The 58,621-nt window shown below is 35.8% G+C and overlaps 1 long non-coding RNA gene across 2 annotated transcripts; it reads left to right on the forward strand.

Annotated features, from left to right (window-relative positions):
* Nucleotides 1-18,556: 18,556 nt before the first annotated feature.
* LOC148679488 (uncharacterized) lies at nucleotides 18,557-27,482 on the forward strand. 2 transcript variants are annotated; one of them, XR_015945712.1, is made up of 3 exons: nucleotides 18,557-18,688; nucleotides 21,829-22,906; nucleotides 25,298-27,482. It is a non-coding gene; the product is annotated as an uncharacterized LOC148679488 (long non-coding RNA). The 2 variants fall into 2 exon arrangements; XR_015945713.1 differs by having other exon boundaries at nucleotides 18,566-18,720; nucleotides 21,860-22,906.
* The last annotated feature ends 31,139 nt before the right edge of the window (nucleotides 27,483-58,621 follow it).

Below are 58,621 nucleotides of genomic sequence, written 5' to 3' on the forward strand. Positions count from 1 at the left end.
AATGTAAAGTTTTTGAGTCTACGACAAACGGTGAACGATAAGCGGCCAAAAATGTCCAAAAAGTGTTTTTTTGGCGCCATAGCGCCACCTATGGTCTGATTTGGCTGATCTTTGGCCAGAACGTAGTGTACCGGAGTACTACCATCTGGCCAAGTTTCAGCTCTCTCGGCCTTACGGTTTGGTCTGGGCAATAGTGACTTCGGCAGAATAATAATAATAATAATAATAATAATAATAATAAAAATCTTAACAAAAACAATAGGGTTTCAGCGCTTCGCGCTTGACCCCCTAAATATAGCTGCAAGCAGCAATTAACGGGGGTCAAGCAGTTTAGCAGGGTAAGGTCATATAGCAGTTAGGACGCCTGTAAGTAGTTTATTTGACAACGAAATATACGATTAGAGTGTTAGAGTTTATAGATTGAGCTAACAAATGTTTGATTAAACACTCCAGAGAAGCAACTTCGATTTTTACATATTGACAAATTTTTAATGAACATTTCGAGTGACCGCTTTTATGTCAAAGTGACCAGTATAAGCAGCCCTATGATATAATGTGTAGATCGAGTCATGGCACCTTAGACAAAGACACGACATGTCAAATTTTAAGTTAATCAGATAAATGGTTACTCAGATACAGTGATTTTACAATGTATAGCGCCATCATGTGGCCATTGTCCACGAGTTTTATGCTATGACCTTAGACTGACCTCTTGCATATGTGTAACAAGTTTGGTGAAGATATTTTAATTCCTTCATGAGTTATGGCTATTTTAGCTCTTCTTAATAAAAATGACAAAAGAGCAGTGAATAAGCTATTAGTGATCTCCTACTGCCATCTAGTGGCCACAGTGTAATTTATTTATGTGATTACAGCCATTTAGGTGTGCATAAACATATCCCTTCTATAATTGAGCATTTTCTAACTATATAAAATGAAAAATTTGTATTTTATTAAAATAATTAAAAATCTACAGAGTAAAAAGTGTGAAAAGCTTTAACTAAATTTGATCTTAAATGGATTAACTTTGTTCATGCCATGTCAGTTTGGGATTCAGAATGCATTACATAACATTACATTACATTCTTTGCTATAGAGCAGTAAAATAAACAATAAGTGGTCTGTTACTGCCATCTAGAAGCCACAGTTGTGATTTTCTTTACAAATGTTTTAAAACAAGGTGTTTAATTGTAGAACCAGTTTTACCTATTAGAATTATTATGAAGAGGTTAACTGGGACCAAATTAGATGTTTAATGCATAACAGTGTTTATATCAGGTCAAAATGTGATTCAGAATGATCCTAAATGCAATTTCCCTGACTTTAAACTAAAAAAAATGTAAAACAACAAAGGTATGCAAATGTTATGAACAATAAATAAGTGGTCTTGTTGTGACATCTAGTGGTTAGAAATGGTGGGTGACAGTTAAAAGTCTGTGTTATAGTGGCTAAAATGATAGAATATTGAAAATGTGTTTTTGAGACCTTTAAACATCCAAGATGGACAAAAAAAAAAAAAACTTGCAAATCATTTCAGTGATAGGTGTGTAAATGAAGCACATTTACTGCATTTTTAAGCCATTTTATGATGTTTTCAGATTCATTTCTACTATTATAGCGCCACCTATTGCCTGATCACTACAAAATTTTGCATGTTTATTCGCATTGATATGCCACATGAGCTCATTAATTTCTGTGATGTTTTGAGTTTTTCTTATTGGTTTACAGGCATGTAGGTTCGTGTAGACACGCCCCTTTTTGTAAATGAGCCTGTTACAGCTATCTAAAATGGAAAGTTCAACTTTTTTTGATAATTATTGATCTACTCAGTCCAGAGGTTCATACAACACTGGTTTCATTGCGATTGAGTTAAAATCCAGGGACTAGTTCGCAAAAGTAGGTTTTGTACATATTGATGGTTTTTTTAATGATCGGTGGGAGTGACAGCAGTTGTTTTAGTGTCAAACTGTTAAGTATGAGCAGACCTATCATTTGATATGTAGATTAAGTGTTTTTGTGAAATAGTGTTTAAATGAAGCACACTTACTTTATTTTTAAGCCATTTGGCATGTTTTTATAACTATTTTTGCTATTATAGCGCCACCTATGGTTTGATCTTCACAAAATTTTGCAAGTTTCTTCTCATTGATATGGCACATGTGCTCACCAATTTCTGTGATGTTATGAGTTTTCCTTATTGGTTTACAGGCATGTAGGTTCGTGTGGACACGCCCCTTTTGTAAATTAGCCTGTTAGAGCTAGCCAAGGAGAAAAGTTCAACTTTTTTTTGATAATTATTGATCTACACAGTCCAGAGATTCTAACAACACTCGTTTCGTTGCGATTGAGTGAAAAACCAGGGACTAGTTCGCAAAAGTAGGTTTTTCCTATATTGATGCATATTTAACGAACGGTGTGACTGACAGCAGTGGTTTTAGTGTCAAACTGTTCGGTATGATCAGGCCTATCATATGATATGTATTTTGTGTGGTTTTGCAAAAGGTTGTGTGATACACAACCCATTACACCTTAAAATTGCGTAAAATCGCCTCCTAGTGGCCGATTTCTTTCAAAATTCTTACAGTCCTCTAGGTCCATAAGTCGAACATACCCAGCGAGTTTCGTTCCGATCGCTCATCGTTAACCTTGCTAAATGGCTGCACAATTTTAATTGGCTAATGGCGGCCATGTTTTTTGAGATGTGTCATTGTCCTTATAATATGTCATGGCAAACTGGTTAAAGACACTGCATGCCAAATTTCAAGCTGATCGGACTAACGGTTGTAAGGTTAGGGTAATTTTATGGTTTTTAAGCTTTATAGCGCCACCATGCGGCCAAAGTCCGCTGTTTTTGCACTGTCACATCAAATTGAGCTTATGCATGTGTGTACCAAGTTTGGTGATGATATCTCATTCCGTTCAAAAGTTATAGCTCCAATTAGCATTTAGCTTCAATTAGCATCGAACATTGTTGTGTACTGTTTCGAGTGAGAATAAAAATGTCAACTTTTTTTTGATAATTATTGATATTCAGTGTCCAGAGAACATTTGAGAGCTGGTTTGGTTTAGATTGAGTGAAAAACCTAGGACTAGTTCGCAAAAGTAGGTTTCGGATAAATCGCGATGTAGCGGGAAAACGGTGCGTCGTAGAGCAAAAATTTCTGATATACACTTTTGTTCAGGTTAACCCAAGGATTCAAAAAATGTAAAGTTTTTGAGTCTACGACAAACGGTGAACGATAAGCGGCCAAAAATGTCCAAAAAGTGTTTTTTTGGCGCCATAGCGCCACCTATGGTCTGATTTGGCTGATCTTTGGCCAGAACGTAGTGTACCGGGGTACTACCATCTGGCCAAGTTTCAGCTCTCTCGGCCTTACGGTTTGGTCTGGGCAATAGTGACTTCGGCAGAATAATAATAATAATAATAATAATAAAAATCTTAACAAAAACAATAGGGTTTCAGCGCTTCGCGCTTGACCCCCTAAATATAGCTGCAAGCAGCAATTAACGGGGGTCAAGCAGTTTAGCAGGGTAAGGTCATATAGCAGTTAGGACGCCTGTAAGTAGTTTATTCGACAACGAAATATACGATTAGAGTGTTAAAGTTTATAGATTGAGCTAACAAATGTTTGATTAAACACTCTAGAGAAGCAACTTCGATTTTTACATATTGACAAATTTTTAATGAACATTTCGAGTGACCGCTTTTATGTCAAAGTGACCAGTATAAGCAGCCCTAAGATGTAATGTGTAGATCGATTCATGGCACCTTAGACAAAGACACGACATGTCAAATTTTAAGTTAATCAGATAAATGGTTACTCAGATACAGTGATTTTACAATGTATAGCGCCATCATGTGGCCATTGTCTATGAGTTTTATGCTATGACCTTAGACTGACCTCTTGCATACGTGTAACAAGTTTGGTGAAGATATTTTAATTCCTTCATGAGTTATGGCTATTTTAGCTCTTCTTAATAAAAATGACAAAAGAGCAGTGAATAAGCTATTAGTGATCTCCTACTGCCATCTAGTGGCCACGGTGTAATTTATTTATGTGATTACAGCCATTTAGGTGTGCATAAACATATCCCTTCTATAATTGAGCATGTTCTAACTATATAAAATGAAAAATTTGTATTTTATTAAAATAATTAAAAATCTACAGAGTAAAAAGTGTGAAAAAACTTTAACTAAATTTGATCTTAAATGCATTAACTGTGTTCAGGCCATGTCAGTTTGGGATTCAGAATGCATTACATAACATTGCAACACATTCTTTGCCATAGAGCAGTAAAATAAACTTTAAGTGGTCTGTTACTGCCATCTAGAAGCCAGAGTTGTGATTTTCTTTACATATGTTTTAAATCAAGGTGTTTAATCATAGAACCAGTTTTACATATTAGAATTATTATGAAGAGGTTAACTGGGACCAAATTAGATGTTTAATGCATAACAGTGTTTACATCAGGTCAAAATGTGATTCAGAATGATCCTAAATGCAATTTCCCTGACCTTAAACTCAAAAAATGTAAAACAACAAAGGTATACAAATGTTTTGAACAATAAATAAGTGGTCTTGTTGTGACATCTAGTGGTTAGAAATGGTAGGTGACAGTTAAAAGTCTGTGTTATAGTGGCTAAAATGATAGAATATTGAAAATGTGTTTTTGAGACCTTTAAACATCGAAGATGGGCAAAAAACAAACAAACTTGTAAATCATTTCAGTGATAGGTGTGTAAATGAAGCACATTTACTGCAGTTTTAAGCCATTTTATGATGTTTTTAGAACTATTTCTACTATTATAGCGCCACCTATTGCCCGATCTCCACAAAATTTTGCATGTTTATTCGCATTGATATGCGACATGTGCTCACCAATTTTTGTGATGTTTTGCCTCTTCCTTATTGGTTTACAGGCATGTAGGTTAGTGTAGACACGCCCCTTTTGTAAATGAGCCTGTTACAGCTAGCCAAAGTGAAAAGTTCCACTTTTTTTTGATAATTATTGATCTAGATAGTCCAGAGGTTCTTACAACACTGGTTTCGTCGCGATTGAACTAAAAACCAGGGACTAGTTCGCAAAAGTAGGTTTTGTTTGTATTGATGGTTTTTTAATGAACAGTGGGAGTAACAGCAGTGGTTTTAGTGTCAAACTGTTCAGTATGAGCAGACCTATCATATGATATGTAGATTAAGTGTTTTTTGTGAAATAGTGTGTAAATGAAGCACATTTACTGCATTTGTAAGCCATTTAGCATGTTTTTAAGACTATTTTTGCTATTATAGCGCCACCTATGGTTTGATCTTCACAAAATTTTGCAAGTTTCATCTCGGTGATATGCCACATGTGCTCACCAATTTCTGTGGTGTTTTGAGTTTTCCTTATTGGTTTACAGGCATGTAGGTTCGTGTGGACACGCCCCTTTTGTAAATGAGCCTGTTACAGCTAGCCAAAGTGAAAAGTTCAACTTTTTTTTGATAATTATTGATCTACACAGTCCAGAGATTCCAACAACACTGGTTTCATCGCGATTGAACTAAAAACCAGGGACTAGTTCGCAAAAGTAGGTTTTTCCTATATTGATGCATATTTAATGAACGGTGTGACTGACAGCAGTGGTTTTAGTGTCAAACTGTTCGGTAGGAGCAGGCCTATCATATGATATGTATTTTGTGTGGTTTTGCAAAAGGTTGTGTGATACACAACCCATTACACCCTAAAATTGCGTAAAATCGCCCCCTAGTGGCCGATTTCTTTCAAAATTCTTACAGTCCTCTAGGTCCATAAGTCGAACATACCCAGCGAGTTTCGTTCCGATCGCTCATCGTTAACCTTGCTAAATGGCTGCACAATTTTAATTGGCTAATGGCGGCCATGTTTTTTGAGATGTGTCATTGTCCTTATAATAAGTCATGGCAAACTGGTCAAAGACACTGCATGCCAAATTTCAAGCTGATCGGACTAACGGTTGTAAGGTTAGGGTCATTTTATGGTTTTTAAGCTTTATAGCGCCACCATGTGGCCAAAGTCCGCTGTTTTTGCACTGTCACATCAAATTGAGCTTATGCATGTGTGTACCAAGTTTGGTGATGATATCTCATTCCGTTCAAAAGTTATAGCTCCAATTAGCATTTAGCTTCAATTAGCATCGAACATTGTTGTGTACTGTTTCGAGTGAGAATAAAAATGTCAACTTTTTTTTGATAATTATTGATATTCAGTGTCCAGAGAACATTTGAGAGCTGGTTTGGTTTAGATTGAGTGAAAAACCTAGGACTAGTTCGCAAAAGTAGGTTTCGGATAAATCGAGATGTAGCGGGAAAACGGTGCGTCGTAGAGCAAAAATTTCTGCTATACACTTTTGTTCAGGTTATCCCAAGGATTCAAAAAATGTAAAGTTTTTGAGTCTACGACAAACGGTGAACGATAAGCGGCCAAAAATGTCCAAAAAGTGTTTTTTTGGCGCCATAGCGCCACCTATGGTCTGATTTGGCTGATCTTTGGCCAGAATGTAGTGTACCGGGGTACTACCATCTGGCCAAGTTTCAGCTCTCTCGGCCTTACGGTTTGGTCTGGGCAATAGTGACTTCGGCAGAATAATAATAATAATAATAATAATAAAAATCTTAACAAAAACAATAGGGTTTCAGCGCTTCGCGCTTGACCCCCTAATAATAAATATAGCTGCAAGCAGCAATTAACGGGGGTCAAGCAGTTTAGCAGGGTAAGGTCATATAGCAGTTGGGACGCCTGTAAGTAGTTTATTCGACAACGAAATATACGATTAGAGTGTTAAAGTTTATAAATTGAGCTAACAAATGTTTGATTAAACACTCCAGAGAAGCAACTTCGATTTTTACATATTGACAAATTTTTAATGAACATTTCGAGTGACCGCTTTTATGTCAAAGTGACCAGTATAAGCAGCCCTATGATATAATGTGTAGATCGAGTCATGGCACCTTAGACAAAGACACGACATGTCAATTTTAAGTTAATCAGAAAAATGGTTACTCGGATACAGTGATTTTACAACGTATAGTGCCATCATGTGGCCAATGTCTATGAGTTTTATGCTTTGACCTTAGACTGACCTCTTGCATATGTGTAACAAGTTTGGTGAAGATATTTTAATTTATTCATGAGTTATGGCTATTTTAGCTCTTCTTAATAAAAATGACAAAAGAGCAGTGAATAAGCTATTAGTGATCTCCTACTGCCATCTAGTGGCCACAGTGTAATTTATTTATGTGATTACAGCCATTTAGGTGTGCATAAACATATCCCTTTTATAATTGAGCATGTTCTAACTATATAAAATGAAAATTTGTATTTTATTAAAATAATTAAAAATCTACAGAGTAAAAAGTGTGAAAAGCTTTGACTAAATTTGATCTTAAATGGATTAACTGTGTTCAGGCCATGTCAGTTTGGGATTCAGAATGCATTACATAACATTACATTACATTCTTTGCTATAGAGCAGTAAAATAAACAATAAGTGCTCTGTTACTGCCATCTAGAAGCCACAGCTGTGATTTTCTTTACATGTTTTAAAACAAGGTGTTTAATTATAGAACCAGTTTTACCTATTAGAATTATTATGAAGAGGTTAACTGGGACCAAATTAGATGTTTAATGCATAACAGTGTTTACATCAGGTCAAAATGTGATTCAGTATGATCCTAAATGCAATTTCCCTGACTTTAAACTCAAAAAATGTAAAACAACAAAGGTATGCATATGTTTTGAACAATAAATAAGTGGTCTTGTTGTGACATCTAGTGGTTAGAAATGGTAGGTGACAGTTGAAAGTCTGTTATAGTGGCTAAAATGATAGAATATTGAAAATGTGTTTTTGAGACCTTTAAACATCCAAGATGGACAGAAAAATTACTTATAAATCATTTCAGTGAAAAGTGTGTAAATGAAGCACATTTACTTCACTTTTAAGCCATTTTAGCATGTTTTTAGAACCATTTCCACTAATATAGCGCCACCTATTGCCCAATCTCCACAAGATTTTGCATGTTTATTCACATTGATATGCCACATCTGCTCGCCAATTTATGTGATGTTTTGGGTTTTCCTTATTGGTTTACAGGCATGTAGGTTCGTGTAGACACGCCCCTTTTGTTAATGAGCCTGTTACAGCTATCTAAAATGAAAAGTTCAACCTTTTTTTGATAATTATTGATCTACTCAGTCCAAAGGTTTATTCAACACTGGTTTCGTTGCGATTGAGTTAAAAACCAGGGACTAGTTCGCAAAAGTAGGTTTTGTTTATATTGATGGTTTTTTAATGAACAGTTTGAGTAACAGCAGTGGTTTTAGTCTCAAACTGTTCAGTATGAGCAGACCTATCATATGATATGTAGATTGAGTGTATTTTGTGAAATAGTATGTAAATGAAGCAAATTTACTTTATTTTTAAGCGATTTAGCATTATTTAAAGACTATTTTTGCTATTATAGCGCCACCTATGGTTTGATCTTCACAAAATTTTGCATGTTTGTTTACATTGATATGCCACATGTGCTCACCAATTTCTGTGATGTTTTGGGCTCTCCTTATTGGTTTACAGGCATGTAGGTTAGTGTGGACACGCCCCTTTTGTAAATTAGCCTGTTACAGCTAGCCAAAGTAAAAAGTTCAACTTTTTTTTGATAATTATTGATCTACACAGTCCAGAGATTCCAACAACACTGGTTTCGTCGCGACTGAACTAAAAACCAGGGACTAGTTTGCAAAAGTAGGTTTTGTTTATATTGATGGTTTTTTAATGAACAGTTTGAGTAACACCAGTGGTATTAGTCTCAAACTGTTCAGGATGAGCAGACCTATCATATGATATGTAGATTGAGTGTTTTTTGTGAAATAGTATGTAAATGAAGCAAATTTACTTTATATTTAAGCGATTTAGCATTATTTAAAGACTATTTTTGCTATTGTAGCGCCACCTATGGTTTGATCGTCACAAAATTTTGCAAGTTTCATCTCTTTGATATGCCACATGTGCTCACCAATTTCTGTGATGTTGTGAGTTTTTCTTATTGGTTTACAGGCATGTAGGTTCGTGTGGACACGCCTTTTTTGTAAATTAGCCTGTTACAGCTAGCCAAAGTGAAAAGTTCAACTTTTTTTTGATAATTATTGATCTACACAGTCCAGAGATTCCAACAACACTGGTTTCGTCGCGATTGAGTGAAAAACCAGGGACTAGTTTGCAAAAGTAGGTTTTTCCTATATTGAGGAATATTTTACGAACGGTGTAAGTGACAGCAGTGGTTTGAGTGTCAAACTGTTCGGTATGAGCAGGCCTATCATAGGATATGTATTTTGTGTGTATGCGCAAAAGGTTGTGTGATACACAACCCATTACTCACTAAAAATACGTAAAATCGCCCCCTAGTGGCCGATTTCTTTCAAAATTCTTACAGACCTCTAGGACCTTAAGTCGAACATGCCCAGCGAGTTTCGTTTTGATCACTCATCGTTAACCTTGTTAAATGGCTGCTCAATTTTAATTGGCCAATGGCGGCCATGTTTTTTGAGATATCCCAATGTCCTTATAGTATGTTATGACAACTTGGTCAAAGACACGGCATGCCAAATTTCAAGCTGATTGGACTAACGGCTGTAAGGTTAGAGTAATTTTTATGTTTTTTTAGCTTTATAGCGCCACCATGTGGCCAAAGTCTGCGGGTTTTGCAGTGTCACCTCAAATTGAGCTTATGCATGTGTGTACCAAGTTTGGTGATGATATCTCATTTCGTTCAAAAGTTATAGCTCAAATTAGCATTTAGCTTCAATTAGCGTCAAACATTGTTGTGTACTGTTTCGAGTGAGAATAAAAATGTCAACTTTTTTTTGATAATTATTGATATTCAGTGTCCAGAGAACATTTGAGAGCTGGTTTGGTTTAGATTGAGTGAAAAACCTAGGACTAGTTCGCAAAAGTAGGTTTCGGACAAATCGCGATGTAGCGCGAAAACAGTGCGTCGTAGAGCAAAAAGTTCAGCTGTGCACTTTTGTTGGGGCTAACCCAAGGATTGGAAAAATGTAAAGTTTTTGAGTCTACGACAAACGGTGAACGTATAGCAGGCAAAAATGTCCAAAAAGTGGGTTTTTGGCGCCATAGCGCCACCTATGGTCCGATTTGGCTGATCTTTTGTGAGAATGTAGTGTACCGGGGTACTACGATCTGGCCAAGTTTCAGCTCTCTCGGCCTTACGGTTTGGTCTGGGCAATAGTGACTTCGGCAGAATAATAATAATAATAAATATAGCTGCAAGCAGCAATTAACGGGGGTCAAGCAGTTTAGCAAGGTAAGGTCATATAGCAGTTAGGACGCTTGTAAGTAGTTTATTCGACAACGAAATATACGATTAGAGTGTTAAAGTTTATAGATTGAGCTAACAAATGTTTGATTAAACACTCCAGAGAAGCAACTTCGATTTTTACATATTGACAAATTTTTAATGAACATTTCAAGTGACCGCTTTTATGTCAAAGTGACCAGTATAAGCAGCCCTATGATATAATGTGTAGATCGAGTCATGGCACCTGAGACAAAGACACGACACGTCAAATTTTAAGTTAATCAGATAAATGGTTACTCAGATACAGTGATTTTACAATGTATAGCGCCATCATGAGGCCATTGTCTACGAGTTTTATGCTATGACCTTAGACTGACCTCTTGCATATGTGTAACAAGTTTGGTGAAGATACTTTAATTCATTCATGAGTTATGGCTATTTTAGCTCTTCTTAATAAAAATGACAAAAGAGCAGTGAATAAGCTATTAGTGATCTCCTACTGCCATCTAGTGGCCACAGTGTAATTTATTTATGTGATTACAGCCTTTTAGGTGTGCATAAACATATCCCTTCTATTATTGAGCATGTTCTAACTATATAAAATGAAAAATTTGTATTTTATTAAAATAATTATAAATCTACAGAGTAAAAAGTGTGAAAAGCTTTAACTAAATTTAATCTTAAATGGATTAACTGGGTTCATGCCATGTCAGTTTGGAATTCAGAATGCATTACATAACATCACATTACATTCTTTGCTATAGAGCAGTAAAATAAACAATAAGTGGTCTGTTACTGCCATCTAGAAGCCACAGTTGTGATTTTCTTTACATATGTTTTAAAACAATGTGTTTAATCATAGAACCAGTTTTGCCTATTAGAATTATTATGAAGAGGTTAACTGGGACCAAATTAGATGTTTAATGCATAACAGTGTTTACATCAGGTCAAAATATGATTCAGAATGATCCTAAATGCAATTTCCCTGACTTTAAACTCAAAAAATGTAAAACAACAAAGGTATGCAAATGTTTTGAACAATAAATAAGTGGTCTTGTTGTGACATCTAGTGGTTAGAAATGGTAGGTGACAGGTCAAAGTCTGTGTTATAGTGGCTAAAATGATAGAATAGTGAAAATATGTGTTTTTGAGACCTTTAAACATCCAAGATGGGCAAAAAAATAACTTATAAATCATTTCAGTGATAAGTGTGTAAATGAAGCACATTTACTGCATTTTTAAGCCATTTTAGCATGTTTTTAGAACCATTTCCACTATTATAGCGCCACCTATTGCCCAATCTCCACAAAATTTTGCATGTTTATTCGCATTGATATGCCACATCTGCTCACCAATTTCTGTGATGTTTTCGGTTTTCCTTATTGGTTTAGAGGCATGTAGGTTCATATAGACACGCCCCTTTTGTTAATGAGCCTGTTACAGCTATCTAAAATGGAAAGTTAAAATTTTTTTTGATAATTATTGATCTACTCAGTCCAGAGGTTCATACAACACTGGTTTCGTTGCGATTGAGTTAAAAACCAGGGACTAGTTTGCAAAAGTAGGTTTTGTTTATATTGATGGTTTTTTAATGAACAGTTTGAGTAACAGCAGTGGTTTTAGTGTCAAACTGTTCAGTATGAGCAGACCTATCATATGATATGTAGATTAAGTGTATTTGTGAAATAGTGTTTAAATGAAGCACATTTACTTTATTTTTAAGCCATTTGGCATGTTTTTAAGGCTATTTTTGCTATTATAGCGCCACCTATGGTTTGATCTTCAAAAAATTTTGCAAGTTTCTTCTCATTGATATGCCACATGTGCTCACCAATTTCTGTGATGTTGTGAGTTTTCCTTATTGGTTTACAGGCATGTAGGTCCGTGTGGACACGCCCCTTTTGTAAATTAGCCTGTTACAGCTAGCCAAAGTAAAAAGTTCAACTTTTTTTTGATAATTATTGATCTACACAGTCCAGAGATTCTAACAGCACTTGTTTTGTTGCGATTGAGTGAAAAACCAGGGACTAGTTCGCAAAAGTAGGTTTTTCATATGTTGATGAATATTTAATAAACGGTGCGAGTGACAGCAGTGGTTTTAGTGTCAAACTGTTCGGTAGGAGCAGGCCTATCATATGATATGTATTTTGTGTGGTTTTGCAAAAGGTTGTGTGATACACAACACATTACACCTTAAAATTGTGTAAAATCGCCCCCTAGTGGCCGATTTCTTTCAAAATTCTTACAGACCTCTAGGTCCATAAGTCGAACATACCCAGCGAGTTTCGTTCTGATCGCTGATCGTTAACCTTGTTAAATGGCTGCACAATTTTAATTGGCTAATGGCGGCCATGTTTTTTGAGATGTGCCATTGTCCTTATAATATGTCATGGCAAACTGGTCAAAGACATTGCATGCCAAATTTCAAGCTGATCGAACTAACGGTTGTAAGGTTAGGGTCATTTTATGGTTTTTAAGCTTTATAGCGCCACCATGTGGCCAAAGTCCGTTGTTTTTGCACTGTCACCTCAAATTGAGCTTATACATGTGTGTACCAAGTTTGGTGATGATATCTCATTCCGTTCAAACAATATAGCTCCAATTAGCATTTAGCTTCAATTAGCATCGAACATTGTTGTGTACTGTTTCGAGTGAGAATAAAAATGTCAACTTTTTTTTGATAATTATTGATATTCAGTGTCCAGAGAACATTTGAGAGCTGGTTTGGTTTAAATTGAGTGTAAAACCTAGGACTAGTTCGCAAAAGTAGGTTTCGGATAAATCGCGATGTAGCGGGAAAACGGTGCGTCGTAGAGCAAAAATTTCTGCTATACACTTTTGTTCAGGTTAAGCCAAGGATTCAAAAAATGTAAAGTTTTTGAGTCTACGACAAACGGTGAACGAATAGCGGCTAAAAATGTCCAAAAAGTGTTTTTTTGGCGCCATAGCGCCACCTATGGTCTGATTTGGCTGATCTTTGGCCAGAACGTAGTGTACCGGGGTACTACAATCTGGCCAAGTTTCAGCTCTCTCGGCCTTACGGTTTGGTCTGGGCAATAGTGACTTCGGCAGAATAATAATAATAATAATAATAATAATAAAAATCTTAACAAAAACAATAGGGTTTCAGCGCTTCGCGCTTGACCCCCTAAATATAGCTGCAAGCAGCAATTAACGGGGGTCAAGCAGTTTAGCAGGGTAAGGTCATATAGCAGTTAGGACGCCTGTAAGTAGTTTATTCGACAACGAAACATACGATTAGAGTGTTAGAGTTTATAGATTGAGCTAACAAATGTTTGATCAAACATTCCAGAAAAGCAATTTCAGTTTTTACATATTGACAAATTTTTTTATGAACATTTCGAGTGACAGCTTTTATGTCAAAGTGACCAGTATAAGCAGCCCTATGATATAATGTGTAGATCGAGTCATGGCACCTTAGACAGAGACACGACATGTCAAATTTTAAGTTAATCAATAAACGGTTACTCAGATACAGTGATTTTACAATGTATAGCGCCATCATGTGGTCAATGTCTACGAGTTTTATGCTATGACCTTAGACTGACCTCTTGCATATGTGTAACAAGTTTGGTGAAGATATTTTAATTCCTTCATGAGTTATGGCTTTTTTAGCTCTTCTTAATAAAAATGACAAAGGAGCAGTAAATAAGCTATTAGTGATCTCCTACTGCCATCTAGTGGCCACAGTGTAATTTATTTATGTGATTACAACCATTTAGGTGTGCATAACCATATCCCTTCTATAATTGAGCATGTTCTAACTATATAAAATGAAAAATTTGTATTTTATTAAAATAATTAAAAATCTACAGAGTAAAGTTTGACAAGCTTTGACTAAATTTGATCTTAAATGCATTAACTGTGTTCATGCCATGTCAGTTTGCGATTCAGAATGCATTACATAACATTACATTACATTCTTTGGTATAGAGCAGTAAAATAAACATCAAGTGCTCTGTTACTGCCATCTAGAAGCCACAGTTGTGATTTTCTTTACATATGTTTTAAAACAATGTGTTTAATCATAGAACCAGTTTTACCTATTAGAATTATTATGAAGAGGTTAACTGGGACCAAATTAGATGTTTAATGCATAACAGTGTTTGCATCAGGTCAAAATGTGATTCAGAATGATCCTAAATGCAATTTCCCTGACTTTAAACTCAAAAAATGTAAAACAACAAAGGTATGCAAATGTTTTGAACAATAAATAAGTTGTCTTGTTGTGACATCTAGTGGTTAGAAATGGTAGGTGACAATTGAAAGTCTGTGTTATAGTGGCTAAAATGATAGAATATTGAAAATGTGTTTTTGAGACGTTTAAACATCCAAGATGGACAGAAAAAAATAACTTATAAATCATTTCAGTGATAAGTGTGTAAATGAAGCACATTTACTTCATTTTTAAGCCATTTTAGCATGTTTTTAGAACCATTTCCCCTATTATAGCGCCACCTATTGCCCAATCTTCACAAGATTTTGCATGTTTATTCACATTGATATGCCACATCTGCTCACCAATTTCTGTGATGTTTTGGGTTTTCCTTATTGCTTTACAGGCATGTAGGTTCGTGTAGGCACGCTCCTTTTGTTAATGAGCCTGTTACAGCGATCAGAAGTGAAAAGTTCAACTTTTTTTTGATAATTATTGATCTACTCAGTCCAGAGATTCTAACAACACTGGTTTTGTTGCGATTGAGTTAAAAACCAGGGACTAGTTTGCAAAAGTAGGTTTTGTACATATTGGTGGTTTTTTGATGAACGGTGTGAGTGACAGCAGTGGTTTTAGTGTCAAACTGTTCGGTATGAGCAGACCTATTATATGATATGTAGATTAAGTGTATTTGTGAAATAGTGTTTAAATGAAGCACATTTACTTTATTTTTAAGCCATTTGGCATGTTTTTAAGGCTATTTTTGCTATTATAGCGCCACCTATGGTTTGATCTTCACAAAATTTTGCATGTTTCTTCTCATTGATATGCCACATGTGCTCACCAATTTCTGTGATGTTGTGAGTTTTCCTTATTGGTTTAGAGGCATGTAGGTTTGTGTGGACACGCCCCTTTTGTAAATTAGCCTGTTACAGCTAGCTAAAGTGAAAAGTTCAACTTTTTTTTGATAATTATTGATCTACACAGTCCAGAGATTCCAACAACACTGGTTTCGTTGCGATTGAGTGAAAAACCAGGGACTAGTTTGCAAAAGTAGGTTTTTCATATGTTGATGAATATTTAATGAACGGTGTGACTGACAGCAGTAGTTTTAGTGTCAAACTGTTCGGTATGAGCAGGCCTATCATATGATATGTATTTTGTGTGGTTTTGCAAAAGGTTGTGTGATACACAACCCATTACACCTTAAAATTGCGTAAAATCGCCCCCTAGTGGCCGATTTTTTTCAAAATTCTTACAGACCTCTAGGTTCATAAGTCGAACAGACCCAGCGAGTTTCGTTCCGATCGCTGATCGTTAACCTTGCTAAATGGCTGCACAATTTTAATTGGCTAATGGCGGCCATGTTTTTGGAGATGTGCCAATGTCCTTATAATATGTCATGGCAAACTGGTCAAAGACACTGCATGCCAAATTTCAAACTGATCGGACTAACGGTTGTAAGGTTAGGGTCATTTTTTGGTTTTTAAGCTTTATAGCGCCACCATGTGGCCAAAGTCCGCTGTTTTCGCACTGTCACATCAAATTGAGCTTATACATGTGTGTACCAAGTTTGGTGATGATATCTCATTCCGTTCAAAAGTTATAGCTCCGATTAGCATTTAGCTTCAATTAGCATCGAACATTGTTGTGTACTGTTTCGAGTGAGAGTAAAAATGTCAACTTTTTTTTGATAATTATTGATATTCAGTGTCCAGAGAACATTTGAGAGCTGTTTTGGTTTAGATTGAGTGAAAAACCTAGGACTAGTTCGCAAAAGTAGTTTTCGGATAAATCGCGATGTAGCGGGAAAACGGTGCGTCGTAGAGCAAAAATTTCTGGTATACACTTTTGTTCAGCTTAAACCAGGGATTCAAAAAATGTAAAGTTTTTGAGTCTACGACAAACGGTGAACGAATAGCGGCCAAAAATGTCCAAAAAGTGGGTTTTTGGCGCCATAGCGCCACCTATGGTCCGATTTGGCTGATCTTTGGTGAGGATGTAGTGTACCGGAGTACTACGATCTGGCCAAGTTTCAGCTCTCTCGGCCTTACCGTTTGGTCTGGGCAATAGTGATTTCGGCAGAATAATAATAATAATAATAAAAACTTTAACAAATACAATAGGGTTTCAGCGCTTCGCGCTTGACCCCCTAATAATAAATATAGCTGCGAGCAGCAATTAACGGGGGTCAAGCGGTTTAGCAGGGTAAGGTCATATAGCAGTTAGGACGCCTGTAAGTAGTTTATTCGACAACGAAATATACGATTAAAGTGTTAGAGTTTATAGATCGAGCTAACAAATGTTTGATTAAACACTCCAGAGAAGCAACTTCGATTTTTACATATTGACAAATTTTTAATGAACATTTCGAGTGACCGCTTTTATGTCAAAGTGACCAGTATAAGCAGCCCTATGATATATTGTGTAGATCGAGTCATGGCACCTTAGACAAAGACACAACATGTCAAATTTTAAGTTAATCAGATAAATGATTACACAGACACAGTGATTTTACAATGTATAGCGCCATCATGTGGCCAATGTCTACGAGTTTTATGCTATGACCTTAGACTGACCTCTTGCATATGTGTAACAAGTTTGGTGAAGATATTTTAATGCATTCATGAGTTATGGCTATTTTAGCTCTTCTTAATAAAAATGACAAAAGAGCAGTGAATAAGCTATTAGTGATCTCCTACTGCCATCTAGTGGCCACGGTATAATTTATTTATGTGATTACAGCCATTTAGGTGTGCATAAACATATCCCTTCTATAATTGAGCATGTTCTAACTGTATAAAATGAAAAAATAATTAAAAATCTACAGAGTAAAAAGTGTGAAAAGCTTTAACTAAATTTGATCTTAAATGAATTAACTGTGTTCATGCCATGTCAGTTTGGGATTCAGAATGCATTACATAACATTACATTACATTCTTTGCTATAGAGCAGTAAAATAAACAATAAGTGGTCTGTTACTGCCATCTAGAAGCCACAGTTTTGATTTTCTTTACATATATTTTAAAACAATGTGTTTAATCATAGAACCAGTTTTACCTATTAGAATTATTATGAAGAGGTTAACTGGGACCAAATTAGATGTTTAATGCATAACAGTGTTTACATCAGGTCAAAATATGATTCAGAATGATCCTAAATGCAATATTCCTGACTTTAAACTCAAAAAATGTAAAACAACAAAGGTATGCAAATGTTTTGAACAATAAATAAGTGGTCTTGTTGTGACATCTAGTGGTTAGAAATGGTAGGTGACAGTTGAAAGTCTGTTATAGTGGCTAAAATGATAGAATATTGAAAATGTGTTTTTGAGACCTTTAAACATCCAAGATGGACAGAAAAATAACTTATAAATCATTTCAGTGATAAGGGTGTAAATGAAGCACATTTACTGGATTTGTAAGACATTTTAGCATGTTTTTAGAACCATTTCCACTATTATAGCGCCACCTATTGCCCAATCTCCATTAGATTTTGCATGTTTATTCACATTGATATGCCACATCTGCTCATCAATTTCTGTGATGTTTTGGGTTTTTCTTATTGGTTTACAGGCATGTAGGTTCGTGTAGACACGCCCCTTTTGTTAATGAGCCAGTTACAGCTATCTAAAATGGAAAGTTCAACTTTTTTTTGATAATTATTGATCTACTCAGTCCAGAGGATCATACAACACTGGTTTCGTTGCGATTGAGTTAAAAACCAGGGACTAGTTCGCAAAAGTAGGTTTTGTTTATATTGATGGTTTTTTAATGAACAGTTTGAGTAACAGCAGTGGTTTTAGTCTCAAACTGTTCAGTATGAGCAGACCTATCATATGATATGTGAATCAAATGTTTTTTTGTGAAATAGTATGTAAATGAAGCAAATTTACTTTATTTTTAAGCGATTTAGCATATTTTTGCTATTATAGCGCCAAATATGGTTTGATCTTCACAAAATTTTGCAAGTTTCATCTCGTTGATATGCCACATGTGCTCACCAATTTCTGTGATGTTTTGGGTTTTCCTTATTGGTTTACAGGCATGTAGGTTTGTGTGGACACGCCCCTTTTGTAAATTAGCCTGTTACAGCTAGCCAAAGTGAAAAGTTCAACTTTTTTTTGATAATTATTGATCTACACAGTCCAGAGATTCTAACAACACTGGTTTCGTCGCGATTGAGTGAAAAACCAGGGACTAGTTCGCAAAAGTAGGTTTTTTCCTATATTGATGAATATCTAACGAACGGTGTAAGTGACAGCAGTGGTTTGAGTGTCAAACTGTTCGGTATGAGCAGGCCTATCATATGATATGTATTTTGTGTGGTTGCGCAAAAGGTTGTGTGATACACAACTCATTACACACTAAAAATACGTAAAATCGCCACCTAGTGGCCGATTTCTTTCAAAATTCTTACAGACCTCTAGGACCGTGAGTCGAACATGCCCAGCGAGTTTCGTTTCGATCACTCATCGTTAACCTTGTTAAATGGCTGCTCAATTTTAATTGGCCAATGGCGGCCATGTTTTTTGAGATATGCCAATGTCCTTATAGTATGTTATGACAACTTGGTCAAAGACACTGCATGCCAAATTTCAAGCTGATTGGACAAATGGCTGTAAGGTTAGAGTAATTTTTATGTTTTTTTAGCTTTATAGCGCCACCATGTGGCCAAAGTCTGCGGGTTTTGCAGTGTCACCTCAAATTGAACTTATGCATGTGTGTATCAAGTTTGGTGATGATATCTCATTTCGTTCAAAAGTTATAGCTCCAATTAGCATTTAGCTTCAATTAGCATTGAACATTGTTGTGTACTGTTTCGAGTGAGAATAAAAATGTCAACTTTTTTTTGATAATTATTGATATTCAGTGTCCAGAGAACATTTGAGAGCTGGTTTGGTTTAGATTGAGTGTAAAACCTAGGACTAGTTCGCAAAAGTAGGTTTCGGACAAATCGCGATGTAGCGGGAAAACGGTGCGTCGTAGAGCAAAAATAGTTGGTATACACTTTTGTTCAGGTTAACCCAAGGATTCAAAAAATGTAAAGTTTTTGAGTCTACGACAAACGGTGAACGTATAGCGGCCAAAAATGTCCAAAAAGTGTTTTTTTGGCGCCATAGCGCCACCTATGGTCTGATTTGGCTGATCTTTGGCCAGAACGTAGTGTACCGGGGTACTACCATCTGGCCAAGTTTCAGCTCTCTCGGCCTTACGGTTTGGTCTGGGCAATAGTGACTTCGGCAGAATAATAATAATAATAATAATAAATATAGCTGCAAGCAGCAATTAACGGGGGTCAAGCAGTTTAGCAGGGTAAGGTCATATAGCAGTTAGGACGCCTGTAAGTAGTTTATTCGACAATGAAATATACGATTAGAGTGTTAGAGTTTATAGATTGAGCTAACAAATATTTGATAAAACATTCCAGAAAAGCAATTTCAGTTTTTACATATTGACAAATTTTTTATGAACATTTCGAGTGACCGCTTTTATGTCAAAGTGACCAGTATAAGCAGCCCTATGATATAATGTGTAGATCGAGTCATGGCACCTTAGACAAAGACACATCATTTCAAATTTCAAGTTAATCTGATTAATGTTTACTAAGATTCGGTGATTTTACAATGTTTAGCGCCACCATGTGGCCAATGTCTACGAGTTTTATGCTATGACCTTAGACTGACCTCTTACATATGTGTAACAAGTTTGGTGAAGATATTTTAATTCCTTCATGAGTTATGGCTATTTTAGCTCTTCTTAATAAAAATGACAAAAGAGCAGTGAATAAGCTATTAGTGATCTCCTACTGCCATCTAGTGGCCACGGTGTAATTTATTTATGTGATTACAGCCATTTAGGTGTGCATAAACATATCCCTTCTATAATTGAGCATATTTTAACTATATAAAAAGAAAATTTTGTATTTTATTAAAATAATTAAAAATCTACAGAGTAAAATGTGTGACAAACTTTGACTAAATTTGATCTTAAATGCATTAACTGTGTTCATGCCATGTCAGTTTGGGATTCAGAATGCATTACACAACATTACATGACATTCTTTGCTACAGAGCAGTAAAATAAACAATAAGTGGTCTGTTACTGCCATCTAGAAGCCACAGTTGTGATTTTCTTTATATATGTTTTAAAACAAGGTGTTTAATTATAGAACCAGTTTTACCTATTAGAATTATTATGAAGAGGTTAACTGGGACCAAATTAGATGTTTAATACATAACAGTGTTTACATCAGGTCAAAATATGATTCAGAATTATCCTAAATGCAATTTCCCTAACTTTAAACTTAAAAAATGTAAAACAACAAAGGTATGCAAATGTTTTGAACAATAAATAAGTGGTCTTGTTGTGACATCTAGTGGTTAGAAATGGTAGGTGACAGATAAAAGTCTGTGTTATAGTGGCTAAAATGATAGAATATTGAAAATATGTGTTTTTGAGACCTTTAAACATCCAAGATGGACAAAAAAAACAAACTTGTAAATCATTTCAGTGAGAAGTGTGTAAATGAAGCACATTTACTTCATTTTTAAGCCATTTTAGCATGTTTTTAGAACCATTTCCACTATTATAGCGCCACCTATTGCCCAATCTCCACAAGATTTTGCATGTTTATTCACATTGATATGCCACATGTGCTCATCAATTTCTGTGATGTTTTGGGCTTTTCTTATTGGTTTACAGGCATGTAGGTTTGTGTGGACACGCCCCTTTTGTAAATTAGCCTGTTACAGCTAGCCAAAGTGAAAAGTTCCACTTTTTTTTGATAATTATTGATCTAGATAGTCCAGAGATTCTAACAACACTGGTTTCGTCGCGATTGAACTAAAAACCAGGGACTAGTTCGCAAAAGTAGGTTTTGTTTGTATTGATGGTTTTTTAATGAACAGTGGAAGTAACAGCAGTGGTTTTCGTGTCAAACTGTTCAGTATGAGCAGACCTATCATATGATATGTAGATTAAGTGTTTTTTATGAAATAGTATGTAAATGAAGCAAATTTACTTTTTTTTAAGCGGTTCAGCATTATTTAAAGACTATTTTTGCTATTATAGCGCCACCTATGGTTTGATCTTCACAAAATTTTGCAAGTTTCATCTCGTTGATATGCCACACGTGTTCACCAATTTCTGTGATGTTGTGAGTTTTCCTTATTGGTTTACAGGCATGTAGGTTCGTGTGGACACGCCCTTTTTGTAAATTAGCCTGTTACAGCTAGCCAAAGTGAAAAGTTCAACATTTTTTTGATAATTATTGATCTACACAGTCCAGAGATTCTAACAACACTCGTTTCGTTGCGATTGAGTGAAAAACCAGGGACTAGTTCGCAAAAGTAGGTTTTTCCTATATTGATGCATATTTAACGAACGGTGTGACTGACAGCAGTGGTTTGAGTGTCAAACTGTTCGGTATGAGCAGGCCTATCATATGATATGTATTTTGTGTGGTTTTGCAAAAGGTTGTGTGATACACAACCCATTACACCTTAAAATTGCGTAAAATCGCCCCCTAGAGGCCGATTTCTTTCAAAATTCTTACAGACCTCTAGGTCCATACGTCGAACATACCCAGTGAGTTTCGTTCCGATCGCTCATCGTTAACCTTGCTAAATGGCTGCACAATTTTAATTGGCTAATGGCGGCCATGTTTTTTGAGATGTGTTATTGTCCTTATAATATGTTATGGCAAACTGGTCAAAGACACTGCATGCCAAATTTCAAGCTGATCGGACTAACGGTTGTAAGGTTAGGGTCATTTTATGGTTTTTAAGCTTTATAGCGCCACCATGAGGCCAAAGTCCGCTGTTTTTGCACTGTCACCTCAAATTGAGCTTATACATGTGTTTACCAAGTTTGGTGATGATATCTCATTCCGTTCAAAAGTTATAGCTCCAATTAGCATTTAGCTTCAATTAGCATCGAACATTGTTGTGTACTGTTTCGAGTGGGAATAAAAATGTCAACTTTTTTTTGATAATTATTGATATTCAGTGTCCAGAGAACATTTGAGAGCTGGTTTGGTTTAGATTGAGTGAAAAACCTAGGACTAGTTCGTAAAAGTAGGTTTCGGATAAATCGCGATGTAGCGGGAAAACGGTGTGTCGTAGAGCAAAAATTTCTGCTATACACTTTTGTTGGGGCTAACCCAAGGATTGAAAAAATGTAAAGTTTTTGAGTCTACGACAAACGGTGAACGTATAGCGGCCAAAAATGTCCAAAAAGTGTTTTTTTGGCGCCATAGCGCCACCTATGGTCTGATTTGGCTGATTTTTGGCCAGAACGTAGTGTACCGGGGTACTACCATCTGGCCAAGTTTCAGCTCTCTCGGCCTTACGGTTTGGTCTGGGCAATAGTGACTTCGGCAGAATAATAATAATAAATATAGCCGCAAGCGGCGATTAACGGGGTTCGAGCATTTGGCAACCTAATTGCCATTTAGGCAATTTAGATTTAGGACAACCCAAAATTTAAGGCTGACCCAAAAGAAATCCATGATGGAATGTAATAAATGGAAAAAATATACAGCCTACATGAATGAAGTGGTAACCTGGGCCTAAATCAGCTTTTAAATGCAATAACAGAGCTTATACCATGTCAAGATGTGATTCAGAATGATCTTAAATGGAATTTTAGGGACTTTAAACCAACATTATGAGGTCTTGTGCTGTCATCTAGTGGTTTATATTAGTAATGCATGTTTAGACCCTTTTTGGAAGCATATGAACACACTCTGCTCTTTAGATAAATAAATCAAGCTCATTTATGCACAAAAGTTAAATTGTTTTTCATAATTACTGATTTAGACAGTCCAGACATTTGTACAACACTGATTTTGTTCAGTTTGAGCAAAAAAGCAGGGACGAGTTCCTAAAAGTATTGTTTGAAATAATGGTGAATAATAAATTGATGGTTATAGTTACAGCAGTGGATTTTGTGCCAAAGTGATCAGAATATACAGGCCTGTCATATAATATGTCATATCAAGTATATTTGTGAAAAGCTGTCTACAATAAACACATATTATACAAATTATGGTCAAATAGCAATAAAAAGCAATGGAAATCAGTGTTTTTGAGACCTTTTCTAATGTTATAGCGCCACCTATTGACATAGCTTCACAAAATTTTGCATGCTTGTTATGAATCACATCTCAGATGTGCATACCTGATTTCACGAAGTTTTGAGTTTTCCTTATGCATTTACATGCATTTAGGTCAATATAAGACACACCCTTTTTGTAAATGAGCCATTAATAGCTACCAAAAGAGGAAAGTTCAAGTCATTTCAATAACTATTGATCTGCTCAGTTCAGAGATTCATACAACACTGGTTTCGTGGTGATTGAGCAAAAAAACAGGGACTAGTTCGCAAAAGTAGGTTTTTTATTTATTAATTAAAATTTAATGAACAGATTGAGTGACATCAGTGGTTTTAGTGTCAGACTGTTCGGTATGAGCAGGCCTATCATATGATATGTAGTTTGTGTGGCTGTGCAAAACTTTGTGTAATAACCAATCAATTACACCCTCAAAAAACACAAAATCGCCCCCTAGTGGCGGATTTCTTTCAAAATTCTTACAGACCTCTAGGACCATGAGTCGAACATGCACACCGAGTTTCGTTCCGATCACTCATCGTTAACCTAGTTTAATGGCTGTTTAATCTTAATTGGCTAATGGCGGCCATGTTTTTTGAGATATGCCAATGTCCTTATAGTATGTCATGACACGTTATACAAAGACACTGCATGCCAAATTTCAGGCTGATTGGACTAATGGTTGTGAGGTTAGAGTCATTTTTATGTTTTTTAGGCTCTATAGCGCCACCATGAGGCCAAAGTTTGCGGGTTTTGCACTGTGACCTCAAATTGACCTTATACATGTGTGTACCAAGTTTTATGAAGATATCTCAATCCGTTCAAAAGTTACAGCTACAATTAGCTTTTAGCTTACATTAGCATGTTACGTTTTTGTGTACGGTTTCGCGTGAAATCAACATTTCAACTTTCTTTCAATAACTTTTGCTATTCAGTGTCTAGAGAACATTTCTACACTGGTTTGGTTCAGATTGGGCAAAAACCCTAGGACGAGTTCGCAAAAGTAGGTTTCGGACAAATCGCGATGTAGCGGAAAAACGGTGCGTCGTAGAGAAATTCTGGGTGACTCCACTTTTGTTCGTGCTGACCCAACCATTCCAAATATGTAAAGTTTTTGAGCCTACGACAAACGGTTTAGAAATGGCGGCCAAATTACTAATTTTTTTTTGTTTTTAGCGCTGTAGCGCCACCTATGGCCCGATTTTGACGAGCCTTTGGATCTGAGTAGCGGTGAGGAGTACTACCATCTGACCGAGTTTGAAGCCAATAGGCCTTACGGTTTGGCCTGGGCAATAGTGATTATGGCAGAAGTAAAATAATAATAATAATAATAATAATAATAAAAATCCTTACAAAAACAATAGGGTTTCAGCGCTTCGCGCTCGAACCCCTAATAATAATAATAATAATAATAATAAAAATCTTAACAAAAACAATAGGGTTTCAGCGCTTCGCGCTTGACCCCCTAATAATAATAATAATAATAATAATAAAAATCTTAACAAAAACAATAGGGTTTCAGCGCTTCGCGCTTGACCCCCTAATAATAATAAAAATTTTAACAAAAACAATAGGGTTTCAGCGCTTCGCGCTTGACCCCCTAATAATAATAATAATAATAAAAATCTTAACAAAAACAATAGGGTTTCAGCGCTTCGCGCTTGACCCCCTAAATATAGCTGCGAGCAGCAATTAACGGGGGTCAAGCAGTTTAGCAGGGTAAGGTCATATAGCAGTTAGGACGCCTGTAAGTAGTTTATTCGACAACGAAATATACGATTACAGTGTTAGAGTTTATAGATTGAGCTAACAAATATTTGATTAAACACTCCAGAGAAGCAACTTCGATTTTTACATATTGACAAATTTTTAATGAACATTTCGAGTGACCGCTTTTATGTCAAAGTGACCAGTATAAGCAGCCCTATGATATAATGTGTAGATCGAGTCATGGCACCTTAGACAAAGACACAGCATGTCAAATTTTAAGTTAATCAGATAAATGGTTACACAGATACAGTGATTTTACAATGTATAGCGCCATCATGTGGCCAATGTCTACGAGTTTTATGCTATGACCTTAGACTGACCTCTTGCATATGTGTAACAAGTTTGGTGAAGATATTTTAATGCATTCATGAGTTATGGCTATTTTAGCTCTTCTTAATAAAAATGACAAAAGAGCAGTGAATAAGCTATTAGTGATCTCCTACTGCCATCTAGTGGCCACGGTATAATTTATTTATGTGATTACAGCCATTTAGGTGTGCATAAACATATCCCTTCTATAATTGAGCATGTTCTAACTGTAAAAAAATGAAAAATTTGTATTTTATTAAAATAATTAAAAATCTACAGAGTAAAAAGTGTGAAAGGCTTTAACTAAATTTGATCTTAAATGGATTTATTGTGTTCATGCCATGTCAGTTTGGGATTCAGAATGCATTACATTACATTACATTCTTTGCTATAGAGCAGTAAAATAAACAATAAGTGGTCTGTTACTGCCATCTAGAAGCCACAGTTGTGATTTTCTTTACATATGTTTTAAAACAATGTGTTTAATCATAGAACCAGTTTTACCTATTAGAATTATTATGAATAGGTTATCTGGGACCAAATTAGATGTTTAATGCATAACAGTGTTTACATCAGGTCAAAATATGATTCAGAATGATCCTAAATGCAATTTCCCTGACTTTAAACTCAAAAAACAAAGGTATGCAAATGTTTTGAACAATAAATAAGTGGACTTGTTGTGACATCTAGTGGTTAGAAATGGTAGGTGACAGTTAAAAGTCTCTGTTATAGTGGCTAAAATGATAGAATATTGAAATTATGTGTTTTTGAGACCTTTAAACATCCAAGATGGACAAAAAAAAAAAAAACTTATAAATCATTTCAGTGATAAGTGTGTAAATGAAGCACATTTACTTCATTTTTAAGCCATTTTAGCATGTTTTTAGAACCATTTCCATTATTATAGCGCCACCTATTGCCCAATCTCCACAAGATTTTGCATGTTTATTCACATTGATATGAGACATCTGCTCACCAATTTCTGTGATGTTTTGGGTTTTCCTTATTGGTTTACAGGCATGTAGGTTCGTGTAGACACGCCCCTTTTGTTAATGAGCCTGTTACAGCTATCTAAAATGGAAAGTTCAACTTTCTTTTGATAATTATTGATCTACTCAGTCCAGAGGTTCATAAAACACTGGTTTCGTTGCGATTGAGTTAAAAACCAGGGACTAGTTTGCAAAAGTAGGTTTTGTTTATATTGATGGTTTTTTAATGAGCGGTGTGAGTGACAGCAGTGGTTTTAGTGTCAAACTGTTCAGTATGAGCAGACCTATCACATGATATGTAGATTAAGCGTTTTTTGTGAAATAGTATGTAAATGAAGCAAATTTGCTTTATTTTTAAGCGATTTAGCATTATTTAAAGACTATTTTTGCTATTATAGCGCCACCTATGGTTTGATCTTCACAAAATTTTGCAAGTTTCATCTCGTTGATATGCCACATGTGTTCACCAATTTCTGTGATGTTTTGGGCTTTCCTTATTGGTTTACAGGCATGTAGGTTCGTGTGGACAAGCCCCTTTTGTAAATTAGCCTGTTACAGCTAGCCAAAGTGAAAAGTTCAACTTTTTTTTGATAATTATTGATCTACAAAGTCCAGAGATTCCAACAACACTGGTTTCGTCGCGATTGAGTGAAAAACCAGGGACTAGTTCGCAAAAGTAGGTTTTTCCTATATTGATGAATATTTAACGAACGGTGTGAGTGACAGCAGTGGTTTGAGTGTCAAACTGTTCGGTATGAGCAGGCCTATCATATGATATGTATTTTGTGTGGTTGCGCAAAAGGTTGTGTGATACACAACCCATTACACACTAAAAATACGTAAAATCGCCCCCTAGTGGCCGATTTCTTTCAAAATTCTTACAGACCTCTAGGACCATGAGTTGAACATGCCCAGCGAGTTTCGTTTTGATCACTCATCGTTAACCTTGTTAAATGGCTGCTCAATTTTAATTGGCCAATGGCGGCCATGTTTTTTGAGATATGCCAATGTCCTTATAGTATGTTATGACAACTTGGTTAAAGACACTGCATGCCAAATTTCAAGCTGATCGGACGAATGGCTGTAAGGTTAGAGTAATTTTTATGTTTTTTTAGCTTTATAGCGCCACCATGTGGCCAAAGTCTGCGGGTTTTGCAGTGTCACCTCAAATTGAGCTTATGCATGTGTGTAGCAAGTTTGGTGATGATATCTCATTTCGTTCAAAAGTTATAGCTCCAATTAGCATTTAGCTTCAATTAGCGTCGAACATTGTTGTGTACTGTTTCGAGTGAGAATAAAAATGTCAACTTTTTTTTGATAATTATTGATATTCAGTGTCCAGAGAACATTTAAGAGCTGGTTTGGTTTAGATTGAGTGTAAAACCTAGGACTAGTTCGCAAAAGTAGGTTTCGGACAAATCGCGATGTAGCGGGAAAACGGTGCGTCGTAGAGCAAAAATTTCTGGTATACACTTTTGTTCAGGTTAACCCAAGGATTCAAAAAATGTAAAGTTTTTGAGTCTACGACAAACGGTGAACGAATAGCGGCCAAAAATGTCCGAAAAGTGTTTTTTTGGCGCCATAGCGCCACCTATGGTCTGATTTGGCTGATCTTTGGCCAGAACGTAGTGTACCGGGGTACTACCATCTGGCCAAGTTTCAGCTCTCTCGGCCTTACGGTTTGGTCTGGGCAATAGTGACTTCGGCAGAATAATAATAATAATAATAAATATAGCTGCAAGCAGCAATTAACGGGGGTCAAGCAGTTTAGCAGGGTAAGGTCATATAGCAGTTAGGACGCCTGTAAGTAGTTTATTTGACAATGAAATATATGATTACAGTGTTAAAGTTTATAGATTGAGCTAACAAATGTTTGATTAAACACTCCAGAAAAGCATCTTCGATTTTTACATATTGAGAAATTTTTTATGAACATTTCGAGTGACCGCTTTTATGTCAAAGTGACCAGTATAAGCAGCCCTATAAGATAAGTTGTAGATCGAGTCATGGCACCTTAGACAAAGACACGACATGTCAAATTTTAAATTAATCAGATAAATGGTTACTCGGATACAGTGATTTTACAATGTGTAGTGTCACCATGTGGCCAATGTCTACAGGTTTCATGCTCTGACCTCTGATAAACCTCTTGCATATGTGTGACAAGTTTGGTGAAGATATTTCAATCCATTCATGAGTCATGGCTATTTTAGCTCTTCTTAATAAAAATGACAAAAGAGCAGTAAATAAGCTGTTAGTGATCTCCTACTGCCATCTAGTGGCCAAAGTGTAATTTATTTATGTGATTACAGCCATTTAGGTGTGCATAAACATATCCCTTCTATAATTGAGCATGTTCTAACTGTATAAAATGAAAAATTTGTATTTTATTAAAATAATTAAAAATCTACAGAGTAAAAAGTGTGAAAAGCTTTGACTAAATTTGATCTTAAATGCATTAACTGTGTTCATGTCATGTCAGTTTGGGATTCAGAATGCATTACATAACATTACATTGCATTCTTTGCTATAGTGCAGTAAAATAAACAATAAGTGGTCTGTTACTGCCATCTAGAAGCCACAGTTGTGATTTTCTTTACATATGTTTTAAAACAAGGTGTTTAATTATAGAACCAGTTTTACCTATTAGAATTATTATGAAGAGGTTAACTGGGACCAAATTAGATGTTTAATGCATAACAGTGTTTATATCAGGTCAAAATATGATTCAGAATGATCCTAAATGCAATTTCCCTGACTTTAAACTCAAAAAATGTAAAACAACAAAGGTATGCAAATGTTTTGAACAATAAGTAAGTGGTCTTGTTGTGACATCTAGTGGTTAGAAATGGTAGGTGACAGTTAAAAGTCTGTGTTATAGTGGCTAAAATGATAGAATATTGAAAATATGTGTTTTTGAGACCTTTAAACATCCAAGATGGACAGATAAAATAACTTATAAATCATTTCAGTGATAAGTGTGTAAATGAAGCACATTTACTGCATTTTTAAGCCATTTTAGCATGTTTTTGGAACCATTTCCACTATTATAGCGCCACCTATTGCCCAATCTCCACAAGATTTTGCATGTTTAATCACATTGATATGCCACATCTGCTCACCGATTTCTGTGATGGTTTGGCTCTTCCTTATTGGTTTACAGGCATGTAGGTTCGTGTAGACACGCCCCTTTTGTAAATGAGCCTGTTACAGCTATCAGAAGTGAAAAGTTCAACTTTTTTTTGATAATTATTGATCTACTCAGTCCAGAGATTCTAACAACACTGGTTTCGTTGCGATTGAGCGAAAAACCAGGGACTAGTTTGCAAAAGTAGGTTTTGTACATATTGATGGTTTTTTAATGAACAATGTGAGTGACAGCAGTGGTTTTAGTGTCAAACTGTTCAGTATGAGCAGACCTATCATATGATATGTAGATTAAGTGTTTTTTGTTAAATAGTATGTAAATGAAGCAAATTTACTTTATTTTTAAGCGATTTAGCATTATTTAAAGACTATTTTTGCTATTGTAGCGCCACCTATGGTTTGATCTTCACAAAATTTTGCAAGTTTCATCTCGTTGATATGCCACATGTGCTCACCAATTTCTGTGATGTTTTGAGTTTTCCTTATTGGTTTACAGGCATGTAGGTTCGTGTGGACACGCCCCTTTTGTAAATGAGCCTGTTACAGCTAGCCAAAGTTAAAAGTTCAACTTTTTTTTTGATAATTATTGATCTACACAGTCCAGAGATTCTAACAACACTGGTTTCGTCGCGATTGAATGAAAAACCAGGGACTAGTTTGCAAAAGTAGGTTTTTCCTATATTGATGAATATTTAACGAACGGTGTGAGTGACAGCAGTGGTTTGAGTGTCAAACTGTTCGGTATGAGCAGGCCTATCATATGATATGTATTTTGTGTGGTTGCGCAAAAGGTTGTGTGATACACAACCCATTACACACTAAAAATACGTAAAATCGCCCCCTAGTGGCCGATTTCTTTCAAAATTCTTACAGACCTCTAGGACCACGAGTTGAACATGCCCAGCGAGTTTCGTTTCGATCACTCATCGTTAACCTTGTTAAATGGCTGCTTAATTTTAATTGGCCAATGGCGGCCATGTTTTTTGAGATATGCCAATGTCCTTATAGTATGTTATGACAACTTGGTCAAAGACACTGCATGCCAAATTTCAAGCTGATTGGACTAATGGCTGTAAGGTTAGAGCAATTATTAGGTTTTTTTAGCTTTATAGCGCCACCATGTGGTTAAAGTATGCGGATTTTGCACTGTGACCTCAAGTAGACGTTATACATATGTGTACCAAGTTTGGTGATGATATCTTATTCCATTCAAAAGTTATAGCTGCAATTAGCATTTAGCTTCAATTAGCATCGAACATTTTTGTGTACTGTTTCGCGCGAGAATTAAAAAGTCAACTTTTTTTTGATAATTATTGATATTCAGTGTCCAGAGAACATTTGAAAGCTGGTTTGGTTCAGATTGAGTGAAAAACCTAGGACTAGTTCGTAAAAGTATGTTTCGGACAAATGGCGATGTAGCGGGAAAACGGTGCGTCGTAGAGCAAAAATTTCTGCTATACACTTTTGTTCAGGTTAACCCAGGGATTCAAAAAATGTAAAGTTTTTGAGTCTACGACAAACGGTGAACGAATAGCGGTCAAAAATGTCCAAAATATTGGTTTTTGGCGCCATAGCGCCACCTATGGTCCGATTTGGCTGATCTTTGGTGAGGATGTAGTGTACCGGAGTACTACAATCTGGCCAAGTTTCAGCTCTCTCGGCCTTACGGTTTGGTCTGGGCAATAGTGACTTCGGCAGAATAATAATAATAATAATAAAAACTTTAACAAATACAATAGGGTTTCAGCGCTTCGCGCTTGACCCCCTAATAAAAATCCTTACAAATACAATAGGGTTTCAGCGCTTCGCGCTTGACCCCCTAACTTTAACAAATACAATAGGGTTTCAGCGCTACGCGCTTGACCCCCTAATTCTTACAAAAACAATAGGGTTTCAGCGCTTCGCGCTCGAACCCCTAATAATAGAATAAAGTGGGCAGGCATAATGGACAACATGAGGCTGTTTAACATTTCACAAAATGTTTAGCTGCATGAGTTAAGCATTTTAACACTGACAAGAACTTTTAGAGTGCCAAGAAAGAGCAGCCAACAAACTATCATTTTAGTTTTTTGTCATCCTAACTGCAAACAAAGCAGTGAGTAATGGAGTGCAACAGAACAGCATCAAGTCTAGCAAATATTGAGGATGACAGTTTGGTCTTATCCAATTATTACAGTAGTTTTCCAATCAATGTCTGGTTAAGACTCCACTTAATTCTCAAATGTCCCAGGTGCGCAATAATTTTTTTGTCAAACAGTTTTCAAAGTGTAATATGGCTTGAAAAATTTAACAAGTTTACTGCAACAGTGCATAACACTGATGCCAACAATGACTTCTGATCGAAAGCTCCGTGTCTGAAACAGAAGCTTACTAGTAGGGCAAGCGGTGCTGTTTTAAAGGTCATCTAGTTACTGGACTCTTAGAAAAAGATATCATATCTTCTATGAAATCAGCTCAAGAACATTCAGTCTTGAATGAACAAATATATCAGTTTTTCCCATGGCAAAAAAAGATTAGTAAATGTCTCTTTCACTCAAGCAGTGCCTTGTGACACTTGAATGGAAATGTTATTGTGTTAATTTAATTTGCAGTGGGAAAATCCATGAACTCAGTGCACTTTTATTTATTTACAGCTTTAAGGTTTTAGTGTTTACACTTCTCTACCCCAATAAACAAGACAGACCACAGCCACACTGCCATGCATCTGGCTCAAGACCTCGCTAGCAAAAGCCAAAAATGAGTTTTGAATTTGTGAACAGCCTCTTCATTCTGTTCACTTCTGCAGTGGTTTAGCATTTTCTAAAATACCAGCCTCTGAATTTACCAATGCAGACAAAAATCCTATTGTTTTATGATTGCATTATGTTAGTCATATCTTTTTTTAAGGCACACTATGTACAATTTGTCTTGACAGATGCTGCTGACACAACTGAAAATATAAGATTGAATAAGAATTAGCATTTTGTATGTAAAGTAAGTGAGGTCCAGTGTTGTTTTGGTTCTTTTATTATTTTTGAATCTTCATTTCTCATATAATATATTTTTTGTGTTTTGAAATATTGCTAAAAAAACATTCATTCTGAATGTGAATGTGTTAATGGTGCATTGAAGTTATCTAGACAGCATAGAGACGGCTGGAAGGACCGGATGACATGACTAATACGCCTGGATGACAATTTAGTCTGGCTCTTACTTGCGATAGCTTGACCATTTATCATTAAGACCTAGTTGCATTTGCAAGAAAAACTCCCCAAACATCAACAGTGGGAGTTTGACCTAATATATTACAATCAAACATTTCATCTGGGCTCTGGAAATGTGTAAATGTCATCAGAGAGCTATTGACATTAATGATAGTGTGATTTTCCCCATGTTACATGTGCTGAGTGTGTGTGTATTTGTGTAGCTGCATGAATGAAACCAAAATTTTATGCTTCAGCCATTTCAGAGCTTAAGTCTTTGTGGCAGTTTGCGTCACTGTGCCACCAGCTCACCTACAATAACAGATCTGTTTCATTTTGGGATTAATGTAAATCAGCACCATTGGTGTTCTAGTAAATGTTTCCCTTGTGAAATTATCTTAATAGCTATAGTTCTTCCTGATTTGCTCATGTTTGACGCATTAGAGTTATATATGAAATATCAGTTCAACAGTTCAGTGGTACAGACCAGAGTATGAACCTGGACTTTCAACTCAAGTTGACGAAAATCAGATTGCTGCCAGTAATGCTGTGTTCACACTTACAGTTTGGTTCAACTACATGCGGTTTTCCTTGGAATTGGGATACTATTAGCTGTGTTTTTTTTATTCTACAGGTAAAAATTTTGACATATCACATGAATTATGTGTATATGGTTCCGTTTAACTATTTTACCAAATTATGGACGGTTTTTCCGCTATTACCAGTTTGTCCAGTAGCTTACCATGTAAAGTGACGGACATGCAGAGAGGAGTTGACCACGACGACAGGGTTTGAGTCCGGTAAAGAACAGTTCCAGATCTGTCGGTTGGTCAGTCAGTGAGTCAACAGTGACCTCTGGTGGATTTATGTGAAAATAGCAAGCACGAACTTACAAGAGAAATTTGAGATCTAAAAAAAGCATACAGTACAAAGCGGCCTCTAGTGGATTCACTAAAACAAAACCTGCAAGAAAAGTAGGTCCTGGAACGTATTTTGCACTGTCCAGAAATGTAGTAATGTTTTATATACAAATTTCGGGAGGAGCACGATCAGTCTTTGACGAGGCTAATTCATCAAACACAAAATCATTCTATTGTGAAATCAGCTCAAGAGCAAACCCCTATAAATAGTCAAACATGTCATACCTGTTTTCTCTAGACTTCAGCGTCCCTCCACCACCCCAACTCCATGCTAATAAACCAGAAACCTATTTAAATCTGCGGGGGGAGCGTTCTGGAGCTGGGCCAGACACTGCGCTCGGACCCAATCTCTCTTTATCCTGATAAGGGGACTAACACGAGTCAGGGTGTCTTCCCGAGCTCAAAGCCCTCTCCACAGCACGCCAAATAGGCATATTCTATTCAGATAAATATCTGTGAGTGTGAACTGGTGATTATGGGTACATAATCAGAGCCTGTTTTGACTCTTCAGGACTTTTGCTAAATTATAGCAATATCAAAGCAAAGTTCATATATGTCATATCTCTTGCTTGTTCATGCTGCTCTAATCACCATTCTCCCTCACCATATCGTTCCTGCAGCTCCAATCATCCCTCTCCCTATCACCACACCTGTGCAAAATCACCAGACTTCTAATTACACACACCTGCACCAGCAATCACCAGTCAATATAAAGACTCACCTTTTTCAGTCATCATTGGCTGGAATCGAAGTCAGATGGTTCACCTCACCTTCTTGCCTCCTTGCCTTCTTCCGTGGATGTTAACCTTCTCTCGTGCCCTGTGGATGCACATGCTGTGAATAAGGAAAGTGACTATTATTCTCTGGTGGTTGAACAAAGATCCTTCTTTACCCAATGAACTGCTTACAAGACTGCTCACATTTGACGAATATTACTTGCATGCTTCTACTGCTGAACTATTAACATTGTTTTGAATAAATTGAATAAAAGAGATAACCATCCTTGTCTTCATTATAATCTAATCATTATAATCTGAATGCAGCAGCACGAGTGGTCTTCAATGAACCTAAACGAGCACATGTCACTCCGCTGCTACTTCGTTTGCACTGGCTGCCAGTTGCTGCTCGCATCAAATTCAATTCTGATGTTTGCCTACAAAGTGACTTCTGGCCTTGCTCCTTCTTATCTGCTCTCGCTTCTGCAGATCTATGTGCCCTCCAGAAACTTGCGTTCTGTGAATGAACGTCGCCTCGTGGTTCCATCCCAAAGGGGGAAGAAATCACTTTCGCTCACGCTCACGCTCAATCTGCCCAGTTGGTGGAATGAACTCCCTAACTGCATCAGAACAGCAGAATCACTCGCTACTTTCAAGAAACGACTAAAAACTCAACTATTTAGTCTCCACTACACTTCCTAATCTGTAATTGCCTCTCTGAATATCACACTAACTGTACAAAAAAAAAAAAAAAAAAAAAACTAATACTACTAATACTTCCCTTCTTAGACTTTACAGACCTGAAACTTGCTTATAGCACTTATTCATTGTTGCTCTTGGTTGTGTAAATTGCTTCCTTGTCCTCATTTGTAAGTCGCTTTGGATAAAAGCGTCTGCTAAATGACTAAATGTAAATGTAAATGTAAAGAGTCTGTCTTTATTTTATTTATTTTTTGATATTTTTTTTTTTTTTTTTTATAATTTAATTAATATCTTATTTTGGCCATTGGACTAGCCTAGTTGCAAAAGCCTAGCAACCCTGCCTTAATTGCTTTTGTTTTTATGTGTTTGTATTCGTAAGTAATTTCCTGTTGATCAACACCAATAGCAAATGTTCCAAGATCAATACCAAGTGTTCAGTGTTGGGTAAGCTACTTGAAAAATGTAGTGAGCTATGCTATTAGTCACACTATGTAAAATGTAGCTTATCTACACTAAATGCTACCCTCTGGGAAATGTAGCAAGCTAAGCTAAAAGCTACTTGGCAAAAGAACTGTACCTTCGCTACATCAAAGCTATTTTTTTTTATTAAATCAACTTAAATCTAAGTTAATCATATCTTCAGTAATCAATAAAACTGTCAATGAAACATGAGGCATAATTGTTCAGTTAATTTATTTACTATAAATAACAGCAAAAACAAAATCCAATAAAATCAGGTGCTACCATTTATAATACTAAAGTAATTTACAGTAAAGTAAAATATTTGGCAATAAGCTTTACATTGTGTATATATTTACAACTATTCATTAATGAATTACACCACATAATGTAGTATTATTAGTAACTATCATGAACTAATAGTAATTACCATAGTAAACTTTAGCCCTCGTTCATTTTTCAATCAAGCAAGTTTCCAATGTCAGCCCAATAGTTGTTTGGCGATGTCACCGACCAGAGCGAGAGGTGTCAGTAACGCACAAAAAAGTGTGTTGTTGACCACAGTAAAAAAGGTAGAAGAAGAAATTGTCATTCTCGCAGTCATATAAATTTACTCACCTCACAGCTCCGTGAATGTTAGTGCCATCACTTATTGATCCGCGATCTGTAAATGTAGCTCGTGTGGACGCTACTGCACTACTTGCTTAAAAAATAGCATTGTTACAGAAATGCTATTTGATTTAGAAAATAGCGACGCTACTGCCAAGCTACTGAGAAATGTACTTAAGCTAATAGTGTCACTACTTGTAGCTACGCTATTGCCCAACACTGCAAGTGTTATTACTAACATATCCGAATCAAATCTTTCCTTTTTTATGTATGCATATAGCTGATGTGACCAAATAAATAAAATTTCACCAGGTGTCATCCCATTTTGATTTCGCAAAAATACTAAACCTTTTTGTGGTCTGTTCATATAGAGATATTTTATGAGAAGTTCACCACCATCTAATTCAAATGTATCTTATTTTTCCCCTTACAATAGTATAATTTCTTTTCCTTATACACATTCAATATGTCTATATTTTCTAATGTGTTTAAAATATGCATTATTAGACTTGTAATTCATTGATTTTAATTTAATTAATTTTTTTTACATCACAACTTTAGAAATTAAATGTTTTTACAAGTCATGCTGTGGTTACATGTTATTTAGCAGACATTCTACTAACCCACTGCACTATAAAAAAAAAAAAAAAACAGTTGTTTCATCTTTAAAAAGTGTTTTTGCTGCCTTCAAATATTAAGTTTACTTCACTTAAATAGTGAAGTTGTCTCAACTCAGGTTAAAGTTGACAATTGAAGTGTAATGAATGTGCTCTAAGTTTGGCTAACAAAGAATTTAGAGCATTTAAATGTGGTGATGTCATTGGCCCACGAACATTTCCTGTTTCAGAACTGTAACAAGAGGCAAACGTTAAATGTTTAAACCGCTGCCATAACATTATTTATCAATATCTTTATCTTTTTGAATTCACAAAAGCTATGAAAATTAAAAATGTAATTAAGGAAATACGTTAGGACTATTGTTTTTGATTACATACCCTAAACTGGTCTATAATTCAAGTGTAATGGACATGGTTTAACTTTAGTAAACTTAAATATGAATTTGTCTCTTATTCACTATAGACAATTTTGTTTATTCAATTAACTTGTACTGCATGTATTTGGGGCAAACTGGAGCACTCAGAGGAAACCCACACAAACCAACTTGGCCAGCCAAGATTCGAATCAGTAACGTTCTTGTTGTTAGGTGACAGTGCTAACCCTAATGGATCATGGTTCATTTAATACTAAAAACAGGCTTTTAAAGTCTGTTAATACAAATTTCACCTATGAATAAGCTTATAAGAATCTCAGACAAACACACACAACATTACAATGAGAAAATGGCGGTCAGTGTTGCCAGATACACTTTTATGTTTTCAGCACAAACTGTCGAAAACCATACCAAAAGCACAAAAAGCCTAAAAATACATCTAAAAATTTAAAGATTATTATTATTAATTATTACACACACTCGATTTGTGTTAAATATTTAACATTAAATGCATGTTCAAAACATTCACATTGATCCCAAACCCGCCCAAATTGTTAACCAGCTATTTTTTAACGTGCACAATCAAATTCTAAACCTGCAAAAACCTTCATCACCTGTCATCATCCAAAAGTAAAAAAATATACATTTTAGAAAGCATTCAATAAATTAAAAAAAAATAAAGAAATTATTTAATTACAAATAGCATACAAATACAATTTTAAATTTACTTAATTAAAAATGTATTTGCTTTCATTTGCACATATTTGTACTATTTAAAGCTCAGATGTTTAAAGCAGTTAACTAATATTTATCAATTTTAACTGACTCTTTTGTCTAATGACTTCAGCCAGGTAAATCTTTTATATATAAGTTATGTCAATACATTTAATCCAGATAAGTTAACTTGACTCAAAATATTAACCTGTTCTAACTAATGGTCGCAATCATTTTTACAGTGTGATAGTCAAAAAGTAACAGTGTATTTATAGTCAACAGAATGTCTAAAAGGAGAAAAATGTGGTGTTCTCAAAAACTTGTTAACAAAAAATCTGATATCTCTTATTTTACACTCAGGTTAACACATATTTCAGATTCAAATAAAAAAGATTAAATAAAAAAAGAAAAAAAATGTTTTTGACTTTATAATAATCCATTTTGAACTTATAATAATTCCCTGTTGTTAAAACAGTTTCAGTGTTAAAATCAAAGCTATACTTAAATATATACAGTTGAAGTCAGAATGATTAGCCCCCCTGAACTATTAGCCCCCCTGTTTATTTTCCCCCAATTTCTGTTGAACGGAGAGATTCTTTCAACACATTTCTACACATAATAATTTTAATAACTCATTTCTAATAACTGATTTATTTTATCTTTGCCATGATGACAGTAAGTAATATTTGACTAGATATTTTTCAAGACACTTCTATACAGCTTAAAGTGACATTTAAAGGCTTAACTAGGTTATTTAAGCTAAGGCAAGTTAGGGTAATTAGGCAAGGTATTGCATAATGATGGTTTGTTCTGTAGACTACGAAAAAATATAGCTTAAAGGGGCTAATTTTATTTTTAAATAAAATATTTAATATTAAATGAATATTAATGTTGTAATAGACTGCAAAACAATGTATGTAATTATATCATTAATTATGTATTTTTATTCTAGCAACTTTTGTTGACTATTGAAAAATTACATGATACACATTAAATCTGCAAAGCACTCTACCTACATGATGTTAATTCAAGATTTGCTGCCCTTTTGGAGCCACAACTGGTTTTCTCATCATCTGTAGCAAAAGGGCTCCCTGTGGGGTGAAAACAGACCTCGTGGCTTATATCTCGGAGAAAACAACTTTTAATCAATGACTTTACCACATCTACAGGAAGACACCCATGTTGGAGACAACTATGAAAATCAATCACCTTAAAAAATGTATGCATTAATATAAGTAACATTTATCGAATAATCGTCATCTTTTGACCCACAGCTGTAAGTCCATCATGTCAGACTGATGAAAGTACTCTTAGAATGAATGGAATGTTTTTTTTGAGGTTAATAGAACGTTCTTTCAGCGTTTTACGTCACTGCCACCCACAGTTTTCCTCAACATATGGACGGGTACTGCAAGTCTGTCTCTTGATGACAAGGGTCAATTCATTGACACTCACTTTTTAAAAATCACATGACCAGACTCTCAACGATGGCGTAACCCTACAATAACAACACCAGACAAAAATATATATGCTTGTTGCGTTAACGTCTAAGTCTAAGCTCAATTTGGCGAGGTGAACATTTAATTTGGCTAAGGGGAAAATTAATTTGTTGATCTGGAAGAACGCACAATATGTTACATAAGTATTTGTACAGTAGACATACTTCTTGTCAAACTGGCTTGAATCAGAAAACACATTAGTATTTTATCATGGCTAAAGACTGACCTTTCTATATCGCAGATGGGCCCTAACATTCTTTCCCAGTGGAAGTAGACTAATAGATGTGCATTCTAGGTGCGATAAAATCACGAGCCAAATTTTGGAAACAGTCTGTATTGAGAAATACGAAACGATCAGGGCATACATAAATCCTCCCATATACTCAATTTCAGTTGTTAATTGTGGGAAACGAAAGGTAAGCTTTATTGGATAATCTGTTTTACATATGATAGCTTCTGCTGTTAGAAGTAAAGCAGTCCGGCTGAGAAGATCATCAAACAAGCTCAAGTCTCCATCAGCAGGTGCCAGTGAAAATAAAGAGCTGTCAGGAAATAGAGCTTATGTTAAATGCCACTAGGGCTGTAGAAACACGTTTTTATGCATTTATCCAACCTCCTGATTTATGGCTGCCAGTCAAAGGTCTGAATAAACGTGACTGAATTTGTGCATTTCGGGATCAGAGAAATCAAATATTGATAGCTTAAAGGGATAGAACACCCAAAATGTATGTTAAATCACTGACCATTACCATTCAGGTTGTAGGTGATTTTATTTCAAAACATAAAAGATTTTAGCTGGAATTATGGCTCCTGTCAATGTATTCAGTAAGTCTTTTTGTTTTTGAGTGACCTAGCTCTTTAAAAAATGTATCACTCCAACCACCCTCAATCAAAGTCTGGTTGTATGTCTTCTAAAATGGGAGAAGATTAAGTTCTCTCTCTGAAGCTCATCTCATAGATTTTATACTCATTGGAGGCCACAAGTAAATCATTTTGATGATTTAACACCTTTTGAAGTGAATATTTAAGAAATCATTTTATGATCAGAAGCTCTCACTTTCGCATTTTTTTTTCTTCGGTTTGTCATGCTCTAAACTAGACTTAACCTTAGCACAACTAAATTCACAAAACGCAAGAAGTAGGAAGCACATTATCGCTAATTTGACTAACTAATGTAACTATTTTATTTATTTATCTATTTATTTACTTATTTAAATTACTATGCCCTGTGTTGTATTATTATTACTTTATTTACTTGTGTTACATGTTTATAAAAGTGTTCAAAAGAAAAAAAAAAAGCAGTTATTGGACATCCATATACAATGAGACAATACTATTCACTTGTGTTCAAAAAATAAAGTTTATAAAAAAAAAATGAAAAAAATAACTTGCATGTGTTTTGTGAACAAATGGCCTATAAATAATGGATTTGAGTTACTTTCAAGCACAACACTCCATAAAACCCATCATGGGTACTATAGTAGGGTTTATAATATTGCTTTGAAAAAGCTCAAATATGATTTTCATGATCATGATCTATGATTATGTTTTTCATAGATTTGTTTCACATGCTTTTGGCCATAACTCCCAGATTTCTATGTGGGGTATTTTATATAATAGTTGTTATTTGACTTGGTTTGACTGCTATTCCAAAAGGTATGTTAATTATTTTCTATATTTGTCAGTATTAGTTTAGTGTTATTCGTTCATTCATTGGTTTTCTTTTCAGCTTCGTCCTTTAATTAGACAGGGTTCGACACAGCGGAATGAACCACCAACTTAACCAGCATATGTTTTACACAGCGGCTGCCCTTCCAGGCGCAATCCAACACTGGGAAACACATGTCTTTACACAACAGTGGTGTAAAGTAACTAATTTAATGATGTGTACTTTTACTTTTCCGAGTATATTTTTAGTGCAGTATTGATACTTTTACTTCACTACTTTCCTTCATCCTGCAGTCACTACTTTATTTTTTCCTGTCTATGAGGATTAGAAATATCAGCCTTGTCCAATCAAATCATACATAGAAGGTAAATCGCCATATTATGAACTACCTCAAGACATGTGCGATTTATAATTGCAGCAAACTGTTTGGAAGCATTAAAAGTGCCAGACAAGATGCCCAAAATCTTTACACACATTAACCCAGAGAGTGTTTAGATGCATGTCACTGATGAGAAGATGACAGTATGGTGTATGGGGACCGAAATAGTCTTAAATACCCAGCAGGCAAAGGAAATCAACATGATGTCATATTGACGTTTTAATCCATCGTCATGGACGTTGCATTTTATTTGGAAATGAATATTGGGTTGAGAACTTAAAGTCAGGCCAACACCAATATCCAACATCCAACCTAAAATCAACCAAATATCAACGTCTAATGATGTTACACCTTGACATTGTGTGGACGTTACCACTATAACGTCTTTCAGACGTAAGATTTTGGTTCCCATACCTGATGAATAAATGTCAGCATTTCATTTCAATATGATGCTGGTTTTCGATGTTAGCTCGACTTCGGATTTTGGTGACTTTCTAACAACCTAAAATCAACCAAATATCAATGTCATTTGATGTCATTATTAGACATCAAAATAACGTTGTCCTTAGACGCCTGGCTAGAGATTGAATTTTGGTCACCTGAAGTCACACCTAAATCTAACCTAATCTTAACATCTTGTGATGTGTGTCGGGGTGATGCAGTGGCGCAGTAGGTAGTGCTTTCACCTCACAGCAAGAAGGTCGCTGGTTCGAGCCTTGGCTGGTTCAGTTGGCATTTCTGTGTGGAGTTTGCATGTTCTTCCTGCATTTGCTTGGGTTTCCTCCAGGTGCTCCGGTTTCCCCCACAGTCCAAAGACATGCGGTATAGGTGAATTGCACCAGTGAATAGAACATTGCAGTAATCCATTACATTTATTTTCCAAGTCTTTTTTTTGTGGAAACCTTATATAATTTACTCAAATGTTTATAACAAATTTACAATTGTTTTTGAGAGACTGATGTGCTGTCGGCATAATATTATTTAACAGTATTGTCTTTTATCTTCTTTCAAATAAGGGAAGAGGGGTTTTTCCTCACTGTAAGTAAAAAAAACCCAATAAAACCTAATAGTAGTGTTTTCAAACCAGCAATTTATCAGAAAAGCAGCAAGAAAATCCACCAGAGCACCATGGTGAATTGAAATGATTTAAGCAGTTATTTTTAAAAGGAAATTCTTCAAAAACTATGCACCGGATTACAGTTTTCCACCCTATATGCCAGTGTTATGTGCCATTTTCAACAAGACATGCTTTATAGAGTAATCATGGGTACATCTGATATATTGTGCATTCAACTCAAAATCCCACTAAAATGATCTTTTTTATGTATAATTTATTTGCATGGTTTACAACCTGGAAAAATACATCTGCTAAACAATGGCAAAGACAAATATCAAAGGTGCCATTACTACGTTTAGTAATATGACAAGCATTTTCTGTATTTTTATGCAACTTGCAGGTGCACCAAGCTTCTTTTTTCAAGGGGATAGTTAACCCAATTTTTTTAAAATAATTTATTTACACTTCACTTGTTTGCTTCATTTGAGTTTCTTTCTTCTGTTAAACACACAAAAAAAAGATGTTTTGAAAAAATGTGAAAGCTGGCACACTTTGACTTCCATAGTAGTTTATGGGTTGATGAGTGCCAGCATTTTTGTGTTTAACAAAAGAACAAAACTCATAAAGATTTAAAATCAAGGGAAAACAAATGATTTTTATTTTTGGGGGAACTACCCTTTAAAATCATTTGACTAGACAAACACGCCTTTGTCACGACACACTGAGGACTGGACACAGGAGGGATATATATAAAACAGTTATTTTTTCACAAAGTTAATAAAAGAAGTATATAATGATTCAGAGAGAGTTTGTTTTAAACTAGGAAGTTAGCTGATAGCATGGAAGTTTGTTGCAGACACACGACAAACTTAATTTATTCATGGATGGCGAAGAACACTGAACACACAGGAACATGGAGACTGAAAAAAACACAGGAGGGATCGAGGAGATGCTGGAGTAGGACAAATGCTGGGAATGGATCGGGTGTTTTTTATGGATGTGATTATCAAGAACGACAGAGGTAGAGTGAGCGGATATGCTTCTTATAGTATGTGTGTGTCTGTGTGCAGGTGGTGCCAATCAGTAATCAGGTGAGTGAGGGCGAGTCTTTCTGGTGAGTCCGATGGATCGAGTGACTGCTTGACATTACCCCCTCTTCCAGGGTGGCTCCTGACGCCCTAAGACAACATCGGGGTCTTGCATGACTTTGAGGGGCCGGCCGGTCTAGGTGGGTTCGATGAAAGCCATCCAAGAGTGATGGATCCAGGCCATCGGTTCTAGGTACCCAGGATCTTTCCTCCGGGTCCGACCCTTCCTAATCAATCAGGTACTCTAGCTGGTTGGCCCAGCGTCATGAATCCATAATCTCCCTGAATGTATACACCGAATTTGGTTCCAGGACGTCGGAAGGAGGTTGTACTGTATCGGCTCCAGCGGTTCTGTGGTGGGAGAAAGACTTTAATATTGATACGTGGAACGTGGGGTGAATTCTGTACCTGGGTGGAAGTTGGAGCTGATGCATGATTTCATTTATCTGCCTCAGGATGTTGAAGGGACCAATATGGAAGGGACTCAGCTTTTAGCAGAGGAGAAAGAGATCTCAGGTCGACAGCCACACCTGATCACCTGGTTGGTTTATGGGTGTGTTGAATCTTCGGGCATCAGTGAACCTCTCGTTCCATCTCACCGCTCATTGGATATCAGCTGGGTCCCACACTCTCTTGTAATCTACAGCTCGAACCTTCGAGGGTTCCTCCTTCCACAGGAACAAGGGTGGTTGGTAACCGAGCATGCACTGGAATGGTTTTAAACCCGATTGACTCTTGACAGAGGAAGTTTTGTGCATACTCGGCCCAGGTGAGGAACTTGCTCCAGCTGAATTTGTCTTCCTGGCAGTATGACCTAATGCAGCATCTGAGTTCATGGATCTTCCGCTCAGCCTGGCCATTTGTCTGAGGGTGGTTAACCTGAGGAAAGGTTGACAGACACACTAAGAAGTTTAAAGAATGCTTTCAGACATGGGAAATGAATTAAGGTCCCTGGTCCGATACTATCTCCTCAGGTACTCCAAAGTTTCTAAACACATGATTGAACAGTCTTTCAGCTGTGTTGAAAGTGGTAGGCTGCCTGCCTGTCAAAACCCGGAATTTTGTGTGTCATGTAGAGGGTAGAAGTTTTACCTTCTGGGCATCCCATGTTCTTGGAAAGTGGCAACATGAATCTTCTGAAGTCCATCTTATAGGACGGACTTGAAATAGTTTAAGAACAGAGCCCATCTGGCCTGTCATGGATTCAACCTCTTAGCTTCTCTGAGGTATTGTAAATTTTTGTGATCCGTAATCACAGTGAATGGGTGTTCTGCTCCCTCTAGCCAATGTCGCCACTCTTCCAAAGCCAGCTTGGTGGATAGTAGCCCCCTGTTCCCGACGTCATAAGTTTGCTCTGCCGGGCACAGCTTCTTTTAGTAGAAGGCGCAAAGGTGGAGGCAGAGGCATTCACCTCAATGGTGAAGGGATGCTGTGGATCAAGATGTTGCAGGAGAGGGGCAGAACAGTCCCATGGCCAATGAGGTGGTAACTTGGTGGCTGCCTGCTTGCTGACCACATACTGGAATGTAGCATACTCAGATGGGACCTTCTGGGGAGTGGAGACTTCAGGGCTTTTAGTGCTAGTGGCCACTGGGAATGACATCGATGAGGAAACTGGGAGTTTCACAGGGACCATACAGTTCTCAAGAAATTCATAACTCCATTGTAATATTTCACTACGGTCTCACCTGATTTCTGGGGAATGACGAGATAGCCTCAAACGTCCCAGGATGATATCAACCGTGATATCCCCTTCCAGCTGCAACCTATTTCTGGGAACACCTATACACACTTACTCACACAAATACACTAAAAACTATTTAGTTTATTCAATTTACCAATACCACATCTTTGGACTTGTGGGGGAAACCGGAGCACACGGAGGAAATCCAAGCAAACGTAAGAGAGAACATGTAAACTCCACTTAGAAATGCCAACTGACCCAGCCAGGACTCAAACCAGTGACCTTGCTGTGAGACGACAGTGCTAACCACTAAGTCACTGTGCCACCTTTGCATAGATCCATTCCACTCAAAAAGTGTCTTTAAAAAATTTTAACCAATATATTGTTTTCTCCAAGCAAGTAAATAGGATGATTACCATTAACCATTTCAAAACACAACCATGCACATAAATTGTTGCAAACATAATATTGTAGCCTAATTTGTCCTGTTTATATTGTTATTAGACTTCAGCCACTTATATGTTCATAAGCAACTGAAAAAAGCACTTCTTCACTTCTTCCCAAAACACTCTAAAAATGGTTATTAGCATGCCTACTATTCACATATCGGCTCCCTTGTGAAAAAATACCATAGTAGTTTATAGTAAATACTATAATATTTTTGAACCGTACTATAGAAAAGTGCTTGAATTAATCTGTAAATCTACAGCAGTTTTACAGATCCTAACACAACAACTGTAGTAATTTAAGCAAACACCCCACTAGTTTTCTACAACTATCGTGTATATTAGACTACAATACACCACGGTTTACTGCAGTAAAAACTAAAGTATAGTACAGTACTTGTTACAGTTTATCAGTTCACTGATATTAATATTACAGTACCTGCAATTCTGCAGTGTTCTAAATACTAGGCTTTAGTGAAAACAGTAAAGTTGTCACAGCCAGGCTAGGTTCATTCCACAATCACTCCAATCATGATCCCTTGAATTCTAATCAGCACCTGCACTTCATTTCCGCTCATCACTCCAGCACCATAAATAACCTTACTGACCCTCACTCAGGGCCCTATCATACACCCGGCGCAAGGCACGACACAATTGTTGTTTGCAAGTTTTAGCTTGGCGCAAGAGTCATTTTGACGTTTTCTGCCACTCTGTTTAAATAGCAAATGCATTTGTGCTCATATGTGCACCCATAGGCGTTCTGGTCTAAAAAGGAAGGCGTTCTGAGGTGCATTGCTGGCGCATTGCTATTTTGAGAAACTATAAAAGACTTTTCAATAGACCAAACCAAAGCCGGTCTAAAGTCCAGTTATGCAATTATGCACCTCACTTACACACTGCTTAATACACACAAGATGTAGAGCAATACACAAATATCTTTACAAATGAAACATAATTTAAATATTAAGGATATATATAGGATATAATAAAGATATAATAAGGATATATATATATATATATATATATATATATATATATATATATATATATATATATATATATATATATATATAAAGGATTAAAATATTACAAAACATATTATTTTCTAGCTTACATAAGTATAAAAACCATACTTTCATGCCTTCTTCATCTCGGGAGGCTTTTTCAGTTCCTTCATAACAATTTGCTTTTGTATAATGTTATCATTATTAGCAGTATTATTTATTATATCCATATTTGTATTTGTTTTATTAAAAACAAGCTTAGATTTGCCCACCTGTCAGGTTTCAGACCATATGGGGCATAGCATGTGTATTAGGATATAACTCAGTTTTTTGAGCACACTTCGTTATTGTTGTTATTCGTTTGCTGGAAATTAGAACAGAATTTAGAAATAGTTTTGAAACAAATCTTTGCGCTTAACAAACAAAATTAATTATTATTATAGGCTAATTGATGTCTGTGCGTACATGGTTTCCCTACCCACAAGAGCGAAAGTGAAAGTAGATTATGAGATGCCTTATCTCTCATTCTCGAGCTGCAGATGCTCTGTTTAACTATTTCCTTGCTAGTGAAATGCTCAGTATTTCCACTTACACTTACTTTACATCATGTAAATAGCAAATGCACTTATGGCGCGACGCAAATGGCTCTTAAAGAGAATGGGAGATGAGACTCTGATTGGTTTATTCTCAAAACACACCTATAACTCATTAAGAAAATAAGCTCAACCCTTTTAGATCATGCGCCACGCCGCAAAGCGTATTTTTCCGTCCTTAAAATAGCAAAAGTGGATTCTGACACGCCCTGAAAATGTTTGCGCCCTACGCTTTGCACTTTGCGCATGGACCATCAAAATAGAGCCCTCAGTGTCTCATTCCTAGTGTGGTTTCTCCTGGTCCCTTCTCTGGTTATCGTCGATTCCTGAATCCGTCATTCTGCTTACCTGGCTTCCCTACTTCACCACTTCATTTACATTATGCAAAGCATCTCCATTGAGTGCCAATTAACCCTGCTATACTTAATAAACTGTTGTTATACTTGCAAATCTGGTTCCAGTCCCTTCTTGTGGCAAAAGTGTATTATACTGTATTTATTATAATATGTATAATACTGTTAAGATAGATAGACTATACAGTAATAAAACGGTCTGACCATAATACCATATTTAAATATTCTGTAACATTCAAAGTCCTAACAATTATTAAGAAATGAGCTAAGTCCATTTAGCTCAGCCACTACCTACAACCTCTGCAGCTGCTAATGCAATAGTTGCATACATGCTGTTTTCTTTCTTTGGGAAATCTTTGCTATGTACAGCACATCTATATCTTTGTTTACTTAATGACTAAATGGTTTAAAGAAACAGCTTTGTTCGTCATTATATTTGAAGGTCACTACTGAACACAAAGCTCATACAACAAATCAGAAGCCAAAAAGTGTTCAGTCACAGCAGAGGTTTCCCAAACTATGACGAGGATCTCTTATCTGTGTTAACGGATAAAATGTTTTGCTTTATTATTTTTACCATGTTTGGAGCTTTGCAGACTGCTTTTCCTGGCTCTGAGTCTAAGTAACTACAGTTACTGAGGTTTATTTGGTGATGGGAACAAGTTCAGAGAGCTTTCCTCAGCCTGTTCTGTTTGTGTTAATGTCATTGATGGAAATGGTTTCTCCAGTGCATTTACAGTGCTGTTAGGTTCTCTCGCAGGTGCTCTTGCTATAATCTGTGTTCTTAAAGAGATGGGTTTAAGAGATAAATAAAGAGATAATTCTGTCAATCACTACTCTTCACGTTGTTACAAACCTGTGGGGGTATGGTAAGTCAATTTAGCATTTAAAGGAACACTCCTTTTGAAATATGCATTTTTTCTCATTTTAACAACCGACTTTTACACTGAAAAATATTTTTACTGGTTGTTTAAACAACTTGTTTAAAACAACTTAAATCAACTTATGGAGGGAGGGGGGCAACTTAATTGTTTTATGTTCAATCCATTAAATTTGCCAAAAGTTAACTTAGTTAACTTAATTTGCCAAAAGTTAACTTACTGTAACTGATTTGTGTCGGGACAACACAAAGGAGTTGTGTGGATTCTAGCATTTATAGCAAATAATGATTTGTCAGTAAGGTATATCTATTCAGTTTTTACAATTATTTATTCCTATTGTGACTAGTACATAGTTTTTATGTCCTAGTTTGTCATTGAATACACTCAAAAAGCTACTGATTTAAAATGAGCTGAAACAACACAATTCTTAAGATTTCATTACGATAATTTATTTATGTTTACTCCACATAAATTTGTTAAGTGTTAAGTTAACTTAATCAAAGTTTGAAATTTCTTCTGTATACATCATCATTGACAAACTGTTTACTTATTCAATCAGTCCTTGTCTATCCTCCTGTGACACTTACCTATAAAGTACTAGTCCTTTTTTATTGCATATATTTCTTGATTACATAGGTTACATAATACATAGTAGTACTTATTAATTTTTTACTATAGTATCAATATATATTGGTACACAAGCATTAGATACTACTGCTGTACGTATTTAAGATGTTATAAGAAAGAGATTAATTATTTGACAAGATTGTTAATTGGCCATTTAGGGTGCTTTCACACCTAGACTTTTGTTTCAGGACCTGTCTCATTTGCCAAGTTATCGCGGTTCGTTTGGCACATGTGAATCCATCAATTGCGCTCAGATCCGCAGCAAAACAATCGGTCCTAGATCGCCTGCTATGCTAAGTACTGCTATAATTACTGCTATAATTAATAAGTAGCATCTAAGAAATAAGTAGTTTAAATAAAGTAAAAATAGTAAATTTTATTTTATAGTAGTAATAGTATAGTTGTTTTTTATAGATAGTATTTTTTTTTTAGAAATTGTAACTTTTAAATGATAATTTTCATATCTAAATAATAAAAAAGGAGACCAGGGGTCCGTTCTTCGTACCTCGCTTAAATGATCTAAGATGATTTGGCAGATCCTGGATCTTTTAATCTTGATAACTGATCTCTCGCTAATTTGGTTCTTCAAACGAGTTCGCGAATCAGATTAGAATGTCTGGATAAACTGATCTGAGATCGCTGCGTGTGTTGTGAAGGACAGATCTATCGATCCTCGAAATCATGATCAGCAATGCAACGATTGGCTGACGGCACAGCAGCGTAATGACATCATCTGATTAATATTCAATTATCCATGTGAGCAAAATTACATCAAATTAGCAGTAAACGGTTTGTTAAATATGACACGCAATAACCTTTCACATTTGTTGTGAGCTGCAGGCTTTCCACTTTCATGTGTCAAGTGTATTTATCATGTATTTCAATGCATATCAATGTATTTAGTTCCACATTTAGAAAATATTTTCTTTATTATAGTAGCCGTTTTTTAATTGGTGTAAAGAATAACTGGTTGTTTAAAAAAAGCGTTTTCATATTGGTAAAGGCGTCTGCAACTTTTGTGAAGCATCAAATCACCGGCATATTAACTGTCAAAACATGTTCATGACTGCATAAATGTATTATTGCTTTTTTTAAAAAAGTCCCATATTCTGCATTTCTATTATCATACACAAATTGTACTAAAGCGATCTAAAAAGTTCATATCAATAAATTTTCTCTTTGTACTTTCATTTCGAGGGTGCAGATTGCATAAGTTTTGTTAATATAACTTTATTTTATTAATAACTATAACTTTATATGTATAGTTACATTTTTTTTTACTATTTTCCCAAGTGTATATAACTACTACTGTAAGAAAATATAATAATTCGGTACTTTCTCTATTATCTTTGCTTGATCTGAGCCAATCTAATCCTGTTTATATGAATTGAACCTGCTTCCGATCAGGTTTGAGCTAGCAGAACTGTTGCTATGACAACAACTCCCGGATCAGCTTTGAAGAACGAAACGATCCTGGATCATGTCAAATCGTCAATATCCAAATCCAGCTAACTGAGTAATCTACGTACGAAGAACAGACCCCTGAAAGACATTATTTTGTTCATAAAAACAAAACACATTTTGTAATAACAGTGCTGTTGAAGAATTAATTCAGATTGTGTTTCTTCTTCATGACATCACCCGGGTCTACAACCAGTTATTCACTTTGGCCTTCTGTGGGTTTCATTTACTCCATCTGGGATCACTCTGGTAGCATAAGATGTTCAGGGTTAAAGGTCAGGTAAAGGTTTGTCATTCTAACAGCACAAAGAGTTACTTCAGGTTTCCAGCTTACTGGAAGCTGGAAAAAAAATCTAAAATGTAACTTAATAGAGACAACCAAAGGGCCACTGGCATTTGAAACCTATTATAGCTATAAAAATATTGTTGAATACATTAAAATAGTCTTCACTGAGAAATTCAAAAGCATTTGCTTTGTAGTTGGCCCATTTTTGGGTATTGGAGCATTTAAGGGCAGATATTGGAGTTTTTGTGCTGAAGACATATCATTTCAGTGATACTGACTCTGTGAAGTACTGTTTCTTTGATGAACAAGCAGATTACCTTAAACTAGGCTGCTGAATTGATTTACAAATCACTATAAACATTTAATTCATTAATTTGACATATCTGATTGCATCTATTCTGAAGTTATTTAAAATGACTAAAGATCCATTCTCACTATAAGTCAAAGGATCCAGTCAGAAAAAGACTCCAGTTAACGATTCATTGATTCAAATGATCTGTGTTAAGTTAAAAGCTGCGTACCAAATGGCACACTATACACTATGCACTCATGCACAATGTACTTATGCACTTACAGACTTAACAGCCTAGTATATGTATGTAGTGCTGTTTTTACTAAGCTGAAATTCAACCCGTGTCCCAGATGACATTTGACGGTTGCCAAATTAGTGAAATAAATTTACAAAGTACCAAATAATACCTGCCGTGAGTATTACCACAGTCTCCATCAGGAGGGGCTATAATCACTCTCAAAGAAGAATTTCGCCAACGAAAAAAGTTCGAAAGTTATCCAACATGTGTGCCCCCTTCAGCTACTTAAGCAAAACTGCAGTCATTGAGAGCGTGAAGTGTCCAACATTACACATTTAATTTTACTGGTCGAATGAGTACATCATCAGAGTAATTAAACTGTCCCTATTCTTTTTAGAGTTATCAGTGTGAACACACTATACTTACGCTATTCATAATATAAAATGGCGTTTAAATTCAATCACATCAAATCTTTAGTTCTCTCTGTAGTGTCTTCAGAGTGTTTCAAATATTTTAATGGTTCAAAACCATCTGTCTGAGTGAGTTTCCATTTATTGATTCAAATGATCTGGTCAAAGCCTACAATCAATCAATCAATCAATCAATCAATCAATCAATCAATCAATCAATCAATCAATCAATCAATCAATCAATCAATCAATCAATCAATCAATCAATCAATCAATCAATCAATCAATCAATCAAAAGGTGACGTTTACATAACACAATTTCAAATAAAAAGTTTTGGCCAAGCATTTACACAACATAAGTGATGACAAAAAAGTATTATTTTAGCTGGTTCCACTCTCTAACATCTTTTGTCCTAAAGAGACTACTGTATGCTTAGTGTTTGGCCAATGGGGTGTTTTGGGTCATTTTGGGTCAATTACATGTTCAAGCTGATTTTAAACAGGACCACATGTGTTACTTTAGAGAGTTAGATTAGATGCACAACACAGGACTTTTACTCAGTTTTGTGAATTGAAATATAAATGAAAACTTTTTCCATGTGCTCATTGTTTAGTTAACATGCCCCTATTTTATAACTAGCAGTTAACATAATCATAATCAACATAATCTAACAGCATCTGAAATGATTGTCTGACTGAATTATAAACCGCAATATATGGTAAGTGCAGAAGAAATCTAGAGTGAGGTTTGCACAAGCAACCACATGGCTACTGTTTGTGGAAAACCACGTGAAGTGAAGAGGTGAAAAGATGAACCCAGCAAGTCACTGAAAGCTTGCTGGCAGGATTTTCTGTGCAGTGACGCACTATTGATTTTCAGTCGAATGGAATGAAAAATGAATCTTCTGGTTAAGTGCTTTGGCGAGACCCAAACACCATGCAGATGTGGTATAACATGATGTCATGGTTTTATTTTTCGGGATGTAGGAAGTCAAAACGATCTAGGGCTGCATCCGCTACAGACACACCTCGCATAAATTCATAAACACAGCTAAAAGTAATTTACATTTTCCAGCCACTTTATTCCCAAGCTTATGCTGTGCAGAATATGGCTTGCTCTGGGAATGAACGCCAAAGGAAAAATGGTGGGTGAAATTAACCAACGGTGGAACTGCAGTCAAAATAAAGCTTGAGGTGAAGCAGATTTGTGTGTCTCGGCGAGTCCAAATAGTAAAACGCTGGATCCCAAAAGCACAACATCTAACCAGATATACATCAGAGTGTCCTGTGTTGTGTTTTGCATCTGGATTGGCTTCATTTGTTTGGTCTGCTTAACACAGGGTCGCTATAATAGCAGAGTAGCACATAAAACCACAAACCAATCCAGAAAAATCCAGAAAAAAGTTTTTCTTGAACATGATAATTGTGATAGTGCAGTTTTTAAAACATGCATGGCCATTTAAATGACGCTTTAAAGGGGTCATTTGATGCATTTTTTCAGTTTCTTTTTGTAGCATTATTTGTTTTATGTATGTATAAATATGTGTGAGTGATCAAGAAAACGCAAAAACACCTTGATGGAAATGTCCCTTACACCTATGGCAAATTTTCAAACTATAAATAAGATCTATATGATAATACATTATATAATATTTTCAATAAATTTAATTAAATTCAGGTTTATTTGTATAGGAGAACATTATGGCATGATAATAAAAATCTGAAATGTTAAGGTTATTAGTCACTATAACTTAGTATTTCAAAATGCCTGGTGCATTAAGACAGTAGGAGTGTGTCCTACAGGTGGTTTGTTAGGTACACTTACCTTTATTGAGCACACGCACACATCTTTAGCTATATAAACAAACATATAAAACATTTCTGACAAAGTGCTTGGTGTTTAAAGAGAGAAAAATGTTGCCTACAGCTGGATTGTTAAATCCACACACTCACACAGTTATGTGATGCATTGTGCATATACTCTACTTAAAGGATAGGTCTTTAATTTAGTTTTGCACAAAGAGAGTGCGTCAGAGCCTCCAATATTAGCAGGAAGGCTATTTTAGAGTTTAGGAGCCATATATGAAAACGCTCAACCTCCTTTAGAGGACTATGCTATGCTGATTACCACCAGAAGTCTTAAGTGTTTGGAGCTTAAAGAGGGAGTTGGTTTGTAGTGAGACATAAAGATAGTTAAACAGAAACTAGACTATTTAAAGCCTTATAGGTAAGAAGATATATTTTATAACCAATACGGAACTTACAGACAGTCAGTGCAATGAAAATAAAATTGGGTTGATGTGATAGTATATCCTTGACCTGGTAAAAACCCTGAAAGTTGTATTTTGCATTAACTGAAGTTAATAATAGAGGATGCCAGGTAACCAGTGAACAGAACATTACAGTAATATAATCTAGTGGTCATAAAAGCATGAACTAGGTTTTCTACATCTGAGATAGATAGCATGTCAGTTTAAAGACAACTTTCATCTGGAGAATAAAGTCCCAAGCATTGGCCAGATGTGATTTTTTCTTCAACTGAGAGTTAAAATCTTGATGGTTCTGTGTGTTTTGTCTATCCAGTCTGATCTTTATTTAGTAACACTTTATTTTGATGGTCCATTTGAGTATTAGTAGACTGTTTGTTGATCTGTTGATACTGCTGCTAAACAGACATAACCTAAACATAAATAAACCTAACAGTCTACTTATGATCTAATGAGAATAAGTTGGCATGTTGATGCAATGTAACTTAGATTCAACAAACGGACTATCAGAATAAAGTGTTTTATTTTGTATTTTCTATAGAATGCCAGGTAATTGGCTGGGCCATTCTACAGCTTGATTTCTTTTTCTGAAACCATTAGAGAGTTTCCTTGTCTGTCTTTGAGATCATTGTCTTGCTGAAATGTCCACTCTGGTTTCATCTTAATCATCCTGGTTATGTAGATGTTGGACTAAAGCATCTAATAATAACTTACAATGACGAAGGACTGAATAACTTCTGAGAGATTTTAGCTGTCGTCTGGGCTTTCACTGCCTTTTTACACCTCCCTTTCTTCATGTGTTCTTTACTTTGATACTGTGTCATTTCATTTTATTACTCAACTTCATTTGCATATGTTTGTATTTCTTTGGTTATTATCATCATCTGGTGAAAATTTCAAGTCAACAGCAACTGAGAAAAAAGTCATATTCCAAAAGGAGGAGGTAAATTGCACATGCTATATTAATTATCTGTGATGTATTATGATCTGAAACTTTATAGACACATTTTTTGGCACACTACATACTTAAATTACACATTTTCACAAGTCCTTTAGTCATATAAAAAGTGGTAATGCAAAGATGGCACAAAAAGACTTGTTTCCTCATTAAGTGTAAGCTTAGAGTAAGAGTAAGTTTCTTTTCATCATCTTGTGAGGTCAACGTTTGGTACACAGCGATGGGAATAAACCTCACACTAGTCTAAAACAACATTCTCATGGTCATCTAGCTAGGTTTTCTGGCCAAGTTTTCATTGTCTCTTTAAACAAGACAGTATCACGGCTTACTGTGTGATTTGTTTGAAATTAGAGCAAGACCTCAAAGAGAACCGCCCTATTTGATATTTGATAAAAGCTAATACACCCTTGCCGAAAGCTTTTTCTAAATCAAGACCTGCTGAGAACGTACTTGCAGCAGGCCAGAGAGCTGAGCGTGGTTATAATATCAGAAGAAATGGGAGTGTGATTCTCTTTGTTTTTGGAGACAATGAGGTCATGCGGCGCATTTCACTTAGATTGATGGGTGACAGATTTAAAGACACCGAAATCGTTAAATTGTAATGGATTCTTTGTTGAATAAGCCAAACAAAAGCACAGAAATTATGATGGATTTTCAATGACCGTCAGCGCTGCCAACACGCCTGTGAAGAGAAAAAGCCAAAATGGTCAATTAAGGGGACACGTGTAATACTGGAAATCTTTCATTAGCAGCTTTAAATGTGTAGATCAACTTCTTTTTGAAAGACTGAGCAAAATTTATCATGAACCATGTGCTTGACACTTTCTTTGGCTCAGTCTTGTTGCTTTGGAAAAATTAGGGAGGCTAAAAAGCAGTTTGTGTATTTTTAAAATAATTATTTATAGCATACAGAATCAGGGCAGTTTTTGACAGTGCAAGAAGATTGAAATGTATAAAAACAAATGTTGATAGTTCCCTTTTTAGGAAAATATAGATAGATACAGACAACTTTACTTTACCTTTGATCACATTAAAGGACTTTCAGCGAGGGTTATCAATGCGTGTTGTTCATTCGTTAACCTTCTTTGATTTTGGTAGCAACATCCATCTTCCAAAAATCCAATCAGTTCTGAAAAGACAAAATCATGCACCGCACAGACACTTTTAACTTCCATTTCATGGCGACTCGATTAATTGCATACATAATATACACTGCAAAAACTGCTTTTTGAGCCCAATTTGTCCTATTGAAGTAGTTTGAATGAAAGCATGCACAGATACAGTCCAGTCCATCTCACATACATGCATGTATTTAAAAATTCCATTTTTTTAGCCAATTACTTAAACTTTCCCCCCTTTATGAGCAATAAAAGCTGTTCTATAAAATGTTCTATTGGCATTTCTTATTTTGGCTGATTTAAACAATTATGAACAACACAAAACAGAAACATTTTGATGTTCTGATAGAGATTCCTATGTAGAAGAATCACTTCCTGCCATCCATCTGAATTTCGCACGTCATCAATAATGTGAAAAGAATCTATTTTTTGATACATTTTCTTTAATATGTGCTATTATATATATTATATATGCTATACATTTATGGAGAATTAAAACAAACAAACAAAAATAATTATTGTTATAATCATCATCAGTGTTGGGCCAATAAAGTATGTGATTTCACAGAAGAACTGAAAGCCTTTTGATAACTTTAACTGGGCTAATTTCAAACTAAATTGTGTGAACCAAATGTTAAAACCCTAAAGTTTTATGAAGGTACATTTTTAGACAGAGACGAGTCTTCAGATCCAAAGTGAAATTCAAATACAAGCCAAACCAGAAATTTTAAAACATCCTACTAATATTTCTGTACAGTTGGTTCACTTAACAGAGTTTGCAGACATTGCATGATGAAAATTACAGCAGGAAATAAATCTCCAAAAAACATTTTGATTATAGGAAACAGATTTATGATGGACAAAGGTGAACTGAAAGAAGAATCGGCATGCATCTGCTCTAACACTCATCTTCTGGTTTCTAGCTCTACTGTACATGTGTACAAAAATGCTGAATAAATTATTACTCTGATACTTATTATGTATCTGCAGCTCTTCTGGTAACATATGGTTCTAGCAACACCAAAAACATGACATGAATTGAATGTAGTGTTCACTGTAGTCTCATTGACTAAAATGTGTTTTTCTATACAGTACATACAATTTGTTTAAGTTTCCAGTTGAAAATGATCATTGATCTGTTGCATTTTTCTTTACTCTGATTAATATACACTGCTCAAAAAAATAAATAAATACAAAATAAAGGGAAAACTAAAAAAAAAAAACGCATCCTAGATCTGAATGAATGAACTATTTTTAATGAATACTTTGTTTCTCACACAGTTGAATGTGCTGACAAAAAAAATAAAATAATTAAAAATAAATAAATCGCAAAAAACGTATCAATGAAAATCAAATTTATTAACCCATAGAGGTCTGGATTTGGAGTCACACTTAAAGTTGAAGTGAAAAAACACTACTACAGCCTGATCCAACTTTGATGTAGTGTCCTTTAAACAAGTTAAATGAGGCTCAGTAGTGTGTGTGTGACCTGGACATGGTCCTGACAGTCTGTGGTACAACATGGCATTGGTGGATGGAGCAAGATATTGTGTCCTTGGATTCAGCTGTGGGGAACGGTCGGTCCAGTCCATATCATCAATTTCTTTGTCGTTCTGGAGCTGCTGACACACTCTAGCTAGATGAGGTCTAGCATTGTCTTGGATTAGGAGGAACCCAGGGCCAAACACAGCAGCAAACCAGTCTCACAAGGGGTCTCAGGATCTCATCTTGGTACCTACACTCACCGGTTATTTTATTATGTACACCTTACTAGTACCAGGTTGGACTGGTTTTGCCTTCTGAACTGCCTTAATCCTTCGTGGCATAGATTCCACAAGGTACTGGAAATATTCCTCAGAGATGCTGGTCCATATTGACATGACAGCATCACACAGTTGCTGCAGATTTATCAACTGCACATCCATGATGCAAATCTTCCATTCTACCACATCCCAAAGGTGCTTTATGCGATTGAGGATCAGAAGATTGTGTGGGCCATTTGAACCACAGTGGATTCATTGTCATATTCAAGAAACAGAGATGCTTTACAACAAGTGCGTTATCCTGGTGGGAGTAGCCATCAGAAGATGGGTACACTTTGGTCATACAGGGATGGACATGGTCAGCAACAATATTCAGGTAGGTTGTAGCGTTAACACCATGCTCGATTGGCACTAATGGGCCC

Source organism: Danio rerio, chromosome 24 (assembly GCF_052040795.2).
Source record: "Danio rerio strain M-AB ecotype USA chromosome 24, GRCz13ab, whole genome shotgun sequence".
Classification (NCBI taxonomy): Eukaryota; Metazoa; Chordata; class Actinopteri; order Cypriniformes; family Danionidae; genus Danio; species Danio rerio.